At 48.2% G+C, this 72089-nt stretch overlaps 1 protein-coding gene across 1 annotated transcript; it reads right to left on the bottom strand.

The window, feature by feature from the left end:
- Positions 1-26384: 26384 nt before the first annotated feature.
- On the bottom strand, positions 26385-35206 carry LOC133912840 (DEK domain-containing chromatin-associated protein 3-like). The gene is made up of 12 exons (XM_062355771.1): positions 35011-35206; positions 31366-34067; positions 31243-31276; positions 30518-30594; positions 29244-29303; positions 29034-29144; positions 28853-28930; positions 28678-28758; positions 27998-28433; positions 27330-27439; positions 26939-26969; positions 26385-26827 (listed from the first exon to the last, which is right to left on the bottom strand). Exons 2-12 carry the CDS (start codon positions 34036-34038, stop codon positions 26727-26729), a joined length of 3792 nt encoding a protein of 1263 aa, XP_062211755.1. The 5' UTR covers positions 34039-34067; positions 35011-35206; the 3' UTR covers positions 26385-26726.
- Positions 35207-72089: the final 36883 nt, after the last annotated feature.

A 72089-nucleotide genomic window follows, 5' to 3' on the forward strand; every position in this document is an offset into this window, starting at 1 on the left:
CTAAAGGTATGACTTGTTAATAGAGTTTTATGGACTAACCCATGTACTTTGTGCTTGAGAGTGAGTTGGGATTAGGATCCATAAAAAGGCATAAGTTGAATTGAAATCATATATGCCAAGAGTGAAGAACAAGAGTAGACTCCATATATGAAAAAGTGAATTTCTTGAAGATGTCGAATACAAAGTGGTTTTCTATGGCAAGACGGTGAAGGGCAAGCAAGACTCGGCTGCGATGGACCATCCGTGGTGAAGGGCAAGCAAATGGCTTGGCGCCGAAGGACCAAGGCGGTGGTGAAGAGCGAGTGAAGGCTTTGCGCTGATGGACCGTGCGAGGCTATGGGAAGCTATGGATGATTCACATAAATCATATGAAGAATCAAGAAGAGATGGAGTGAAGATTTTATGGAAGTTAGCAACCCTCAAGGTTTGAAAGAAAAGAAGCGGTACTTGAAAGTTCTCAAATGCTCAAAGTGGTTCAAACTAGTTTTATCTTTGAATTTGAGTATAGGTATGCCGCACTATTAAGAGGGATGCAACATGAGCTAATTGTCGTGTCTCAGTGCTCAAGAGTTCCCAACCAAACCCAAAGTGAGAGTTTGTTGTTAAGAGTCCGGAGCGGAAAGTGCGGAAGTGTCCAAAATGGGTTTTGGAGTGTTCCTAATTTGATCCTATGTGTTTTAGGTCATGAATTCAGTTGGGATGTGTAGCCCTCTGAATAAGCTTTCCATAGAGTCCAAAATCGTCGAAATCGGACTCCGGAATCAAAAGTTATCGCCGTTTTTCGGAGGTCAGCTGTGCTGTGGCCGGAGACTCCGGTGTAGGCCGGATACTCCGGTACCTGGAAAGGCCGGAGACTCCGGTGAAGTCCGGATACTCCGGTACCTGGAGTGGCCGGAGACTCCGGGAAGTCTCCGGGGGTGTTTTCTGGGTTAAGTGTCAACCGGAGACTCCGGTGTAGGCCGGATACTCCGGTAAAAGTCCAGAAAAGAGCGTAACGGCTAGTTCTGACACATTCTGTGACCGTTCTGACGCCGTATTTGGATTTAGGGCCGGATACTCCGGTGTTCACCGGATACTCCGGCCAGTTCTGTCAAAAACAGTAACGGCTAGTTGTTTGGAGTGGGCTATTTATACCCCACTCACCCCATCCTTTGGGGCTGCTGGAAGGGCACGAAAAGAACACATTTTTAGAGCCAAAAGAACCTCTCCCACTCTATTCTAGTGTGTGATTTGAGAAGAAAAGTGAGTTGGGTTGAGAGATTGGAAGATTGAGTGCAAGTGAGCAAAATCCAATCTTGAGCACTTGAGTTCTCGGCAAGAAGTTCGTTGTCGTGTTTGTTACTCTTGGAGGTGAAACCTCCTAGGCGGCTAGGCGTCGCCGACGAGCACCCAAGGTTGTGGGTTGCCGCGGAAGTTTGTGAAAGGCTCGATTTCGCCTCCGCAAGGGAAGAAATCAAGAGTGGATCGAGGAAAGCGGTTGAAAGAGACCCGGCTCGTTGGAGCTTCCTCAACGGAGACGTAGGATTCACGGTGGTGAATTCGAACTTCGGGAAACAAATCTTTGTGTCTCCTTTCTTGTTTCCTTTCATTTATGTTCTTGCTCAAATCTTTGTGCATATTGCTCGATCTACTTGTTTGTGTGTATTTGAGTGTAGGTTCTTCGTGAATCTACTTGGAATCATCTCCGGGAACACACGACATCACTTGGTTTGAGCTAGAACTCTCCACTCATTAATTTTATTCAGTTTCGGGCTCTGTTCTGTACAGAAACCGGAGAATCCGGACTTTACCGGAGTTTCCGGACCTGTACACACCGGAGTATCCGGACTACACCGGAGACTCCGGGGGTGAACAGTAATTCCAGGTATATGAACAGTATTTTCAGCCTTTTTCAATTTAAGTTTTATTGCATATCTCTTGCTAGAATTGAGTAATTTTTGTCACCTTAGGATTGTAATTTCCACACTTATTTAGGGTGATTGTGCACTAGTTGAGCCTAGCATATTTAGGTTTTTCTCTTGTGAAAAACTCGTTAGTTTATATTCCGCTGCAAGTTTAGGCCAACGGTAAAAAGGGTTGAATTTTTTGTTAAAACGCCTATTCACCCCCCCTCTAGGCGACATCATTGTCCTTTCAATTGGTATCAGAGCCAAGTCTCTCTTTTCGGGCTTTACCGCCTAGAGAGTAAAGATGTCGACTAGTGGATTAGTGCACGTAGAGCCACTCCTTTTAGATGGTTCTAATTATTGTGATTGGAGTACTCGCATGCTTAATATCTTTAGGGCCATGGGTTCTCAAATAGAGCGAGTTGTAGATGTGAGTATTTCTCCTCCTAATGATAAACTCATATCACCCGAAGAGGAAGAGAAATGCATACATCTCAATGCTCAAGCTACTAATGTCTTATTTGATGATTTGAGCATAGATGTTATTGAATCAATCTTGCCGCTTGAAGACGCTCATCTCATTTGGACTACTCTTAAAGAAAGATATGACAAGCCCAAATGTGATGAAGAAGAACTTCTTCCAAAGACGTCATTTGTGGAATGCTCTACTTCATCATCACACCATAAAGAGCACCAAATGACTTTCTCTTTTGTCCAAGAGGATGTCACTCCGTCATCCACTTCATCAACATTTAATAATAAGCAAGGTAATGAAATGGTGAGTGTGATAAGTGAGTGCCCAATCTCTCATTTGGACTTTAACAACACTTGCAATGAAATTTTCATATCTAGTAATGTTGTTAAGCCTTGTATATCATCTATTGCTAAAATTCCTATTTATCATGATGATATAATTCTTGGTCCTCATAGTGATGCATCTATTTCCACTAGTACTTGTGAGACTAACATTTTGAAGAAAATAGAAGTCTATGAGAGACAAAGTCTAGGTGGAGAAGCATCCACCTCTCCAAGATGCTCATCTCTTTACACCGATTCTCCATTATGCCTTATGGCAAAAGGTAAAAGGAAATCGGTAAGTGAGATAAATAATGCTAATGCTAGTTCTAGTGCTAGTGATAGTGATGAGCTCGGGTTTGATCTTTTGAGTAAAAAGAATATGTCTAAAATGATCAAGCTCATGACCACCATGGAAGGCTTAGAAGAAAGCCTTGAGAGGCAAGAGGAATTCCTCATTGAGAAAATTGAGGAACTTAAAGCCTTAAATGTGAAATATGATAAACTTCAAGAATCCCATAATTCTTTGTCTAATCTTTATGGGGATCTTAAAGTTAAGCATATTTCTTTAATTTGTAAATTAGATGTTATGCCTCGAGTGGATTTAGAAAAATCATGTCCTAATTGCAATGTTTTATCTAAGGACAAATCCACTATTTCTCCTATTGATAATACTTGTGCTACTAACTCTAACTCTTATGTAGCATCTTTGGAGAAAGAAAATATTGAGCTAAAGGCTCAAGTTGAAAAGCTTACTAGCAAGCATGTGGATTTGCAAGAAAGTCATGATGAGCTTGTGTGCTCTCATGAAAATCTTGCGGACTCACACGCGATGCTAGAAATAGCTCATGAGGTAATTATCACAACGGTAAAATCCTATAAACCTCATGTGGACATTAGCACATATTCTTTGCATAATATCGATTTAACATGTGCTAGTTCTAGCAATTTATTTAATGATAATTCTATATCCAATGATGAATTGCCTACTAATCTTTGTTGCTCTAAAGCTAATATTTTCCCTAGTGTTGCTTGTAATATTGATAGCAAAGGGAAAAGTGAGAAGCACAAAGATCATGGACTTGAAGCAAAATGCAATAAGAAGATAGCTCATATCAAGTGCTTCAAGTGCTCAAGCATGGGACACTATGCCTCTATGTGTTCCAACAAGGTTGATGACAAGACCACACTTTCAAAGAAGAAAACAAGAAGAGGCAAGAGGAAGTGTTATGGATGCAATGAGAAGGGACATGAAATTGCATCATGCCTCTACATGAAAAATGAAGGTCTTATGTCATCAAGGAAGAGGCTCACCGGCAAGGAAGCAAGCAAGAAGCAAGATGAGAAGGCATCTTGCAAGGATAAGCACCGCATTTGCTACATTTGCCGGACCAAGGGACATATTGGTAATAATTGTCCTATTGGTAACATTCCTAAGCCTAACTCTTCAATTGATAATGATTTATCGCTTAGGAAGGCTAAAAATGGTACTTATGTTGCTAAGGTGATTAGTTCATCTCATGCTAATGCAAAAACCATTTGGGTGCCTAAATCTTTCATGACTAACCTTAAAGGACCCAACATGGTTTGGGTACCACAAAGTACTTAATTTGCTAAATAGGTACTTGGAGATGTATTGAAGACTTGGCTTACTTGAGAAGAACTATATTGAATATCTCATCTCAAGAATCGTTCAAATTGGGCTTTCTCATGACATTTGGAAAGAAGTGCCAAGAGTGTGGATTATTGCTTTATTTCTATCTTCAATGACATCTCGGTAACAAGTATCTAACTTGAACTATCTAGCCACTTAGCTTAGCATAGATACAAAGATTCACGTTTTTTTTATGGTCGTGAGCATTTGAATGTGGCTAGGTAAAATTTGAGCAAAATTTATACTTTGTGTAATATGATGCTTTTAACGGCTCTCTAGTAGAGCAAGATCTTGTTAATATTGTAGGTAATGGATACTTTGTGATGGCTATGGAAGATGAACTTAATTTACATGATCTCATGGTTGTAAGTTCATTCTTAGCACAAGTATTTCCATTGTAAATTCCTTTTGTGCCTTAACTCAAAATATAGGGTAAACTCCTCTAGATTCTTGAATGAACTAAGTGCATATTACAAGTAATTCAAGTACTTGGATGCACATATATATGGGGAGCTCATCCTATGTTTTGTGCTTTGAGACTAATATTTCTTCAAGTAAAATTTGTGTTTAGTCTCTTGGTAAAATAGAGGGCATTGGAGACTTGGCTAATTATTTGAAGATTTATCTAATTGATTAAAGAGTCAAGTTTTGTGGAATTATATTTATTACCCAATGTCACTCTATGAAGGTAACTCTCTATCACAATGTCTTAAATTCATATTCTTGTTCATTGTGTTAGATTTATTGTCCTACACCTTTTGTGGAAGTTTCTAGCTCTTTGCATGTGTAGGTTATGTATCTATGCTTGTTTAGAGCTTATGCTTATACTAGCATGTGTAGGCTTTATTGCAATCTTGACATGCTTACTCGTTTCATATTCATTCATGTCTTGATTGCTTGCTAAGTGTGCTATGAATGTGTTTCTAGTGCATCTAGCTTTTTCTTACCAACTAGTATGTGTAGGTCATATATCTAGTATGTGTAGGATGCATTGCACTTTCATGTGTTGATTGTGGTTTTGGAGCCTTATTTGATCTTATTCGTCTTATTGAATTCTATTTGGCTATCTTTTGAAGATATTAATGGATTATCACATTATGGGGGAGTATTATGCTTTATGCATCTTAAATACCCATAATTTGTGAACATTTGAGCAATACCATTTAGAATTGATATTATTGTTTATCTAGCATCTATGTGGTATGTCAAGCTCATATAAAGCTCATTTTTGCAAGAATCCATTAATTGATCCGCTTTTGGTTTAAATTGAAACTTGAGATTCGTGGTATTTATCTAGTGATCTTTTCAATCTCAAGATTTTTAATTTGAATCATTTCTCATTCGGATCAAATCAACAATTGCTTTCATTGTCCGGAGTCTCCGGTGTTCACCGGATACTCCGGTAGTTGGTGTTTTCAGTCCGGAGTCTCCGAGGTAGACTCCGGCAGAGAGCCTCGGCTAAGCATTTATTTTTGTTGAAAAAGACCGGAGTCTCCGGTGTTCACCGGATACTCCGGTAGGAGAAAATATTTTTTCCGGAGTCTCCGAGAGAGACTCCGCCAGAGAGCCTCGGTTAATATTTATTCTTTTGATAAAAAGGACCGGAGTCTCCGGTGTTCACCGGATACTCCGGTACAGTTTAACAGAACTGTATCAACTATTGTTTTTATTTGTGTTTTCTTGTAATAGTTGACTTTGTGAGGAATGTGTTTGAAGCATGTGTTTGATTTCTAAAATCCTTCCTTCATGCTTCTTGAAAGAAAGTTGATCCATGCCTTGTTGCAATTACCGACTTGTGATATCTTCATATACCATTGTCTTCTTACAATTGGTAATAATACAAGTGGTAATCCTTGCTGATCATCTTTGTTTCAATTCTTGTTTCCAAGTGACTTCCTTCTATGTGAAAGATTTCATTTAACCCCTATGTTAGGAATATTGGTTTCTTCAAGGAAACTTTCCTCTTGGAGTTCATAGAAGCTTGCTATCTCAATGCTTTTATCATTTTCTATATACTTGCTTGAGATAAGTTTTTGAGCATGAATGCAATTCTATTCTTTATATGCTCAAATCTTGCTTAGTTCACTTGTTGAACTTTGAGAGCGATCATTTGTTGATCTTTTTATCTTAGATGTAATTTGGACAACCTTTTGATATTTGTCTTTTATTTGGTATTTTCAAGTCTCATATGCTATTTTTGTCCAAATTATATCTTCATCGGATCTTGAAAGTGATGAGCATGCTTGTTTGACTTAAATGTTAAATTCTATAACATGTTTGCTTTCTTTGATCCTACATTTAAAGTAAGCCTCTCTCAAGTGTTTTTATTGTCAAAAAGGTGCATAGAGCTTTCATTTGATTTCAATTGGTATATACCTTCATTCGGTATATATTTTCAATTGGTATCCATCTATTGTTATGAGTTTCAATTGTTATCATTTCCATATCATATCAATATGCACAAGTTTATGGGAGAGTTTGCTCTATATGGTGTTTTTGCTAACCTCTTCAGACCCAATGAGTTTGGGGATCAAATTGTACTTGAATAAATTTTAGGTACAATGAAGATGCATTGGATGCTTGAATTAATCATAATGAAGAAGGTCTTTATCTTTCAATTGGTATCTACAAAGAAGACTATCTCTTTCAATTTCAATTGGAATCAAGAGAAGGACCATATCAAAGTGAGCAATTCAATGTCATTCCAAGTAATTTGTTCTTGATTTATGCATTTAATTTCAAAGATTCAATCTTGTGTAGATTGCATCATCTCATGAAAATATCTTGCAAAAATGTGTTTTTCTTGCAAGTGCTTAAAACCTCTTTATTGCAAATATGAGCAATTTGAAGTAGCATATTTTTGTGGAAACTCTATAATCATGTTTATGATTCATCCAATCCCAAATATGCAAAATATTTCATATCAAATGCTTGAGTTGCTCATATATGCAATATTGATTAAAATTTCAAAATCTTTTGCTTGAGGTTTGTAGTCCGCTTTAAATTGCTCTTTTGGACATATATGCATATGAGATGTTGACACTTTGTGGTAAACGAGAAATTCGTTATATTGTCAACAATTTTGCTATGTTCAACTTAGAGCCTAATCCATTGCATTTGTGTTTGGATATTTATTTCGGACTCATGCTTGATTTGCCTTCAATTGAATTAGTTTCAATTGGAATTGGTATCTCTTTCAATTGTTTCAATTGGTATGCTTTGAATTTTCAATTGATATCTCTTATAGGTATTCAATTGATATTCTTTGGAATTTTAATTGGCATCTTTTTCAATTGGTATCTCTTGTAGGTATCTAATTGATATCTTTTGAAGTTTTAATTGGTATTTCCTTTTGAAATCTCTTTTCGCATCTCTTTGAACCCCTTTGACCTATTGTATAGCTTGTTCTCCTCACATAGCTCGTAATTGGATAAGTGTATTTGGTTTAACTCAAATTATGAAAATACACATATCATGAGGAGTTTACACTATACATGGTCTTGCACTAGCTTTCGATGATTCCTTTTGTGGGATAGAGCTAATGTGCTTCGAATGATTTTTGGGAAAAATTTCTCTTTTAGCAAGTCCTACTTAATTCTTACCAATTTGATGTAAATTAGGGGAGAATTTGTTTCGATGATTCCATTTTGGCATTGATGTCAATTGGGGGAGAATTTGGACTAGATGTTATATTTTGTAAGAAGGCTTTGCTTATGGAGGATAATTTGCTTATATGGGGAAGATGTCAATTAGGGGAGAATTTGAATGATTGCCTTTGAAAGGTTTGCTTTGCATGAGCATATTCATCTTCATACATACTTTGTCATGCTTGCTTGACAATATATGCAATGATATTCAAAATTCATTCACGCGTGCATAGATTGTGTGAGAGTTTACTATATACATATGTTGGTTTTTAACTAACATCAAAACCTTTGTGGTGTTTGATGCTAGTAAAACTAGTTTTGGCAATATCAAATATCTTTATGATATTTGGTATTTCCAAAACTTGTTCTTTGTATACATTCATCTTCGGACTCTATGTATACTTAGAACTTTAAATTTCGTCAAATATAATCATCTAGTGAGATTGTCATCAATTACCAAAATGGGGGAGATTGAAAGTGCATCTAGCCCCTATGTGTGGTTTTGGTAATTAATGACAATACATATGGACTAACAATGTTGTTGAGATTGTTAGTAGGTTGTTCAATAGGTGATGCATGGAGAAGAGACATGCATGAACTCTAGGTGAATAGGAAGATTGAAAGTACATCAAGATGAATGAGCTCTAGGTGATGCTCGGATGTGATGCATAGAGGAGAAATATGCATCTAGATAAATGAGCTTTTAGTGATGCTCATAAGAAGAAGAAGAAGCTCAATAAGATTAGCAATAAGCTTGAAGGCTAAGTTACTTGTGGAGATCAAGTAACTAAAGGTATGACTTGTTAATAGAGTTTTATGGACTAACCCATGTACTTTGTGCTTGAGAGTGAGTTGGGATTAGGATCCATAAAAAGGCATAAGTTGAATTGAAATCATATATGCCAAGAGTGAAGAACAAGAGTAGACTCCATATATGAAAAAGTGAATTTCTTGAAGATGTCGAATACAAAGTGGTTTTCTATGGCAAGACGGTGAAGGGCAAGCAAGACTCGGCTGCGATGGACCATCCGTGGTGAAGGGCAAGCAAATGGCTTGGCGCCGAAGGACCAAGGCGGTGGTGAAGAGCGAGTGAAGGCTTTGCGCTGATGGACCGTGCGAGGCTATGGGAAGCTATGGATGATTCACATAAATCATATGAAGAATCAAGAAGAGATGGAGTGAAGATTTTATGGAAGTTAGCAACCCTCAAGGTTTGAAAGAAAAGAAGCGGTACTTGAAAGTTCTCAAATGCTCAAAGTGGTTCAAACTAGTTTTATCTTTGAATTTGAGTATAGGTATGCCGCACTATTAAGAGGGATGCAACATGAGCTAATTGTCGTGTCTCAGTGCTCAAGAGTTCCCAACCAAACCCAAAGTGAGAGTTTGTTGTTAAGAGTCCGGAGCGGAAAGTGCGGAAGTGTCCAAAATGGGTTTTGGAGTGTTCCTAATTTGATCCTATGTGTTTTAGGTCATGAATTCAGTTGGGATGTGTAGCCCTCTGAATAAGCTTTCCATAGAGTCCAAAATCGTCGAAATCGGACTCCGGAATCAAAAGTTATCGCCGTTTTTCGGAGGTCAGCTGTGCTGTGGCCGGAGACTCCGGTGTAGGCCGGATACTCCGGTACCTGGAAAGGCCGGAGACTCCGGTGAAGTCCGGATACTCCGGTACCTGGAGTGGCCGGAGACTCCGGGAAGTCTCCGGGGGTGTTTTCTGGGTTAAGTGTCGACCGGAGACTCCGGTGTAGGCCGGATACTCCGGTAAAAGTCCAGAAAAGAGCGTAACGGCTAGTTCTGACACATTCTGTGACCGTTCTGACGCCGTATTTGGATTTAGGGCCGGATACTCCGGTGTTCACCGGATACTCCGGCCAGTTCTGTCAAAAACAGTAACGGCTAGTTGTTTGGAGTGGGCTATTTATACCCCACTCACCCCATCCTTTGGGGCTGCTGGAAGGGCACGAAAAGAACACATTTTTAGAGCCAAAAGAACCTCTCCCACTCTATTCTAGTGTGTGATTTGAGAAGAAAAAGTGAGTTGGGTTGAGAGATTGGAAGATTGAGTGCAAGTGAGCAAAATCCAATCTTGAGCACTTGAGTTCTCGGCAAGAAGTTCGTTGTCGTGTTTGTTACTCTTGGAGGTGAAACCTCCTAGGCGGCTAGGCGTCGCCGACGAGCACCCAAGGTTGTGGGTTGCCGCGGAAGTTTGTGAAAGGCTCGATTTCGCCTCCGCAAGGGAAGAAATCAAGAGTGGATCGAGGAAAGCGGTTGAAAGAGACCCGGCTCGTTGGAGCTTCCTCAACGGAGACGTAGGATTCACGGTGGTGAATTCGAACTTCGGGAAACAAATCTTTGTGTCTCCTTTCTTGTTTCCTTTCATTTATGTTCTTGCTCAAATCTTTGTGCATATTGCTCGATCTACTTGTTTGTGTGTATTTGAGTGTAGGTTCTTCGTGAATCTACTTGGAATCATCTCCGGGAACACACGACATCACTTGGTTTGAGCTAGAACTCTCCACTCATTAATTTTATTCAGTTTCGGGCTCTGTTCTGTACAGAAACCGGAGAATCCGGACTTTACCGGAGTTTCCGGACCTGTACACACCGGAGTATCCGGACTACACCGGAGACTCCGGGGTGAACAGTAATTCCAGGCATATGAACAGTATTTTCAGCCTTTTTCAATTTAAGTTTTATTGCATATCTCTTGCTAGAATTGAGTAATTTTTGTCACCTTAGGATTGTAATTTCCACACTTATTTAGGGTGATTGTGCACTAGTTGAGCCTAGCATATTTAGGTTTTTCTCTTGTGAAAAACTCGTTAGTTTATATTCCGCTGCAAGTTTAGGCCAACGGTAAAAAGGGTTGAATTTTTTGTTAAAACGCCTATTCACCCCCCCTCTAGGCGACATCATTGTCCTTTCAAATACCTCTCCAAAAGATATGAGGATGTGGTTTAATCTTTTTAGATGAGGTTTATGATAATCTTGGATGTCTAACTTGGTTTGTTTTTATGCTATTGTTACTCTCTTTTAAATCGATGTCTAATGAACTTGTAGTTTAAATAGCTTGTTAAAGCAGTTTACTTGCTTAGATTTTATATCTCACACATCTTAATAACCTTTTCAGTGCTTGACGCTTGCTTGCTTGGATGGGATGGGAGTAGCAGCACTTCTACACGTTATAATCACAAATATTAATGCAGTAGTAATGTTGTAATAATAATGCAAGTGTTGGAGTTGTTTATCTCTTAGTGTTGTTTAGCGTCGGTAAACTTATGTTTTGGTTTGCTTTGTTGGAGGTCAAAATTTAATGTCTTAATGCGTTGGTTATTTGCTAGGATACTTATGTGTTAATGTGCGGTTTTATTTATGCATCCTATATCTATATTGTTACTTTCGCTTTATCATGTTTTAGAGGAGGTGTTGCCGAAATTTTATAATTTTAGCAAGTCAAGTAGAGTAATTTGTAGTAACATTCTAGGTTTTTGCGGTGCCTGGAATGTTACAAAGATATGTTTAATAACTAACGGAGCACTGGTGTAAATTACAAAGGGATCAGTCCAGATTAGAAACCCGGATTATCAAGGTCGTGTTCTCCACTAATCGAACTTACCCCTACCTATGGGAAGATAGGGCCACCATATCTCATCATAGTCCTCTCTGTATTTTGCTACACGTGGTTATATTTTTACCTACAGCCAAATAAATCTATGTACGTATGAAGTTTTGTCGACGCTTCGTTCCCGTGGGTGTACACGTAACCTTACAAACTTGATTTGATTTACTGTTGACGTCGATCTTCATGCAGTGTGCGGTGTACATCTAGCAGTTGATGCTGAATGTATTGTACATTTCGAAATGATTTTAGGCATGTAGTCCGAACTTGGAAGGCATTGGGAATATAGCCTGCAAGATGACCAATTTTTTTCTATCTGTGTCCTTTTAGACATCTGCTGTTCTCTTCAGCTACTATTTTTTTATTTGTCTCAGTATATTTTTAAAAAAATTTGTTTTCAATTTACCGTACATCATAATGTTTAGAGCTATCTTTTATTTTCTTTATTTAAGAGCTAGCTCTTCAAGATCCTTTCCACGTGAGTTAGATTTTTCTTTACATTAGCTTCATCTCAATTACTACTCACTTCCCTTCTCTATATATTATAATAATAAAAACTAACTACTATCTACGACCAATGCCCTTTTAACACTCCGTTCCCTCGTGGCTCTGGCTACATCGATAAGCTCCAACTTCCTAGACTGGCATCCACAGCTGATCTCGAACCCTCGTTTGCAGCCGGCACAGATTGGTTGCTGCTATAAAGCTGCTATCAGTGGTCGAGGGACAGGGAGATTTGTATTAGCCATGAACTCTTTAGTATTGCAAAAGTTACTTCCATTGCAACCCCTTATTTATATTTGCAGAATTATGTTCAAATAAAAAGAGCGCACGCCTTTTGTCTTTAAATAAAATTGCGCATTAATTATTTGGTTCGAGGCTTCTTTAGTTCTGGCTTTGCTTTGCTACCGTAAAGAACTACTGTTGCCAAACAAGAGATGATTTACTAAGACATCAAGCCTCTCAATGTTCTGTAATCAGTCGGTAACAGCCAAGAACATGTTATTTAATGGATCCAGGGTATGATTCAAAAACATTTTTGAAACGCTGATGGGCGCATTGCAATCGCGTTTGTGTGTGCGGAATGTTAAACACCCTCTGTCAAAATATATGGTGTTTATTAGCTGTGTGATGAATATATATTTTCAGTGCAATTTTTCAATAATTATTTAGTATCACATTACTATGAAAAATTATCATCAAAGTTATCTACCAGGGGATGCTGCTTATAATAGTTGAATACAGATTGGCCATAAACTGAAAGCATGTATGCACGCACCTAGTCTAGGCTAATCTCGTTTTCTCCCAATATCCAGAGGAAACTGGTTTACATTGCGTTTGCATGCAGCCTATCAGGGAGCACTCCGTAAAAAAAATTTATTAGTGACGGATTTTATACCTATCACTCTTATCGTGTCATTAATGATAGATTATTAGTGATGGGTGATAAAGTCATTAATGATGAGTCATAACCGTGATCTATCACAAATGTTCAGTCTCATTAGTGACAGGTCATAACCGCGACCCGTGATCCGTCACTAATGACTAATTAATATTTTTTATATTTTTTTGAAAACAAAGGTTAAAAAAATATTTTTTTCACCCAAGTCATCTCAACACAGACTCATCCCATATACCTCACAAGCCACATTTTTTTCACATTATTTTCAAATTTGTGTTCCATAGAATCGAACTCGCGACATCCTACTCGCGCGTGTAGCCACCTTACCACCTGTACTATCACGTAGGTGTGATAGAAACCGGATATTTTATCCTTTTAGCCTTCTTTATCGAAGATCATTAGTAACGCATCATAACCATGAACCGTTACTAATGACTAATTTTGCCAAATTTTATCGAAGGTTATAATTTGATATGTGACCCGAAGTGCATTCGGTAAAACAGGCATAACTTTTGTATACGGACTCTAATTTTGATATTTTTTTTATTCTACAGACATCTAAAAAAGTTACATTCGTTTCTCTCCCACTTCGTCGGGTTTGGAAATTTTTTAAGGCCAAAAACGGCTTATAAGATTGAGTTCTCGCCTCCGAAAGTTTCTGCACTATTTTCGGAACGCACGTTGTGTACATAGCTGTCACCCCCTACATCAAACTTGAGCAGAAATGTACTATAGTTCCTAATCTAGTGCTGCTGAGGTGAGAAAAATAAGAAAAAATAAAATAAAAATATTTGCGAATACCATCATTAGTGACTGGAGTTGGTCATTGGTGACGGATTATAAGTTGACTCGTCACTAATGACTGGTATAGGACGACCCATCACTAATGAGTGGATCATTAGTAACGGGTCAAGTTGTGACATGTCACTAATAATTGGCCTAGGACGACCCGTCACTGATGACTTTATCATTAGTGACGGGTCACAACTTGATCTGTTACTAATGACTAGCTTAGGACAACCCGTCACTGATGAACTAGTCATTAGTGACGGGTCACAACTTGTCACATTATCATCAGTGACGGATCATGTTACAACCCATTACTAATGACCACTCATTAGTGATGGGTTTATATCCGATCCTAATAAGAAGGGATATTAGTGACGTATTTTTATTAGACATGTCACTAATAGGATATTAGTGACGCGTATTGAGCAGCCGTACTAATGTGGTGTCTCTTTTGCTGGTTTCTTACGTAGTGGAGTGCACATGTTGAGGTCTGCAGCAGGGGTTAAGTGAGTGCAACTGCATATCTCTCCTTTTCAGAAAGAAGCCACAATAATTTAAAATAATCAAAATTTAATATACGCTCGAATATATATATCACTACTACAGAAAATACTTTCATTGTCGGTTCCAAAACCACCTTCACTACCGGTTTTGGAGCTGACATTAGGCAATAGGCAATGATACGAACTAGTTGACATAAATCACTGCCGGCCCGAAGACCGGCAGTGATAGTCTGTCCCCGACTCAACATTTTTGGGCCAGAAATATTAAAAAAATTGCACCCGAGGAACCCCTACGGCCACACCGTCGCAAGTCATAAGATTTTTCGTTTGAAATATGCACGCATACGATTCGTGGTACTTGAACCCGGGACCTCACAGCTCGTGCGGTACATTCTTACCATCCTACCACAGAAGTACTATTGATAACAATAGCATATGCAATCTTTTTTATCTCTTCTATTTGAAACTTCAAATGATTATTTGGATACCTAAATGACTTAAAATAAAAAAAGTTTTCAACTACAAAGTTATAGATCTCGTCGAGGTCTATAATTTCATATAAAGTTTGTCCCCATCTAACTTCATATTAAAAAGTTATGAATTTTTTAAAATAAGGTTATCATCCATTATCATCGTCGGTTCGTAACACAGACTGACAGTGATAGTCAAGTTTCACTATCGGTTCATAAGAAGAACCGGTAATTATAGTATCACTACCAATTCATGGCTAGAATCAGGAGTTATCACTGTCGGTTCTTTTTTAATGGACTTTTAGTGTCGATCCTTGATATGAACCGACAGTGATAGTCTATCACAGTCAGCTCATAAGAAACCGATAGTGATGGGTTGGCATATAAGGCCTATTCTGTAGTAGTGATAGTTTTGAAGATACAAATAGAGAAGACCGTTGTAACACCCTGCATCCAAAATCCACTTTATCGTCGACAGTATTAGAGCTTCAACCCTCGCTATATGAGTGCATGCGTGTCGGCTTGTGGAAGAGACACATGGTACGGCCAGGGCATCGAGGGTCGATTCTGCGTATTTGTCTACTGTGAATGAGGTAAGCTATTGAGGGCGTTAGACCTAAAGGAGGGAGAGTGTAATACCCCGCCATTAGTGTTCTGGTTTTGGTCTTGTGGCCCAAGTGTTACGATGTGATGGGATTAATAGCCTAAAAGCCTTGTTGCTCAAATATAGTATATCTAGTTACCCTTTAATACAAAATTATGATGAAAATGTAAGAGAGGTGTTACATTATAAGCGGATTTTGGAGGCAGACACATAAGTTATCTAGATCTTTCGACAAAGGGCCCTACAAATTCCCGGTGACTCCTATGCAAAAGCTCAGATACGAAATGGTGAAAGAGGTTACTCATGAGGTGACAGGTTGAGAGTTTGACTCCCACAAACTGTATATACGTGTATTTCGCTTGAAAAATCGTGTGAATTGTGAATTTAGCCTGAAAAATCATGATCGTGTAGTTAGCCTAGGGGGTGGTCAGGTGCAAAAAAATTGGTTTTTTTAGCCCGAGAAAACTTAATTTAGAAACTATCACTCCCGGTTCATGCTATGGACAATGATATATTATCACTACCGGTTCTAGAATTATTACTGTCACTTGTGCATTCAACTCAACAACCAACATTGATGGCAGTTATGAACTGAGAATAATAACTATTTCTATAGTAGTGGTTTGTGCTACCGCGCATCCAAAGTTCAAGAGATCGATACAGGCGCCATCCTCCTTGCGGGTATCCATGTCTAGAGGCTACAACATATTTACAGTGGAGCTCTTTGCAACTTCCTTGTAACCCCGCTCCGCCAAGGAGCCCTGCAATGGAGAACTGTCATATATTTTACCAACGTAATCTTATTGGGTTCTGAACATCAAGTCTTTGGCATTTACCCTTAGAGAGAATCAGAATATTTCTTGCTCATGCTCTCGTAAAGTTACAATCATGTTATACAGGCTTCTTATATATACGCAAACACACAATATATCTAATTCATGGTTATTGATGAGATTATCAGAAAATCCCATGTGCTGTTTTGCAAGACAGAGCACACATCTAATGAGATCCAGAAGGTAAGCAGCGTGAGAGTCAGACCCTCCTCTCTCATTTATCCGAGACCATGCATGAATTAGGCTGGAAACTTGAAACAGTGAGAACACTAAGAGCGCAATGTACGTGTTGTTTATTATTCATGTGGCTAATATTTATTTGTTTTGTTTATGCATTTTTCATATATTCCTATGCACACTTCTCTGGAACTCCAGTTACTCATCCATCCATTAAAGTTGTCTACATCGCTCCATCATAATTTGCTTTATTACACCTCCAATGCTGTCTAGCTTATTCTGTTTATAGATGAGTCCACATCGTTGAGCTTGAGTAAACATTTTGTTCTTCCTTCCAATTTCTGCTTAACCCTAGAAGAAACAGCTCACAATGAATTTGAGCCATGCCGCAACAGATCTGAGCTGCACTATGAATTGAGCACCATGCAGTAGATGATCAAGTGCCCCTCATTTCTTACTCCAGCTCTCCGACCACCAAAATAAATCTGAAGAAGATATGCTTGCAAGCACGCGGAACAACCACGAAAGTGGAGATGAGAGGAATCTGGAGTATTCTTCACTCTCAGATGAAGAGAAGAGGAGCTTTCTTTCTATCCTCATTCATCAACATATTGTTGGTAGTAGTGCACTGCATCGGACCTCTGAAGCACATAGCACACAGAGCTTAGATGCTCATAGCATGCTCTCATGATGAGAAGCAACTAATGCATGACTCTTTCTATGAACTTGTTAATTAAGAAAATTGCCGATTCCTTTGTTTTATGTAAGACCCTTGTTAACGTTGAAACCATTTGTGAAAACCAAACAACTCATCCTTCAATTAGCACCTGTATTCCGGTAGGATGATCTATATCTGAGCTCCACCTGTTGAGCTAATCTCATTGCATGGGGTTAGTTAGGGGTTAGGTAGTCTGTTTTTATTGCACAACGTGCGGCTGCATGGGGCTGAGACATGCACATTCACGTTGCACATTAACACTCATTCACCCTGCATGTTATCACTCATTCACAACACACATTCATGTTCATTCAAGCAAAACGTCTGCATGGGCATGAATGAAGGCCATGTCTGGTTGTTTATTTTCCTTTAAATAAGAGATCAAGAAAATGGAAAAGCGGCAATCTTAGTATAGCACAAAGATCTTCCTCTGCTCATGTGTGTGTTTGTGTTTGAGGTCTTGTATGCCTTGCGGCTATCAATTGGCATCAAAGCTCGTGTGATTGATCCTTCATGATATCCCATCAGACTCCACCTGCACATGTACTAAACTCCGACGACAATACAGGCGCACCACACGAGTTGGTAGTGCAGCGGACCAGTGATACGGGAGGGCAATGGCTTGGCGTTGTACCCTACACTAACGCGCTCGAATTATGGCGATTGGACACTCATAATGCAGGTCATGCTCGAGGCACGTGGCTTGTGGATGGTGGTGGTCACAGGCACGACTGAGCGTGAGCTCGACAGGATGGTGCTGGAGGCCATCCTCCACACCATCCCACCAAAGATGATCTCAACAAGCAGTCAAGCCTACCACGAAGGAAGCATGGGACATGCTGAAGACGATGAAGCTTGGCGTGGACCATGTGCGCAAGGCCAAGATGCAGTTGCTGAGCAAGTAGTACGTGGTGCTAAAATTCAAGGACGACGAGGGCATCAATGACTTTGCACCTCACTAGCCTCGTCAACAACCTCATGGTTCTCAAGGACACAATCGACGAGAACAAGGTGGTACTCAAGTTTCTCGCCATTGTTCCAAAGCGCTACCATCAAATTGCTCTCATAATTATGAAAGTGCATCTAGCCCTTATATGTGATTTTGTTAATTAATGACAATACCTATGGACTAACAATGGTATTGAGTTTGTTAGTAGGTTATTCCATAGGTAATGCATTGAGAGATATGCATGAGCTCTAGGTGTATGGGGAGATTGAAAATGCATCAAGATGAATGAGCTCTAGGTGATGCTCATAAGGAGAAGAAAAAACTCAATAAGATTGACAATAAACTTGAAAACTAAGTTACTTGTGGAGATCAAGTAACTAAAGGTATGACATTGTCAATAGAGTTTTATGGACTAACCCGTGTGCTATGTTCTTAAGAATGAGTGGGGTTAGGTTCCATATGAAGATTGACAATATGCATGAAGGCTAATAAATTACGTGTGGAGATCAAGTAACTTAAGGTACAAAAGTTGTCAATTAGATTTTATGGACTAACCCACATGTTTTGTGCTTGAGAGTGAGTTGGGGTTATGATCCATAAGAAGGCATAAGTTGAATTGAAATCATATATGCCAAGAGTGAAGAACAAAAGTGAACTCCATATTTGATAAAATGAATTCCTTGAAGATGTCGAATACAAAGTGGTTTTCTATGGCAAGACGGTAAAGAGCAAGCAAGACTCGGTTGCGATGGACTATCCATGGTGAAGGGCAACCAAATGGCTTGGCACCGAAGGACCAAGGTGGTGGTGAAGAGCGAGTGAAGGCTTTGCGCAAATGGACTGTATGAGGCCAGGGAAACCTATGAATGTTTCGCATCAATCATATGAAGAATCAAGAAAAGATGGAGTGAAGAATATATGAAAGTTGGCAACCCTCAAGGTTTGAATGAAAGAAGCGGTACTTGAAAGTTATTCAAATGCTCAAAGTGGTTTAAACGAGTTTTATCTTTAAATTTGAGTATAGGTATACAGCACTATTAAGAGAGATACAATGTAGAGCTAATTGTCGTGTCTCAGTACTCAAGAGTTTCTAACCAAACCCAAGTGAGAGTTCTTTTTAGAAATCCCGGTGTGGAAACTGTGGAAGTATCCGAATTGGTTTCGGAGTGTTCCTAATTTGTTCCAATATGTTTTAGGTTATTAATTCATTTGGGATTGTAGCCCTCTGAATAAGCTTTCCATCGAATCTAAAATCGTCAAAATTGGACTTCGGGATTAAAAGTTATCGCCGTTTTTCGAAGGTCAACTATTCTGAATCCGGATATTTTGGGTTAATTCGGATTATCCGGGTAGTCCGGAGTTTCTGGGTGAGGTTCCGGGGAGAGGTCTCAGTTTGGGCCTTTTCAGTTGACCCGGATACTCCGAGTGAGGTTCCGAGTCTGGGTGCTCAGTTTTGCCTTTTTTTAGTTGACCCAGATACTCCGAGTTAACCCGGAGACTCCGAGTCAGTACAGAAAAGTCTATAACAGCTAGTTTTTTTAGGTGGGCTATAAATAGCTCCTCACCCCCATCCTTTAGGGTAGCTGTAAGGGCATGAAAGAAAAATATTTTAGAGCCAAAAGAACTCCTTCCCACTCCATTTTAGTGAGAGATTTGAGAAGAAAAGTGAGTTGGGTTGTGAGATTGGAAGATTGAATGCAAGTGAGCTAAATCCAATCTTGAGCACTTGAGTTCATCGGCAAGAAGTTCATCGTCGCGTTTGTTACTCTTTGAGCTTTGAGCTCCTAGGCGGCTAGGCGTCGCCGGCGAGCACCCAAGGTTGTGGTGTGCCGCGGGAAATTTGTGAAGGCTTCGATTTCACCTCCGCAAGGGAAAAAATCAAGAGTGGAAGTCAAGCTCAAGTGTGATCAAGCTTAGGGAGGAAAATGGTTGAGAGAAACCCGGCTCAAGTGTGACCGAGCCCCTCAACGGAGACGTAGGAACCTCTAGAGGAGGTGTCCGAACTTCGGGAAACAAACATTAAGTCTCCTCTTTTATTTCCTCGTTCTTGTGTTCTTGCTCAATATTTATACATTTTGCTCGATCTACTTGTTCGTGTGTATTTGATTGTAGGTTCTCCGTGGATCTTCTTGAAATCATCACTTGTAACACACAACATCACTTGGTTTGAGCTAGAACTCTTTAGGTGTACTTTAAATTCAGTTTCAAGCTTAGTTCTGTACAGAACCTGGAGAATCCGGATTTATCCAGAGGTTCCGGAACTGTACAACTCGGAGACTCCAGCTTGACTCGGAGTATCTGGATGAACAGTGTTTTCAACCTTGTGAACAGTGTTTTCAGCCTTTTTTCGATTAATGTTTTCTTGCATATCTTTTGTTAGAATTCAGTAATTCTTGTCACCCTAGGATTGTAACTTTCACATTTATTTAGGGTGATTGTGTACTAGTTGAGCCTAGCATATTTAGATTTTTCACTTGTGAAAAAACCGTTAATTTATATTCCGCTGCAAGTTTAGACCAACGGTAAAAGGGGACGAATTTTTGTAAAAATGTCTATTCACCCCCTCTCTAGGCAACATCATTGTCCTTTCAAATTAAGATGCTAGTGGACCTCAACACACTCTCTGTTGAGGAACTCACTAGCTGGCTCAAGGCGGCTGAGGAGCACCATGAGGTCAACACCAAGAAAATCTCGGGAGGCAAACTTCTCCTATTGGAGAAATGGCTCACATGTATGAAGCAGCATGAGCAGAATGCCTCATCTAGCGGCATGCTAAAGGGCACAACCGTGGAAAAGCAACTGCCGTGTGCAATGCTACGAATGGGCAGTTCTTTGGTTGGAGCAACGGCAACTACAATGGCACAAGCATCACCAAGGATGGCAAGCCAATATATTGGGCCCATGAATTACACAATAAGAAGTGGGACAAAGCGTACCTTGTACAAGCAGATGAAGATGAACCCACGTTGCTCATGGCTCAAGTATCCATCGTGTCAGAGGAGCTAGAGCGCATCAACGGGAGGGTCCTTCTCAATGACGAGCGTGTGAATGTCAAGCTCGGCAACGATGATGATGCCCATGACGCACTCAACATGGAATGGGAACTCGACACCGGTGCATCGAACTACATGACCACCAAGAAGGGGAGCTTTGTCAACTTCGACTCGGGCATCACAACCTTCATCAAGTTTGGTGGCAACTCCATCGTTGACATCCATGGACATGGCATGGTGCTGCTCGCCTACCACGATGGCAGCCACCATGCGCTGATGGGAGTGTACTACATCCCGCGCCTCTAGAGCAACAACATTAGTCTGGGCCAGCTTGATGAGAATGGATTCCAGACCCTCATAAAAAATGGTGTCATGTGCGTGCACGATCAACGCCATCAACTACTAGCCAAGGTAAGTCATTCTAGGAATTGGATGTATGTGTTTCATATCAACATTGCACAACTAGTGTGTCTCTCGATACGCCACAGAGATGAGGCATGGACATGGCATGCTCACTACGGCCACCTCAACTTCGACTCTCTAAGAGACACACCAGTTGTGCAATGTTGACGTGGAGCACATACATCTGATTCCTCAAGCAACTCACGTTGGCCAACAACTGATGGTGTTGATTGCGCATGCACATGACACCATTCTTGATGAGGGTCAACTTTGACTCGTCGCGAAAGTTCGTGCAGCGGGGCATGGTGTAGGGCCTACCACTTCTTGATTATATCGATCAAGTCTATGATTGATGCCTCATCAAGAAGCAGCGGCCCACTGTGTTCCCAAAGGCGACATCATACCACACATAACACCTACTCAACCTCATCCACGGTGATCTATGTGTACCAATCTCACCACCAACACCAGGAGGCAAGCAATTTTTCCTTCTACTCATCGACGACCACTCCAAGTACATGTGGGTGGTGCTCCTCACGACAAAGGACAAGGCACAGGTGGCAGTAAAAAAAGTTCAAGACCATAGCAGAGATGGAGACTAGGTGCACATTATGCTGCCTCCATACAAATCAAGGCGGGAGTTCACGTCCATGGAGCTCGGTGAGTATTGCAAGAACCACGGGGTCCAGCGGTAGATCATAGCTCCATACTCGCCACAGCAGAATGGTGTTGTTGATCATCACAACTAGACTATGGTGGCGATGGCGAGGTGCATGATGAAGATGAAGAACATGCTAGGGCCATTCTAGGGAGAAGCAGTCACCACGGCTGTGTTCGTCCTCAGCTGGCTCCGACTTGTAGCCTCCTCAACTTAATGCCATATGAGGTGCTCCATGGAGAACGCCCGGTGATGCACTTCTTCCTCTGAACCTTCGGCTACATTGCACATGCCAAGGTGGTCAAAGCCACATGTCAAGAAGCTCAACAACCATAGCGCTCCCATGGTCTTCATTAGCGACGAACCAGGGAGCAAGGTGTACCAAGTGTATGATACAGCAAGCAGGCATGTCCATGTGACGTGTGACATTGTCTTTGATGAAGCAGTGAAGTGAGATTGGACAGACATGGGGCATGCTCCATCGACACCAGGCGAGATGTTTACTATTGAGTACACCACCTACTCTGTTGCAGATTCAGCACCCCAACGTGCTGCAGAAGGGGGTGCAGAAGCAGAGTCAGGCATACATGCTACATTAACCCCAGTAGAACTAGCCATGCCGGCCGCACCAGTGCCTGCATAGGTAACCATGCCAACGCCAGTAGAGCTGGCCATGACAATAACACTAGCACCAACTCCCGTGCCTACACCCACTGTTGAGTTCGTCTCACCACCAGCCGATGCCTCGCCTTCATCAGAAGGTGTGCTACTTCGCTACCGTGTCATCCCTAACCTCTACTACACTAACAAGTTATACCTAATGGCGGTGGAGGAACCAGCTATGTTTGGGGAGGCCAAACAACGCCAGAGCTAGCGGGCGGCTATGCTCGAAAGTGCATTCAATTGAGGAGAATGACACTTGGAAACTCATCGATCTCCTTGTCAGGCACCGCCCAATCGGTGTCAAGTGGGTCGTCAAGGTAAAGAAGAACTCCACCAACATCGCCGTCAAGCATAAGGCCCGACTGGTGGTGAAGGGCTACGTGCAGAGACAAGGCATCAACTTTGAGGATGTGTTCGCACCAGTGGCTTGTATCGAGTCAGTGAGATTGATGATCGCTATTGCAACTCATGAGGAGTGGCAAGTCCATCACATGGACATAAAATCGATGTTTCTCAATGGTGAACTACAGGAGGAAATCTACATCACATAGCCTCCCAGGTTCATTGTCAACAATCAAGAGCACAAGGTGTTGCGCTTGCAGAAGGCACTGTACAGTCTTCATCAAGCGACATGTGTCTAGAATGTCAAGCTCGATGCCACATTCATGTCGCTCGGGTTCCACCGTAGCGCATTGGAGCATGGAATCTATGCCCACGGTAGAGGCACCTCATGACTGCTTGTGGGGGTGTACGTGGGTGATCTCATCATCACCGGCTCCAACACTAACAAGATCAACAGGTTCAAGAGGCAGATGAAGGAAGTGTTCCGCATGAGCGACCTCAGCCTTCTCAGGTACTACTTGGGGATTGAGGTGCAACAAGGCATAGGGCACGAACGGCATCACGCTCAGCCAGACGGCATATGCATGAGTGTGGTGGTGTATGCACGCATGTGTTATCCTTGTAATGGGAGGGGGGAGTTAGCATTCACCAGACAAAATTGGCATTTGTGCGGATTTAATTTAAATCCTGCTCAACTGTATCTATATTGTGAAAACATTTGCTTTCACGTTTAAATTTTCAAATCAAATACGGCGCAATTTCTACATGTTGCAAAGCAAACCCGTCCACTGCTTATCAAGATTCAAGACGGTTTGGATTGGGCCTGAAATGGAGGCACAACCGGTTTCGGCCACATAACTTGCCTGGCTGGCTGGGCTGGGCTACAAATGGGGAAGCAACCAAAATGGCAACGTGGCAGCACATTCAACAATAGAAATAAATAAATCATACTCTTCCTCTCAAAAATTAAAAAATAAATCATGCTCTGCACGTAGAGAGGCTGTCGTCACTATGAACTCTCGAAGAAGTCGAATTGACATATGTCATTGCTACGCAGCAGTATTTGCTTCAACAGAGATCCAGATGCAAGAAACATTTAGATCATGGCATGCCACTGGCTAATGTGGCTTATCTGGCCTGCACCTAGACAAGACAGGATCATCAGCTGCCGGGTTGCCTTTTCACACATGACTCATCCACCATGTATGTTCATGATGATCAGACAGCAAACCACCCAAAAATCTTGAATACTATTTCTTCGTAGATGGTGCATGTTCACGGTTCACGTGTGCGTCGCCGATCTAGCACCGCCACGTGTCCCAAACCCCATTGCGAAAATCAAACATAACCTGAATCCTCAGAAAGTGTAGTGTACTGTGGTGATCTGTTACGTGACAGCTTCTGTGATCCCAAGGATTAAGATAATCTCAGCATCTGGTCCCTCCAAATACCGATGCAGCAGCGCATGTGCTCGTTTCAGCAGCTCTATGATTTGATCAAGCAGCCACTTGTTTTCCTATAACCTATTTGCATTGTGCTGCTGCTGATTGGTCTGAATGCACTCTGCAGTTTCATCTCTGGTCCTTCTTAAGGTTGAAGTTTTACTGAATCGATGCTTCAAATCTGAACACAGGAACATCACTATCACTTGAATTCTGTACTTTACGACGGTGCTAATTGCTAGGAAAGGAACACTCTGTGACGACAATGTTTTGCATCGAATCCAACGGCGTTCACTTAACCAACAGATTGGTTAAATTTCACCAAGTCACTGTCAATTGAGAACTATGTTTGTCAGTTTGTGACGATCTGCTTGTCTGGACGTTCAGTCAACATTAATTCCTGCCTAAGCATGCATCAGCAAGTTCCGTGACGCTTCCCCGTCCGGGAAGACGACGAGGCCTTTAGGTGGCAACGCTCTGGGAAAGTACACCGGCAAGCATCTGAAACTCCTCTTTGTTTGTACCCCAGAAGCCTACCAGCATGTATCATTGCTTGCAGAATTGTTGTATTGTCAAGTACAGTATAAATACCTTGAGGACTCAGGTCAGGAGCAACCCATCTCTATCTCTATCAGGTCACAGCCTTCCTTCTCTAACCTGAGCCTCTGCAACCCATCTAAAAGAAACAGAGACTATGGATCACATAGTGCAGCTAGAACACCATATTAGCCTGAAGCACTGCAATTCAAGCGTTGCAAGGTTCAGGAGGAGCGTTAATGCCTCGCAAGTAGTCTTCGCATTTGCAGCCATTGCTTCCCTTGCCTTGTTTTCGTCCTTCTCCATGAGCAAGTCGCTCTCTTCCACTCTATCTGCGCGGTTCCTCGCAGTTGGGAGCTTTGTCATGACCAAGAAGGCGCTGTTTGTGCTCTCCAACATCATCTTCCTCTTTCTCGCTGCCGATTACTGCTGCTTCTTCACCATCAGCGCATCCACAAGTGATGTCGCTGCTTGTGAACCAGGCGGTGTCCTGGCGAAACAAGCACAGCATTATCAGGAGGTAGAGCAATGTGACATTCAATCATGTGTCCCATATTCAAGCAGTCTTCACCAAAAGAACGACAGCATTGCGTCCGAGACTATCGTACCTCCTGCAAAAGAAGCTGGTGAAGAGAGCTGGAGCAAGTCTGTAATAGCTGACAACACAACATCATTGGAAGAGCAGGAGGAACAAGAAGACGTACCAGTGACGACGAAACTGGAGTTGTTCAGGCCTGACGAAGAAGACAGTGTAACCTTGGAGACGGTTATCGTTGAGGCACCCACCTGCAGAATAGCTCAAGAGCTGGAGAAGTTAGAGATCGACGAGCTGAACAAGAAATTTGAAGAATTCATCCAAAGCAGAAGGATTGGGTGGATAAAGGAGGAGGATTACTTGCAGTGGCAGCATGTCTGATTTATTGAAGTAGATGTATTTGTCCTTCAGGCTTCGATCCTGTAATCACATAGGTGGCTAATGATTGAGTTGTACTGCGCACTTGAGTTTACTTTTCAGTTTTTTCCCTTTCCTATCAACTACTCTAGAATTACCCCTAGCAACTCTACTGTGCGGTTGTTTGTGGTGTCAAACTATTTTGGTCCAAGGCAGAATCACAAGCATGCATTGCAACAAGACCACACTGCACCGCTGGATTGCATTTCGCGATGCAGTCTCCACAGCAAGTTAGGCTGAAATATGGGACTACATTAATCATATACAAATTCGACAGACAAAAACATTCATCCAAGTTATGGATAGCATGTAAAGAACTAAGAACCATTTCTTAAACAGTTAAATCACAGATGGTCTAAGACCAGCACAGTGACAGAAGGATCATTCATATATTACAGCAAAGACAAAATAATCAGTCCCAGAATAGTCACATGCTAGAAACAATTTCAGAGTTTCAGGCTACCAGGAATTAATCATTGCAGGCTTCCTCGGCAGCTAACTACAGGGGTTGTTCAAGTACCTCCATCAGTTGAGGATGATAAATTAACATCGGGCTGTCCATTCAAGCGAAATGGGGGCATGCATGAAAGCACATGAAATTGACGGCTACAACTATGGGGTTTCGAGCTTCTCAGGCTTCATCCTCCCTCGCTTGATGCTCTAGTTGTTTCTTGCCAGCGTCTTCATTTCCATATTAGTCCTCGTCTGCCTCCTCTGGAAACTTGGTCAGCTCGTCTTGGATCATGAGCTTGATAGGTGCTTTCCTTGAAGATAAGTCCATCTTGTAGTGGTCATCTGGAATATTTAGTTTATTAGAATTTATAACTTCATGTATCGACAGTGCTTTTCAGAATTTAGAATAACAAGTATTTGACAACTCAAATATTGATGTGTCAACAAGCTTACCAAGCTTCTTAAGAATGTCACTGAAGGTAGCCTGGAAAACGAGATCAACAAGCCAGTTAGGCCTATGTAAACGATTCAATTATACATAAGAACAAAGATAGGCTATGGCAACAAGAGCAACCAAAGCAGAATTGGTAAGTGAAATATGTCATAATAGCAACGTAGACCTGCATTTGCAAAACTGATCTTTCAAGCATGATGTGAAGAAAGGGAAAAACAACTGTCCAGTCCAACATAAGCTAGAAAAGTTTTTTATTCATGTAACTTGAACAGAAGTCACCGAACTTGTCAACTGTCAAGTAGTAACTTATTTTTGTGATGAACTAGCTAAAAAATTTAGTCCACTATAGCTAAATGAATATTGCTACTCTGCCTGAACAGTGTAACTCACCGTGTTGAAGTCAACTTTTTTTAGAATTCTAACAATGGTCTTTCGCAATTCATCCTTGCTGGGAAGAACTTTTTCTGCTGATTTCCCTTTACTCTTTGTCACCATTTTGCCTAGGCAAAGTACACTATTAGGATTTATGCCACAACCTGAAAACCATATTTAATATATTCTAAACATGTATCATCTATTTGAATGAATGACATGATACTAGCATGAAGCATTCACAAAGCTAGAGAACTTCCAAGTTACATATGACACATAACAACAAGCAATGATACAGATAAGTCTTCTTGGCACATATGAATCCTCGAATGTTAAATCAACAAAGGCTATAAGCAATGCACAAATACAAATGTCTAAACTAACTGCAGGGTATAATAATCAAACAAGACGATACATTTCAAACTATCTTTTGAAATTCACCAATTTTGACATCTTTTAGATAATGGCAGTTCATGGGACAACAAAAATGATCAACTAATCCTACTGTATATGCTCACAGATACAGACAAATTACATAGCTCTTGGTCATAACACAAAACTAGAAAGTTCAGAGTAGCAGGTAGAAGTAGTTCATCAATAAAATCTGCATATCAAAGGAAAGAGATGATTCGGGGTATCATGCACACTATTATGCAGTGGACAAATATATAAGGCGATAATCATACTGGATGATTTTCTTTTGCTGGTCTCCTTTTCAGAAATTGTTGTACGCTTTGGTGTAATCGATTTGCTCTTCCTAGAGCAAACATTTGCATACTCATCAGGGCTTTGCTTATCCTTGGAACTTTTAGATGACGATGAAACTTTGCTCGAACACTTGCTCAATGTTGCTACGGGAGCTATCTTTGGAACACTCCCTGTGATTGCCTTCCTTTTAGCTGTAGATCCTTTTCCCTCTGAAGACTTCTTAATTGCTTTTACTTCTCCTGAGTCATAATCATCTTCCTCTTTGCCATCAACTTCTTCATCTTCAACTTTGTTTTCCTCAGTAAAAGACTTCATGCTTTCATCCTCATGCCCATCATCAGGATCTTCTTCATCAGATTCTGACTCAGAAGATTTCTTCTGCCTTTTACTTGGAGTATGTTCATCATCAAGTTTCTGATGTGATACCAAAAGGGTAAATGAGAGTAAGTCACAAGAATGGTGATGGTGGCAGCTGTAATCACATGTAACAATGATCGCTACAATTTGGAATAATCAAGTATTTGGCTGTACATCAGTAGTTGCACATGTGCAAATTCCAAAGTATCCACTCACAGAAGGCAAATATGTAAAGCTTATTTCAAGATAATGACAAAGAAAATCGATCAAAAGATCGTATCCAACCAATATACAATGCTACCTTCCTAGATCTCTTGTGAACGCCTTCTGGATTCTTAGTTGCACTTCTTCCCTCCCGCTTGCGCTTCCTATAATTTGATCCCTGCATAGAGCAAAAGTGTAACTATGGAGAGACTTAGAGAGAGAAAAAACACTGGAGCAAGCGGCCTGTTGGTTGTCCCATAAATAAATCTTACCTGCTCATCAGAAAGTGTGGAATCGTCTTCAGCGTGAGGTTCAGCAATGAAGTCCAGAAGTTTCGCCACAATGTCTTCCTGCATGAGTTATCTCAGTTATAACAAAACCACCATGTGCATCACACTGCAATTTGGATTCAAGTAAGATTACAAATTGAAGATGAAAAAAACACTCATCAACCTTTCTACTATTTGCTCTTGAAACTGGAATAGCAAACAGACCACAAAGATCAAGTAATGTGCCTTTAAAACATTTGTCAAGCTTCTCCTTCGCCTTGGCTCTCTGTTTTTCCTACAGGAAAGAAAGCTGTCAAAGTTAAAACAATAATCTCAGTTAAATACTACAAATCACCAGTTGGTCGTAATTTTGGAAAGAACAGTGATGCCTTACATCACTCTCATGCCACTCGAATCCAGAGAACTCGAGTATATGACTTTTGAAATCATCAGCCTGTAGCATTACATAGTCAACTTGTCAGGACATGAATATCAACAAAGAATATAGCAGCAAACCTTTGGCATCTATGCCAGTTTGCATGAACTTCATTCTGTGGTAGAACAATGAATAAACGACATGGCATAATATTTTATTTAAAGAGTATAACTTGAAGTAAGTAATCCCTCTGTATATAAGTGTAAGCCGGTTTTTGCCTTTTTGGGACACCAGTTTCAGTCCAGCGGGTTCACGTATGGGTCCCTCCTATAAAACACAAGCTGCATGCCAGTAGGCTTATAACTGCATCTACTTTAGATCCAAGAGACCAAGACTTCCAATTTGGAAACGTAATTCAAAAATTCTAAATTCTAAAAAGATAATCAAATAATAAATAAAAGCTGGTTTCGGCTGAAAACCTGAACCTTGGCTGGTTCTGGTATACCCTAAACCCAGCATCCCAAACGTAATTCAAAAATTCTAAATTCTAAAAAGATAATCAAATAATAAATAAAATCTGGTTTCGGCTGAAAACCTGAACCTTGGCTGGTTCCGGTATACCCTAAACCCAGCATCCCAAAGCGCCCCCCCCCCCCCCCCCCAAGCTCAAAGACTAATAAGATGTGTTTGCCAACATAGTAAAATACTATAATTGTACCTTTTTCATCCTAAAAGTACTTCCTTTATAGCTAGACCAGCTTGGACTAGCTAGAACATCTATTTGTGTTTTATAACACCAAAGTGGCAAAGTCCAAAGCAGCTTGAAAAAGCTTATCCAAGGAAGTAAGATGCTAGTCTAAAAAGGCATGTCTTGTCCAGGGAAGTAAGATGCTAGTCTAAAAAGGCCTGTTTGAATAGGGTCGTGCTGTGGAAGTTTTCATTTCAAGTGAAAGCCTGTGATAGGTATATAGACATATAAAAGTTACAGATTTCCTGCAAATATTTTTACTAGGTGCACCTAGGCATCAAGGCAAGTCTCTGAGAATGGCAATTAGGCCAGTAGATGAATCATGCATTCATTATCCACATCCATGGAATTGCTGAATACAAGAAGGCACTTCTCTCATGCGAAAGATCTACCATGACCTAATCAACATTAGATTTCACTATGCGTTTCAACATAACTTTTTGTTAGCTGTCTACAAATGAAATGATTAACATGTCTAAAAGATGTCATAACGAATATTTGCATCAGACATTTAAAAAATACATTGTTCATATTTTAAATATACCTTTCCCCTCCTCCCAAAAAGAACTTGATGAAGAAACTTAAGATCAGCAGGTTTTTTCCTTGATATTCTGTTTGCCACTGCAAAATATTTTAGAACCAGATCAGGAGAGAAATATTAAATTACCAATAAACAAAAATATATATAATAATCAACACTTGTACAAAAAAATAGTGCTTTAATTCACTTGAAAAATCAATAAATCATTTAACTCTGGAATCAGTACAAAGTGAATTCAATTTAGGTATCATACAGAGATAATTTACACAGTGTAACATGCAAAACATTAACCAGAGCCCTGGCAATATAAACAACTTCAATTTTATGTCAGCATAAGCTGCAGTTTCAAAGACAAACAATTGATAAAAAAAATCAAACAAAGATACAGAAGAATAATATAGGTCAACATGCCGTGCGATTGAACTTGTTCATTTCCTAATTAGATTAAACACATGAAGTTGTAATCATTAAGAAAATAACAACACATCAAACAATATAGAAGATGAAAACACTCAGAAATAGGTAGGCTTCCACACGGCTAATGAACCGCTTAGAATTATACTATTTCACAACTTATGATACTGCCATAGTAAAGAAAATGCGGCATTGTGAGGTCATGTTAGGTTTCATGTACCAAAAGAGTATGCCCTAAGTAAGATTATAGGGAAGAAAGAAATCAGTGCTCATGAAACAAAAAAGAGTAAGCATATCGCAACATAGTTTTGTACCACTTGGTATATTCTTCAAAGGAGTGCCACAACCCTGCATGAAAAAATGTTTATAAAGCATTACAGAAGGCCGCGATATGCCAAAGAAATCAAGTGGGAAAAAAATGTGCATAAGGATAGAACCTTCTCGACCATAAAATTTCCTCCTGCCTCGTTCTCAATCACTTCAACCAACCTCTCCACTGTTTTCCTCTCGCGTGCCGGGCGATCAAGAGAATAGGGACTTCGGGTATTCAGCATGTCCTTGGCGTCCCTAGATTTGGACCCATCTTGTTTCTCATCCTTTCCGTGGTCCTTTTCTCTAGCACTCCTTGCCTTCTTGCTCTTGGGCATTTTATTCTCTTCCATGTTGTCTGATTCACCGATTTGCTCCACTGCCGCCTCACCATCCTTCTGTTTCTTGGATGCACTTCCCTTTTCTGCCTCTTCCATGTCTGCATTTGAACGTTTGGTCCCTTTCTTTTGACCCTCTTGCTTACAGGTATCATCTAGTTGATCTTTCTTTCCCTCTTGTTCATCAACAGTACTCTTTCCATCCATTTCCACTTCCTCATCATTCTCAGAAGCCCCTTTTTCACTCACATTATCTTCCTCTTTCTTCTCAAAAGCCCCATTTTTGTGCACTTCTGCTTCCTCCTCCTCTGCAGTCACCTTCCCATCTTGTTTCCCTTCCTCTTTCTTCTCTGCAGTCACCTTACCGTCCTGTTTCTCTTCCTCTTGCTTCTCAATAGCTCTGTTTTGTTCATATTTTACTTCCTCATGTTTAGTGGCATCACCTTTCCCTTCCTCTTTCAATCCCTCCTGCTTCGCCTCTACACATTGTTCTCTACCATCCACCTCTTGCTTATCAACACTACCTTTTTCTTCCTCTTTCAGTTCCTCTTGCTTCTCCACAGCACTTTGTTCTCTACCATTTACATCTTGCTTATTCAAATCACCTTTTTCTTTCTCGCTCATTCCCTCGTTCTTCTCCACAATACCTTGATCTGTATCATTTACTTCTTGCTTATCCAGACCACCTTTTTCTTCCTTTCTCAATCCCTCCTTCTCCACAGCACTTTGTCCTCTATCACTCACATCTTGCTTATCCACACCACCTTTTTGTTCCTCTTCAGATCGAACCTGCTTTTCCACACCAATTTGTTCTCCACTGTGCATTTCTTGCTTATCTTCTTTCGTTGGCTCCATCTTATCTTCATCTTGCTTCTCCACACATATGTTTTCCTCTTTGTTATTATTTTGCTTCTCTTCAGTGTCATCCTCATTTTCTTCATTCTTTCCATTTTCTATAGCCTTTGAATGTATAGCCTCAGCCTTTGCTTCAACCATCTTGATGTACTCACCTTCTGCTACCTTGGTGCCCTGACGATCCTCATTCTTTCTTTCCTTATCTTCCTTCTGACATGCATCTTCCTTGTCAACCATTTTCACATCCTCGGCTTGAATATTGGTAGCATTTTGCTTCTCTTCAATCTTGTCCTCCTTTTCTTCCTTTTTCCCATTTTCTTTTTCCTCTAGATTTCTAGCAATGATCTTTGCTTCAGCCATCTTGATGTCCTCACCTTCTGCTGCCTTGGTTTCATGACTATCTTTGTTCTTTCTTTCCTTGTTTTTCTTCTGACATGCATCTTCCTTGTCAACCATTTTCACATCCTCAGCTTGAATATTGACTTTATTTGTCTTCTCTTCAGTCTTGTCCTCCTTTTCTTCCTCCTTCCTGTTTACTGTTACCTCAGCATTTCTAGCATCAGCCTTTGCTTCAACCTTCTTGAAGTCCTCCTCACCTTCTGCTGCCTTGGCCTCCTGACTATCATCATTTTTCCCCTCCTTATCTTCCTTCTGACATGAATATTCCTTGTCAACCATTTTCACATCCTCGGCTTCAATAATGGCGTCACTTTTCTTCTCTTCAGTCTTGTCCTCCTTTTCTTCCTCCTTCCAATTTTCTTTTACCTCTGAATTTCTAGCATCAGTCTTTGCTTCAACAATCTTGATGTCCTCGCCTTCTGTTGCCTTGGCATCCTGACTATCCTCATTTTTTTCCTCCTTATCTTCCTTGTCAACCATTATCACATCATGGGATTGAACGTTGGCGTCATTATTCTTCTCTTCGGTCTTGTCCTTCTTTTCTACCTTCTTGCCATTTTTTTCTACCTCTGCATCTATAGCATCAGTCTTTGCTCCAACCATCTTGATGTCCTCACCTTCTGCTGCCTTGGCATCCTGATTATCCTCATTCTTTCCCTCCTTGTCTTCTTTTTCAACCATTATCACTTCATGGGCTTGAACATTGGTGTCATTATTCTTCTCTTCGGTCTTATCCTCCTTTTCTACCTTCTTACCATTTTCTTCTACCTCTGCATCTATAGCATCAGTCTTTGCTCCAACCATCTTGATGTCCTCACCTTCTGGTGCCTTGACATCCTGACTATCCTCATTCTTTCCCTCCTTATCTTCCTTCTCACATGTGTCTTCCGTGTCAACCATTTTCATATCCTCAGCTTCAATATTGGCTTCATAATCTGTGTCAGCCACTTTAACGTCCGCAGCACAATCTGAATCGCCCTCCTTCGCATCATCAGCTTCCACCATATTTACATCCTCATCTATTGTGCCCTCTGTTCCATTTTCACAGACTTGCTTAACTTTATCAGCATCCTTGTTAGTCGCTGCCAATTCCTTGTTCTCTTCAGCACCATCCTTCTCGGCATTATCCTTCTTATCTGAAGCAGCAGCTTCTTGATTCACCAATGGAGGTGGATCCTCCGCCGCTGGTGCTGTGTTCGCCTCGGACATCCCAAGTGACCGCTAATCCTCTATCTGTTCTAGAAAAATACAGGAAAACAATTAGCCAAACAATGAAAGAAATAATGTTAAAGCTAAGAAACTGTAAGAAAAAAGGGGAAAAGAACTTTGACACTAGAAACATAGGCATGTACAGTAAAGGTCACAATTCAAATAATTCCTATCATAGAATGAGTAAAGCCATAAGCAAGAACCGTCCATTGTCATGATTAACTGCGAAGAATCCTAAATGCTTCCAAAACCATCCTAGGAAGAGCTTAGCCAGCAAGCAAGAATCGCACACCAGCATGATTATTCACACTCTCCAATAGGTATGTACGAATGCTAAAGGTCATAATGCGAAATATTTATAATATAAAATGAGTAAAGCCATAAGCAAGAACCGTGCATTGTCATGATTAACCACGAAGAGAATCCTAGACGGTTTCTAAACCATCCAAGTAAACACTGAACCAGAAGCAAGAATAGCCTTTCAGAAAAAAGGAAGCAAGAATCTCACACCACCGGCATGATTAACACATGCTCCAATAGGTATGTAAGAATGATAAAGGTGATTACTTTCTGATACATGATACAGAATGGCTAAATCCCTAAGAAAGAACCAAACATTGCGGCGATCAACCACAAAACCACCCGTAAGAACCTAACAGAACGCCAAGCACCGTACCAGGAAGCAAGAACAACTAGACCGCAATCCCAAAACCCTAATGGTTCGTCACTCCTGGACCAACACAGAACACCAAGCAGCCAGGGTACAGTCGGCGCGAGCAGAGGCGTACTCAACGTGGGGAACCGCCAAAAATTTTGGAGAATAAGCTGCTATTAGCAATCAAATCTGCAGCTAACGGGACGGAGAGCAAGAAAGATTCGAACTTGATCGCTGACATCAAACAAAAGGGCAAGATCACAGCAAAACTAACAAGCATTGCATAGATTCATCCAAGCAAGGTAAGGGCTCCTTACCAACGAAAGAAGAAACCAATCCAAGTCCAGATGGATCTCAGCTCCGCTCCACGTCTCCACGCCCCAATCCAGCAGAGGGGAAGGAGACGATCGCCGCGAGAGAAGCACGTGCTCGGCGGCGCGGCGAGGCGAAGAAGAGGGTTTTGTTTGGGACGAACAGGGGAGGAGGGTGTGGCTGCCACTGTCCGGCTGCTAGCGAGGCCCGCAAGTCAGTCAGTCACAGATTCAGATCGATTTTTCAGCGAAGGTAAAGTGAATTTGGGATGGGAAAACGCAGAAAGTAAAGTATTAAATTTCTAACTATAGGTATATACGTATAGAAAATATATCATATATTGATAAGATATGTTATGTGCATACTTAACCATTCTAATATTATAGAACTGAATCTACGTTACCTGATACTACCAGAGATCCAAAAGGTGCTGATAGAAAAAATAGCACGGCCAGATTTTTATACACCGGATAGTCCGGTGATCAATGCCATATCATCGCCGAACTATCCAGTGTTTGTAGTTCAATTTAGGTCAGAAGACATACTTTCTGGAAAACATAGTCCGGTGAGGAGATCATTGAAACCTGGACTATCCGGAGAATGGGATGAGAATTTAGTACAACGAATCATGCTCTCTGTATGAAATAGTCTGACGAATGATCCAGTGAAAACGCCGGACTATCCGATGTGTAGAAGGTCAATTTGCATCGAAAACTTGCTCTCTGGAAGAAATGGTCCGGTAGAGATTCCAACGTATCACCAGACTATCCGGTGTATAGAAGGTCAATTTGCGTCGAAAAACTTGCTCTCTGGAAAAATGGTCCGGTGGATATTCTGAGGTATCACTGGACTATCCGGTGAGAAGAAGAAGGTTTTTAGCCGAAAATCTGTTCTTTGGTTAAAATTGTCCGGTGAGGTCTTTGATGATCGCCATATCGTCTGATGCGTTCAAAAGGAAAACTTTGCAAAAAATTGCTCTCTGCAAATATTGGTCTGGTGACATACTCCGGTGAGTATAAATGTGACGTCGGAATATCCGATGTGTGTAAGACTGAGTCTTAGAGTTTCGGTCGAGTGAACTTGCCGAATGGTCTGGTGTTCTGGAGTTTGTTCTCACTGGACTATCCGGTGTTCAGTCCAAAACCGAATCGAAGTGGATTCATGGATTTGTTCGGATCTCTTTTGCGATTTTGACCGAACAGGGTGTGTTTAAGGTGGGAATAGAGTCCTACTTCGATTTCCTAGGGTCAAGGTCATACCCCCCCTTAAATAGTTGAGGGGTGGAGACCGATTGCATATACATCAGTCAATCACATCTATTGCATCTACTTTTCATTTTGCCTTCACTTCCTGCAATTTAGGATTAGTTTTTCACTGCTACTTCGAATCCCTGTGGTTCGAGTGATAGTTCTTTGTTGATTTGCTCGTAAATCGTCCGAGCGGTGACCCCCAAGGTTGCCTGTCGAAACCTTTGTTTGTTTGCTTGTAAACAAGTCGCATGTCGCTGCGAAAAAGAGACAAATATCCTTGACGGACCCGTGTTGGCAAGGTGTTGCCTAATTCCGTGCCAACACAAATTGGCAACTCCACTGGGGAACGATGGTTATCCATCAACATCCACACCTAGGGTTTTGGCGTCGACACCCCCTGCAGCCTGCTGCGCCATGTCTAAGGAGGAGGGATCCAAAATCAACATGGACAATATCATCTCGTCTACGCTTGAAGAGCTTCACGAGGAGGATCACCAAGCTATTAAAGCTCAAAAGCGGGAGGTTGAGAAGATGATGCTTGCATGCTATCAGAAAACACGTTAAGGTGTCATCAAGAAGGGTGATCCGATATCAATCGTCACGCCAAGCATGAGGTAAAGACCGATGTAAGTGATTCTACTCATGATTTCAAAGAGCACATTGTGCATATGGTAGATCAATCTGTTGGTGCTGCTATGTTCAATAATTCTGAAATATTGGTTAAAAGTCTAGATCATGTACTGTCTAGTCGTGTTAGGGCTTTGTTTATTGAATTGCAAGATGAAAAAAGGTAAAAAAACAGCCCCAACTACATGATGCTAGCACCTTAAATTCCAGCGATGGTAATCAATTTCAGCAAATACCATTAGTTTTGTCAGCACAATTTGCAACACCTTTGCCTACACAACAAAATATGCCGATACAACAAACTCATAGCTAACCCAATGTTAGTCCGGTTGGCATGGTAACACCTCCGTTTAATACATTGAGTACTAGCAAGCCAGAGGTGTCCTCATTTGTTTTTCCAGTTCTGACTACTTCATCTAGTATAACTAGTTTAGTTCAGTATGTGGCCAATAGCCGGGCTGCTGAAATTTCAGCAAGTATACCATTAGTTCCTTACAACATCGTAGCATATAGCACACCTCCTATACCCCCACAAGATACCGGTATACCCTATGGTCCATTACCGGATACTTAATTCAATGTGCCTTCACAACATATTCCACATATGCAAATTAGGATATTTGATGTCACTAAATGTGATAGGATATTTGATCTCTTGTTACAAGAAAAGCAAATTAGTTTGTCTCCTAATCATGTTATTCCATCACTTGAGGAGATTAATAAACGTGCATATTGTAAATGACATAATTCGTATTCTCATGCTACTAATGATTGCAATATTTTCCGTCGACAGATTGAATCGGCCATTAATGAAGGATGATTGAATTTTGTTGAAAATTCTAAGATGAAGCTAGATAATGATCCATTCCCCGTCAATATGATGAACTTTAAGGGAGGAAGGTTCTGGTTCGGCCGTCTCAAGCTGAATCGACTAAAGGCAAGAGTGTGATTATTGGTGATAATAATGTAAGGCCAAAGATGATCAAATCCAAAAGTCCAGAAATTGGCCGTTGGAAAGTGAATGAAGATAAGAACAAGCTATTAAGAAGCATGAGAAGCCAAAACTTACATTTGATACACTTTTGGCTAAGTATGAGAGTGGTAAGGCCGGCTAAAAAAGGGGCAACCGGCCCAATGCTCTTAAACGTCCAAGATCACCTCTGAAGCATGAGTTTGAAGGGAGGAGGAGGCAATGGGAGGATAATATTGCAGCAGCTCCGTTCCCTCCTTTCGGACTACCAATGCCTATGATGTGGGGGTCTCCTCCGATGGTTTGTCCTCCATGTCTACCATGGGGTTGGTGTGCACCTTGGGCACCACCTTCTATGCCATTTGCACCATTTCACCCTGGGTGGACAGCACCACGACCTTCGATGTTCGACAGACTATCTCGTCCTAGACAAGACCAGTTTGATCCTAAAAATCAGTCAAATGATAGGAGGGATAGGAGACATGTTAAGAAGGTCTATCGTGTGAAGAACACGAGTATTTATAATGAGAAATCAGATCTGGAACTGAAAGAAAAATAGCCGGTTGTTGATGAAAGCAAAGTGCAAAAGCAATCAACTAATAACGAATCAAGTGGCAGCAACAAAGGGGAAGTTGTAGGAGTGGTTGGTACCGATCTTGAGCTTAAGGAGGCACCACCTGTAGTAGTACAACAGCCCATGGCACCAAATGTTCAAGAAGCCACTTCTAGTTCAAAGCCGATCGCTAGTTCAGACAATCGGAAAGTTGAAAAGGAGAAGTCCTTGCTGCCTGGGACTAAGCCGCAGCCACCGTGGTGTCCTAGGGGTCTCTCACATTCCCAAAAGAGGAGGCTACAAAGGTTACGAAAGCAAGAGTTGGGAGAAGCACAAGCTGAGAAGGTGAGAGACCAAGTATTCAATGAAATCAAGCCGATGGTGCCTATTCGGCGAGAATGGAGAGTAAAGCAAGTCATAGAGCCTATTGTGACATCTAGTGATGATGAAGATGATATGCTAGGAGGCTCTCCAATTCTTAGAGATGGTACTCCGCCGCATGATAATATGGATATCAATATGGTTTTTGTTTTACCTTCGAAGTTTTAGGCTATTAATGAAGAGGTTGCTCAACTAAATCTTAGTCCAAAGGAAGCTATATTTGAAAAGTCCAAAGAATCGAGCCAACATTTGAGACCATTGTATGTTAAGTGGCATATTGATGGAAGGCCAATTTCGAAAATGCTAGTGGATGGTGGAGCCACCATGAATCTAATGCCATATTTAGTTTTCAAGAAACTAGAAAAAGAAGACAAAGAGCTCGTAAAGACAAACTTGGTGCTTAATGGCTTCACCGGTGAGCCTACGAAGGAAAAATGCGTAATTTCCGTGGAGCTCACCGTTGGGAGCAAGACGGTCCCTACGGCCTTCTTCGTCGCCGACATGCAAGGTAACTACAACGTTTTATTAGGCCGTGATTGGATTTATGCAAATCATTGTGTACCTTCTAGTTTGCACCAATTCTTGATTCAATGGGTAGACGATAAAATAGAGGTTGTACATGCGGATACATCGGCTTTTGTTGCTTTGGTAGATTGGCAACATGGGAATGTACATTGTCTCTCCGGTCAAGACTTTTCGGGGTATGATTTTCTTAGTGTTACTAGAGATGGTTTTGTACCCGTGTCTGTACAACTGATTTTTTCATCTAGGCTTAGCAATGTAATGTTATAAATGAATAAAACAAAGTAATTTAGAATGGTTGTAACAGCGTGTAGAGCAATATCGGTCTAAAAAGAACGATGTTTATGAGACTATTGATGATTTTGATGAGATAGAAAAGCTAGGAAAAGCTTTTTCGTCGGCTGATCCATTAGAAGGGGTAGATATAGGAGATGGTACTATTCCTAGGCTGCCATTTATGAATAAAATCATGCATGATATTCAAAAAGATGAAATGATTGCATTACTCAAAGTATATCGATTGTTTCACTTGGCATGAGATGCCGGGACTTAGCCATGGGCTTGTAGAGCATCATCTTCCCATAAAGTTGGGTTTAAGACCTCACAAACAACCAGCTAGAAAGTTTAATCCTAACATGTATGGGCGAATCAAAGAAGAAATAAGCTGGTTGCTCACCGCGGGGTTTATTCATCCTTGTAGATATGTTGAATGGATATCTAATATTGTCCCGGTTGAGAAGAAAAATAGTGATAAATTGAGAGTATGCATTGATTTTAGATATTTAAATAAAGCTACTCCTAAAGATGAATATCCTATGCCCATCGCCGATATGTTGATTAATGATGCTTCGGGTCATAGAGTTATTAGTTTTTTGGATGGTAATGCGAGCTATAATCAAATTTTCATGGTCGAAGAAAATATGTCTAAAACGGCTTTCCGTGCCCAGGTTTTGTTGGTTTATTTGAATGGGTTGATATGATATTTGGTTTAAAGAATACCGGTGCTACTTATCAAAGAGCTATGAATTTGATCTTTCATGATTTGCTTGGTGTCATCTTGGAGATTTATATCGATGATATTGTTATCAAATCGGATGCTATGGATAGTCATTTAGCTGATTTGCGTCTAGCTTTTGAAAGAATGCGTCGATATGGTCTAAAGATGAACCCACTTAAGTGTGCTTTTGGTGTATCAGAAGGCAAATTCTTAGGTTTTATAATACATGAAAGAGGCATAGAGATATATTCTAACAAAATAGCAGCCATAGAAAAGTTAGGAGTGCCACAATCAAAGATAGATGTCCAAAAATTTCTAGGAAAGGTCAATTATTTGAGGCATTTCATATCTAACTTATCCGGCAAGATTAGTGATTTTACTCCCATACTTCGGTTAAAGAAAGAAGTCGATTTCACTTGGGGGGTAGAACAACAACGAGCTTTTGATGACATCAAAAAATATTTATCATCACCTCCCGTGATAATGGTGCCCAAGGTCGGTATTTCATTTCAGCTATATGTTGCTTCACAAGAGACGATAATAGGTGTTGTTCTTACATAAGAAAGCGAAGGGAAAGAATATGCGATCACTTATTTGAGCCGGTGTCTCTTGGATGCGGAAATAAGGTATGCATTTATTGAAAAATTATGTTTATCTTTATACTATGCATGCATCAAGTTGAGACATTATTTGCTTTCTAGTACTTGTGTGGTTGCATGCCAAACCAATGTTATTAAGTGCATGTTGCAGAAGCCGATTTTGAGTGGTAGAATCGGAAAGTGGGCCTATAGTTTGATATATGATTTAGCTTATGAACCATTAAGATCTATGAAAAGCTAAATCGTTGTTGATTTTATTGTTGATGATCGTATTGATAGTGATGCATCGATTAGTTTGATTAGTGTGTGTCCATGAAAATTATACTTTGATGGCTCAGCTTGTAGAGAAGGTCAAGGTGTTGGTATTGTTTTAATTTCACCTAGAGGTGTTATTTTTGAAACATCGGTTCACTTAGAATACTTTTGTACCAACAATCAAGCCGAGTACGAATCTCTTTTGTTAGGTTTGCAAATTTTAAAGTCCATAGGCGTGACACATGTAGAAGTGTTTGGTGATTCATTATTAGTGATGCAGCAAGTTTGTAGAGTTTATCAATGCTTTTATGGATCACTAAATAGCTATTTAGATAGATGCTTAGATATCGTAGCAAGTTTTGATGATTTCACCATCGTTCACATATCTAGAGAAGAGAATACGAGGGCAAATGATTTCGCGCAGCAAGCATCTGTTTATCGAGTGAATAGAGGGATGTTCTTTGTGTTAGAAAAACCGTTGTTAGCTTGTGCTAGTGTTCTTTTGTCCAAACAACAGGAAGAAGGTTCGGTTTTGCCCAAAAAATCAGATTTGCATATGCCTAGTGATTGGAGAAAGTCGGTGATCAAATATTTAGAAAATCCTAGTTCATTGGTAGATAGAAAGATTAGGCGACAAGTTTTAATAATATGTGTGTTGGATGGTGAATTATATCACCGAACCATAGATGGGTTGCTTCTAAAATGTCTAGGTTCGGAGCAAAGTAAAATTATTATGGGTGAAGTACATGAAGGTATTTGTGGAACACATCAGTCGACTCACAAAATGGTATTGTTGTTAAGGAGAGCTGGATTTTATTCGCCAACTATGTTTGATGATTGCTCTAGATATTACAAAGGATGTGAAGCATGTCAAAAATTTGGTGATATATAGTTAGCTCCTGCTTCTATGTTGAATCCTATCATCAAACCATGGTCGTTCCGAGGATGGCTTTTGATTTCATTGGCCAAATTCATCCTTCATCTTTCAAAGGTCATCGCTTTGTTTTGGTTGCTACGGATTACTTCACAAAGTGGATCGAAGCTGTTCCCTTGAAGAACATAACACACAAAGAGGTAATCAAGTTTATTTTAGAACATATTATTCATAGATTCGGTATTCTGCAAACTTAGAATTAAGGTTCTCCTTTTATTCACTCAAAACTACAGATCAAGGTTCTCCTTTTATTTCTCATCAAGTGTGTGAGTTTGCCAAATCACTTAGAATTAAGCTTCTCAATTCCTCACCATATTATGCTCAGGCTAATGGACAAGTTGAGTCTAGCAATAAAACTTTGATTAAGCTTATAAAGAAGAAGATAGAAGAACATCCAAAAAGGTGGCATGAAGTTTTGAGTGAAGCATTGTGGGCTCATCGTATATCTAGGCATAGTGCTACTAAGGTTACTCCTTATGAGTTGGTGTATGGACAAGAGACCGTTTTGCCCGTTGAGGTAAATCTTGGCGCATTGAGAGTGGTACGACAAAATAACTTACCATCCGTTGATTATTATACTGTAATGATAGATAGAGTAGATAACCTCAATGATGAAAGGCTTAAAGTGTTGAGAGAAATTGAAAAGGATAAGTTGAGAGTAGCTAAAGCCTACAATAAGAAAGTAAGGGAAAAATCTTTTCAAATAGGGAATTTAGTTTCGAAGATGATTTTACCTATTGGATCTAAAGATAATAAATTCGGGAAGTGGTCTCCTAGTTGGGAAGGTCATTTTAAAGTTGTAGGAATTGTGACTGGGAATTCATACATGCTGCAATATGTACAAGGAGACAAGATGCCTCGCGCTATCAATGGGAAATACTTGAATCCGAGCGTTTGACAAGATGCTTGAGAAGGTAACTATACATGGCCGATGTAATTACTATCGTCCTAAGATATATCATTGTACGTGCCCGGTGTGAATATCATCACCCTTAGAACATGCACATATGGCCGATATGTTGTTTGTATCACCCTAAGTGTTAACTTGGAATAGAAGATGAGATATTCGTGATTATCCTGTGTAAAAATATTTTTCAGTGCACAAGCTTTACCAAAAAATAGGGGGGCATGTGTTGATAGCAAAAAATAGCACGGACAGATTTTTGTATACACCAGATAGTTTGGTGATCAATGCCGTGTCATCGCTAGACTATCCGGTGCTTGTAGTTCAATTTCGGCCAGAAGACATACTTTCTGGAAAAAAAATAGTCCGGTGTATGTAAGACCGAGTCTTAGAGTTTCGACCGAGTGAACTCGCTGGATGGTCCGGTGTTCTGGAGTTTGTTCTCACCGGACCATCCGGTGTTCAGTCCGAAATCGAATCAAAGTGGATTCGTGGATTTGTTCGGATCTCTTTCGCGATTTTGGCCAAACAAGGCGTGTTTAGGGTTGGAATAGAGTATGTATGTGTCGGTGACATGGGAACCAGGGGTCCCTGAGTCCCGAAGCCAGGACAACAGAATGCCACATGGCACCTTCCCTCGGGGACTATCTCCCCGAGGGCCGAGAAGAGCCAGTTCCAGGAGGGGTGCTCGGGGCCATAAACAGTGGTCCCCGAGTACCCGTAGTTCCCCGAAGACCCGAGAAGAGCCAGTTCCGGGAGGGGTGCTCGGGCCATGAACAGTGGTCGCTGAGTACCTGTAGTTCCCCGAGGACCCGAGAAGAGACAAATCCGGGAGAGGGCGCTCGGGGCCAAGAACAGTTGGTCCCCGAGCGCCCAGAGTTCCCCGACGACATGAGAAGCCCCTTGCCAGTGGACTCCACAAAGGCTCAGCGATGAGGTGTCAATGGGTGAGAGGCCTGATGCTGCATTTAAAGAGGGAGCATGGCCAGTCACATCCAACCACTCACCCCCACGCCTGTTGTATAGAGTACGTCAGTCCCTGCCACCGCCTGGCAGGAAGGCGTGGGGACATTTAATGTGACGGGTCCCATCGCACGTCACCCTGCGAGGCCCATGAAGGAAACGGCTTGGAGATATCGTCGCTGGGCTCGAGGCATATCACCTGCCCCCCTGCTGTGTCAGATCTGCTATGACCGAGAGGGCATGCGGGGTAGTTCGGCTGCTTCCCGGTGGGCCCCCCTGCATCTACTAAAGATGGGCGTAATGGGCAACAGGACCAGCCGAAGGCACATTTTCAACCCCGTGTAACATCAAACTGTAGCCCCATGACGGTTGCTTTCTATTTATGGTTCATGGGAACTCGTGCCCCCATTTCTGGGCACGTCGAGCCTCCCCCAATAGGATAAAAGGGGGGTGCACTTCGTAGAAAAGAGGGCTTTGAAGAGAAGCTTTCCGAGAAACCAAGCTGAGTAGAGGTTCACCAAACTGGAGCATACAGCTGAAGGTCAGAGAAGCTTTCCGAGAAGTCAAGCCAGAAGCAAGGAGCAAGACCGAAGCTCTAGACTTAGACAAAAAACCTTGTAACACAAGAGATCCAGAGAAAGACATTCCAAGAGCATTAATAGCATATCGAGCATTAATAGCATATCATACACACAGGAGTAGGGTATTACGCTCCGTACGGCCTGAACTTGTCTAAAATCCCTTGAGCATTTACTCTCACTAGCCGACGATCATCCGTCCCGCCTAGATCTCACATATTCGCATTAAATCCACGTACGAGGTACATCCAGAATCAGCCCCCCGGCCGAATCTCAAAGGGGTTCCCTCAAGATCCTCGCTTGCGGTGTTCACCCACCGACAGTTGGCGCGCCAGGTAGACGAGTTGCATCCCTGAATCTGCCTTGTTTTATGCAGGAAAAATGGTGGGCAGACATCATCTTCAGCGCACTGGCTCAAACTCGAGCGAAGAAGTGGAGCACGTGGCCCAGGAGGCCCTGGCTCCTGATGTTCCTCAGCAGCAGCAGCAGTCAGCCCGTACGACACCCCCCTCCCTTAGGGACAATGGCGCTAGGCCCAGCAGGGCCGCCGCCGCCACAGGCGGGCCGCCCAACCCTCAGCAAGTGGCAAATGTCCCTGCCGTAAGATCTACGTCCGGACAGCACCGGGCGCCATTACGGCATAGGCTCACCTTTGGTGACGCCAGCCCTGGGAGTGCTTTGCTTGCGGCGCAAGCACTCCTTAGGCACTCGCCTGTCCAGGCAGCGAGGGAAACCCCGGAGGGCCGTTGGCTGCAGGAGGTGGCCGCCTTAGTGGGCACGGCTCACCGGCAGGTACTGGCCGAAAGTTCCCGTGCCACCTCCCACCCCGGTGCAACAAGAGCCGGACCATCTTCGGGTGGCGGCAGAACCGGCCGAGGGGCTCCAGACGGAGTGCCGCTCCCCTAGTCACAACAGGAGCTCAGAACCTCCGCTTGCACCTCAATGAGCAGAGGGCTATCGAGGATGCGCGCGTCACTCTCGAGCGCCACCGGGAGTCCCAGCGCGAGGCCGAAGCAGAGGACCAGGCTTCCTCTATGCTGGCCCACGACCGCCGGGGTTCCCCGGTGCGTCAGCGTTCGCCCCCCAAGGGCACTGCTGGCGCCGTGGGATACGGCACGGGCTGTCGTGCATTCACCAGTGAGCTCCGCCAGGTCAAATGGCCCATGAAGTTTCAGCCAGAGGTACCAGAGAAGTACGACGGGTCCATCAACCCCATCGAGTTCATCCAAATCTACACCACCACTGTCCAAGCGGCGGGCGGGAATGAAAAGGTTATGGCCAACTACTTCCACGTGGCCTTGAGGGACTCTGCTCGCTCTTGGTTTATGAACTTACCCCCAGGATCTATTATCTCCTGGGATTATTTGTGCCACCAAATTGTGGCTAATTTTCAGGGCACTTTCAAACACCCCAGCTTGGAGTGTGACCTCTATGCCATTAAAAAACAAGAGGGGGAGACGCTGAGGTGCTTCATACAGCATTTCAGTCAGGTTCGCAACACCATCCTGCGGATAACCCCCCATGCCATCATTGTTGCCTTCCGGCAGGGCGTCCGCGACGAGCGGATGCTCAAGAAGCTAGGTACGCATGAGGTCGAGACCACCGCGGAGCTCTTCACGTTGGCCGACAAGTGCGCCAAGGCGGCAGAGGCTCCGGCGTGGCACGTCCCGCGCCCAGAGCAACCCGCAGCCGACAAGGCAGGCGCTTCCTGCTCTGACAAGTGGGAAAAGAAAAAGAGGAAGAAGCGCGACGCTGCCCCTGTCGTGCCGACGGAGGGCGCTGCCCGTAGGCCAGCACGCCGGGCGGCCATCGATAAGAAGCCCGCTCTCGCAAGGCCCGAGCCGGGAAAATGGTGTGAAATCCACCAAACTAACTGGCACGACCTCACTGAGTGCTGGTCGGTCAAGGGCCTCATCGAGCGGCGCGAGAAGGAGCGCGAGGAGCGCCGCAGGGGTGGCGACGACAAGACCGCCCCTGAAAATCAAGAGCTCGGGTTCCAAGAGCCCAAGCACATTGTCGCTTTCATCGACGGAGGTGCATACACGCCCTCCTCTCATCGTTGCGTCAAGACAATGCGGCGTGAGGTGTGCTCGGCAACCCTGGGCGCTGCGACCGCAAGGCCTCTGAAGTGGTCGGAGATCCCGATCACCTTCAATCAGGAGGACCACTCCGCGAGTACTGCAGGGGTGGGACGACTACCTCTGGTAGTATCCCCCACCATCTGCAATGTGAAGGTCAGCCGGGTGCTGATCGACGGGGGTGCAGGCCTAAACCTCCTATCCCAGGAAGCATTTAAGAAGCTGCAGGTGCCTCCGAGGCGCCTAAAGCCGTCCCTCCCCTCTACGGGGTGACGCCGAGACACACACTACCCCTCGAGCAGGTCGAGCTACCCGTCACCTTCGGGAGCCGGGACAATTTCCAAACGGAGAACATTGTCTTCGATGTCGCGGAAGTCCCTCTCCCATACAATGCAATCCTCGGGCGCCCGGCACTCACCCGGTTCATGGTGGTGACACACTACGCTAACCTCACGGTCAAGATGTCGGGCCCAACCAGCCCCATCTCTGTGCCCGTCGAGACTGGCAGCTCCGTCTCCTGCGCCGAGCAGCTATACTCGGCCTTGGTCTCTGCTTGGGCCGAGGTCGAGGGACACCCAGGGGGCCCGGGACCCTCTTCATCTAAACCCCGACTCGTCGCCGACGCCTTCATCCCCATGAAGGAGGTTGTGGTGGGCGAAGACTCATCCCAGGTCATCCGAATCAGTGGTGACCTGGGTGACAAATAGGAAAGTGCGCTCGTCACCTTCCTCCGGGCTAACGCTGACGTGTTTGCATGGTAGCCATCAGATATGCCCATGATCCCTAGGGAGGTGATCGAGCACCACCTTGCCGTGCGCCCAGACGCATGGCTGGTGAGGCAGAAGATCTGATGATAGGTGTTCGAGTGCCAAGAGTTCATCCGGGAGCAAGTCAACAAGCTCCTCGACACCAACTTCATCCGAGAGGTCCTCCACCCGGAGTGGCTAGCAAATCTTGTCGTCGTCCCGAAGGTCAACGGCAAGCTACGGATGTGTGTCGACTACACCGACCTTAACAAGGCTTGTCCAAAAGATTCTTTTCCTTCACCTCGCATAGACCAGATAGTCGATTCCACCGCGGGGTGCAATCTTTTGTGTTTTTTAGATGCAAATTCGGGTTATCACCAAATCCGCATGGCCAAACAGAATGAGGAAAAAACATTTTTTATTTCCCCGGTGGGGACCTATTGCTATGTGTCAATTCCTTTTGGTTTGCACAACGCTGGATCTTCATTCCAGCCGGCCGTGTGCATTACCATTAATATGCAGGTTGGTCGCAATGTTGAAGCTTATGTCGACGACCTCGTGGTCAAGTCCCGAGACCGGGCCACCCTGCTGGAAGACTTAGCCGAGACTTTCAATAGTCTCCGCACCACCCGCCTAAAGCTCAACCCCGAGAAGTGCGTTTTCGGGGTACCCGCGGGTAAGCTCCTCGGTTTCTTGGTTTCCAGCCGGGGAATCGAGGCCAATCCGGAGAAGATCTGGGCCATCGAGCAGATGCGTCCCCCTGCTCGACTCAAAGAAGTCCAGTGCCTCACTGGCTGCATGGCAGCCCTGGGACGCTTCATCTCCAAACTCGGGGAGCGAGGGCTCCCACTCTTCAAATTGCTGAAGAAGACCAGTCATTTCGACTGGACACCGGAGGCCGAGCAGGCCTTCTAAGACTTGAAGAAGTATCTCACCTCACCGCCCATACTGGTGGCCCCCTCCGAGGGCGAGCCTTTATTGCTCTACATCTCGTCCACTCCACAAGTCGTGAGCATGGTAATGATGGTGGAGCGTGACGAGTGCTCGGGGCAAGGTGCTGGGTCCGAGCTCCCGGTCGCCCCCAAGCAGCCTACAGGTCTCGGGGCTCCTCCCGACCAGGGATTCGGGCCCGAGACCTCAGCTCCTCCCTACCAGGGAGTCGAGCTCGAGACCTCGGCCGGCCCCGACCACTGCGCCGAGCTCGGGGGCTGTGACAAGTCCTCGGGTGAGGCCGCAGTCTGGGCCCGCCGTATACAGCGACTGGTGTACTTCATCATTGAAGTCCTCCGAGATGCTAAGACAAGATACCCCCAAGCCCAGAAGATGCTTTATGCGATCCTCATCGCCTCCAAGAAGCTGCACCACTACTTCCAGGCACACAAGGTCTCAGTTGTAACCACATACCCGCTGGGGCCGATCCTACAGAACCGAGAAGGCATTGGGCATATCGTCAAATGGGCGGTTGAGCTTGAGGCCATGGCTCCTTCCGACTAGGGAGTCGAGCCCAAGACCACGGCTCCTCCCGACCAGGGAGTCGAGCCTGAGACCTCAGCCGGCCCTGACCACTGCGCCGAGCTCGGGGGCTGTGATAAGCCCTCGGGGGAGGCCTCAGTCTGGGCCCGCCGTATGCAGTGACCGGTGTACTTTGTTAGTGAAGTCTTTCGAGACACCAAGACAAGATACCCTCAAGCCCAGAAGATGCTTTATGCAGTGATCGTCGCTTCCAGGAAGCTGCGCCACTACTTTCCGGCGCACAAGGTCTCAGTCGTAACCACATACCCACTAGGGCCGATCCTCCGGAACCGAGAAGGCACTGGGCGTATCATCAAGTGGGCGGTCGAGCTCGCAGAATTCGATCCGCACTTCATCAGCCGCCATGCAATCAAGAGCCAGGCTCTGTCCGACTTCGTGGCAGAGTGGACTCCGGTCCCTGAGATCGACAATGAAGAGATTTCCGCGTACCCCGGGCAAGACGGGCCCGGGTACTGGGTCATGCACTTTGACGGCTCCCTCACGCTGAAAGGCGCGGGGGCTGGAGTGGTGCTCACCTCCCCAACGAGTGAAGTACTCCAGTACGTCGTGCAGCTGCATTTTTGAGCAACCAACAATATGGCGGAATATGAGGGCCTCGTCGCTGGCCTCTAAGCAGCGGTGGGCCTCGGGATCCAGCGACTGCTGATCAAGGGAGACTCCCAACTAATGGTCAACCAAGTATCCAAGGAATACCAGTGCACGGATCCTCAGATGGTGACGTATGTGGCGGAAGTTAGGAGGCTGGAGAGGAACTTTGATGGCCTGAAGCTGCAGCACATACCTCACCGCGACAACGCTCTGGCCGATGACCTCTCCCGCCTGGCCTCTGCCCGGGCGATCGTCCCAGCCAAAGCCTTTGAAGAAAGATCACACGGCCATCCGTCCTGCCTGCCGACCAGGATGAAGGGGAACCCTTGAGCCTAGTTGAGGGAACCCAGGAAGCACCCTCAGTGGGAGGTCCTGTCAGGGTGCCGCCACCCGATGAGTGCGCTGCGCTTGCCGGTGGTTCTCAAGATGCCTCGTGGATCGACGAGATCCGAGGGTGCTTGAAAGAAAACATCCTTCCTGGGGATGATGCCTCTGCGGAGAGGATTGCACGGCAGTCCAAACGCTATACCATAGTAGATGGGGATCTCTACCGGCGCGGCACGGATGGTGTCCTCCTGAAATGCATCACCCGGGTAGAAGGCAGTGAGCTCCTCACTAAGATCCACGAGGGCGAGGGCGAGTGCGGTGGCCATGCATCGTTCCACACGCTGGTCGGGAAGGCCTTTCGGCAAGGCTTCTATTGGCCTCCAGCTCTCCTGGATGCTTCCGAGTTGGTTCAGCGCTGCAGGGCGTGCCAATTCCACGCAAAGCAGATTCACCAGCTAGCTTAGGCTCTCCATACCATCCCCCTGTCATGGCCCTTCGTGGTCTGGGGGCTGGACATCCTGGGTCCATTCCCCCGAGCAATCGGGGGCTATGAGTACCTCTACGTCGTCATCGATAAGTTCACCAAGTGGCCCGAGGTAGTCCCAGTTGTCAAGGTTGCCAAGAACACGGCAATCCAATTCATCCACGGTATCACAAGTCACTTCGGCGTCCCGAACAGGATCATCACAGATAATGGCACCCAGTTCACAAGTGCCCTGTTCGGGGACTACTGCGAAGACCTCGGCATCAAGCTCTGCTTCGCCTCTGTTGCTCATCCTCGGAGCAATGGGCAGGTCGAGCGAGCAAATACTGAGATACTAAAGGGGCTCAAAACCCGGACCTACGACGTGCTGGTGAAGCATGGGAAAGGGTGGATCGATGAGCTGCCTGCTATGTTATGGGCCAACCGGACCATGCCAAGCCGCGCCACCGGGGAGACGCCGTTCTACCTCGTCTATGGCACCGAGGCGGTCCTCTCCTCCGAGCTCACTCTTGGCTCCCCTCGGGTGAATGCCTATTCAGAAGGCGAACAGGAACAGCAGAGACGCGACGACGTCAATCACCTGGAGGAGCGTCGTCGATGAGCCGCCGTCCGAGCAGCCAAATACCAGCAGAGTCTGCGGTGCTATCATCAGCGTCACATCCGGGCCCGGTCACTCGAGGTTGGGGATCTAGTTCTCCGACGCGCTCAAACGCGCGAAGGAAAGAATAAACTCTCCCCCATGTGGGAAGGCCCCTTCATCGTGACCGATGTCCCGCGACAAGGCTCGTTTTGGCTGGCCACAGAGGACGGGCAGCCGCTCCCAAACACGTGGAACATCGAGCATCTGCGCAAATTTTATCCATGAGACAGCATGTTCGTGCTCGGGCCAACTAGGCCAGGGGCCTCCCTCCTGCACAAGTTGGCCGGGGGCTGCCACCAACCATGTAAGTTACCACTTTTGTACAAATTGTCAATATACACTCTTATTCCGAGTTTTCTCTCTGGAATCCATATGTTTAATCTGTTATGTGAGATTCTCGATTTGTGCGAGAAAAACATGCTCTCTCATTTTTCCCGCTGATAAAACGGATCCCAGTCGGTATGCACGCAGGCAGTAGCTGCTGCTGACTTAAGTCTGTTGTGGTAGGCTGTGGTGTCCGGCTACATGGCAGTGCCCCGAGCACCACCGAGCCTCTGGGGTTCTTGGGTAATCCTACCGGTTGAGCAAAGAGTGGTCGGGACCGCCTAGACCCCAGGGGCGGGCTGTCGGTGCTCGGCCTGGTTAGTCCTGCCCTGGGCACCACCGAACCATTGGACCTCTTGGTTATGCCTCTGTCTGTACACTTCGACGGTTCGGGTATTTGAGAGGTCTCGGGTAAAAAACGAGAGCAGTCTATAATGAGTACCGCACTAACAGAGCACACCAAGCAAAGAGTCTTTTCCTATTTCTTAAGTTTACAGATCAATGATCAAAAACCAAGCAGCCCGACCACAAGGGCCTCGGTGCCCAGGGCACTGCTCGAACCTATGGAGTCCTCGGGTAATCCTACCGCTCGAACATGAGTGGTTAGGACCGCCGAGCCCCTGGTTCTCTCACCGGTTTTCCAGTGCTCGGGTGCTCCATACAAGGGAACCAACGTTCCCGGGTGCCCCAAGCTCGGGGCATCTACCTTCTCCTAGATCGATCGGTCGGAAGGCTGACAGCTGTCCGGTGAGTAACTAAAGTTACATGAATTTCCTTTCATACATACGCAATAAACTATTGTTCCCGAGTTATTCTTGGGACCCTTGCATTCTAATCTGTTTCTGCGAGATGGTCTCCTCGCGCGCAAAACCCCGCCCATGTGCTTGCTTTCCCGGAATGACAAAAACAGACAATAGTCGGTGTACCGTACAGGCAGCGATGGCTGACCTAGGTCCTTTATGGTGGCCGTGGTGCCCGGCCGACTTGGCAGTACCCCGAGCACTACCGAGTCTCTGGGGTTCTCAGGTAGTCCTACCGCTTGAACAAAGAGTGGTCGGGACCGCCCAAACCACGGGGGTGGGCTATCGGTGCTCGGTCTGGTCAGTCCTACCCCAAACACCACCAAACCGTAGGGAATCTTGGTCGCATTTTCTCCCGCAAGTGTCTCCGGTCTGCTTGTTTGGGAGGCCGTAGAGTGGAAAGTGTTCACTGGTCGTGGCGTGCACCGTGCTGGATGGACTTATCTCCCGAGCAAGGAAGTTCGTGTCTGTGTCTCTTTGACTTAGCAGCTGCAGACTTGGTCGGGTGGTCCCACTTCTCGTACGATGAGTGGTCGGAAAAACCTAACTTCTCGGGTGAAGAGGGCCGGGCTTAGTCCGGCCAGTGCCTCTCGGGACATTAAGCAAAAAGCAAACAATATAAAGACAAACACAGTGGAGTTTCGATCCCAAAGAGTGGCTTCTATTATATTTAAAAGGAACCGTTCTGGAGGGGATCACTCCCATATTTACAACATTCCAAAAAATAAAAACCTAACTATCTACAGGCTCAGGCGGAGGTGAAGACACATCGCTGCTGTCGTCGCCGCTCGGTTCTGGCTCCAGCTCCAGCAGAAAACACGCCGCCACCTCGGCGGTGACGTCGCGGACAGCTTCCCGGGGCAGCTTCCTCTGCCTCGACCACACCCTGCCGGACTGGCTCCAGTGGGAAGGAAGGGTCTCGGCTGTGATAGCAGGTGAGAACGTGCATGGCCACTCCTTGGGCCAGAGCACACCCCTCCTGAATTGCCAGCTCCTGCACGGCGTCAGGAAGGGCATCGAGGCGCCAGGCGATCTCTGCAAACTCGAGGGCAATGTGGCCAGTTGTCTCCTTGTCTAGCGACTGCTCGCCCACGAACACGCGCCCGAGTCCGGCTGCCTCCACGGAGTTCCATGCCTACTGAAGGATGTCCCGCATCATCAGCTTCACGTTAGTTTGCTCGGCGAGGATGGTCTCGAGCTCGTCCTGTGCATTCTTTAGCCAATCCTCGAGGATGGTGCCGTCGGCGGCACTGGTAGGGATGCCCCTCGCGGACGGGATCTCCCAGTGTTGGGCAGCTACCTCGGTCTGAGCTCGCTGCAGCTGCTCGGCCTGAGCCTCGACTGCTTGCTCTCAGGCAGCCAGGTCGGCCTCCCACTTGGCGACCAGCTCCTCCCGGGCAGTGAGTGCCGACGATGCCGAGGCGGCATCCGCCTCGCGCCGCGCGATCTGCTCCTCCCGGGCATCAAGGGCCACCGCCGTTATTTCAACGTTGGTCTCACGTAGCTCAACCTGCTCCTACCGGCGGAGGACGTCGGTGCGACCGCGCTCGAGCTCATCGTTCTAGCGGGCCAAGTCCGCCTGGGCAGACCGCACGGCCTCCTCCCTTCTGTTGGACGCCTCCTCCTGGGAACCCACCTGGCGCTCACGAGCAAGCAGCTCTGCGGCGCGTCTCCTGGACACCTGGTCGCGCTCGGTCACTAGCCGCTCCATGCGGCTGCCCTTCTTTTGCGCGGCGATGGCCTCGTCACGTGTCTCCTCCAGCGCCTCCCGCTCCTCGGCCACCTCGCGCATGGATTTTTCGTAAGACGCGTGGGCCTAGGCGATGCGGGTCCCCAAAAGTTTATGTGCCTCCTCCAGCCGGCCCCTCTCATCAACCAGGGCGGCGCACTCCTTTTCGAGTTCCGCCCGCTCTGCCGCCACAGCCACTTCGAGCCGCCCGATGACCTCCGGGCGCTTCCTAGCACCTCGGGGAGGGGTTCCGGGGCCAGGCCAAATGGTGGCCGGAGGCTGGGTCCCCTGTGAGCCCTCTCTGCAGAGGCGCTCGGGGACCCCGATGGCTGCCGCACCGGCCCCACCCTCGTCGCAACCACCTCCCCTGCGGCCACTCGCTCCTTCCTCGGAGGGCTCGGGGCAGGTTCGGTCGGCGCTCGCTACTCAGGACCAGCCGTGGCCCTCGGCTTAGGGCCGGCCGGTGCCCTCGGCTCTGGGTCCGCTAGCGCACTCATCCCTGGAACAGGGGCTGGCCTCAATTCCTCCAGGTTGCCTCTGGCCTCCTGCGGGGGTCCTTGGGTGGCCTGAAAACAAAAAAGAAAAAAGGGTCAGTAACAAGCCAAAATCCAGGCAGATGTGCGTGAGACAGAAAGGGAGCTTACGTAGTTTTTGGCCCGCAAAACCGCCATCGAGACTCCAGGATCTAGAAATCGGGGCTCTGCGGCTTCGGTCCGGGCTCTGCCTTCCTCCTTTTCGGGGGACGGCTCTGGCCCTCGGGCCATTATGGGCCGGCCCCAGCGGCCGCCCTGGAGCCTGTCTCTGGCAGCTGGTCGGTCCGGCCGCCAGCCGTTGCGCAGCCGGCCGGGCCCTGGCCCTCGGGCTGCCATGCCCTAGATCCAGCCTTCGTCTCGGACTCTGCTCCTGAAGATTGGCCGCCTCGGCCACCCTCCGTCGCGCCACCCGCTGCCGACTATTGTCACAGAGGTGACGGCAATGATGATGAACGCGGCTGAGGGACGTACGCCCGGGGACGCTTCCCCTTGTCTCCTCGGGCGTTGGCCTGCTGCCTTCGGCGGCGGTGCCCCGCCCTCTGTTTTCATGCATCCCGGGGATTTGTATGGTCCCGGGGTTCCAACGCCTTGGACGATCCACCAGCCCTTAGGCGTCGAACTCCGCCATGGATGCCTGCAGTGCCGCCCAGCCCGGGTCTGCGCAGAGTGCCAACTCCTCTCGGGGCAGGACCACCCGGGCGAGGTCGTCGACGCCGGTCACCACCTTCAGCACTGTCGCCAGCGCCCCCTCGTCGAGGTCCCCGTCCGAGCCAATGTGGGTCCTCGTCAGGTCGCCCGAGCCAGTGTACATCCAGGCAAAAGCGGGCATGCTCCCGCAAAGGGTCCAGACGGTGGTGCAGGTAGTCGGCGACCACCATCAATGAAGTCAGCCCCGCCCAGCGCAGGTCGTCGATGCAGTTCAGCACCGGGCGCAGGTGCTCATCCTCCGCGGGGGTCGCCTCCCAGATCGACCTATGGGGCTCCGCTGGTGTTTGGGGCAGCATGAGGCGGTCATGGGGGCTGACGTCGACATAGACCCAGTCCCAGCGCCATCGTCTGCTAATGGGCCCGGGGGCTGCTGTCAGTGACATGGGAACCAGGGGTCCCCTTGTCCCAAGGCCAGGACAACAAAATGTCACGTGGCGCCTTCCCTCGGGGACTATCTCCCGAGGTTCGAGAAGACCAAGTTCTGAGAGAGGGCGCTCGGGGTCATGAACAGTGGTCCTCGAGTACCTGAGTTCCCCGAGGACCCGAGAAGACCAAGTTCCGGGAGAGGGCGCTCGGGGCCATGAACAGTGGTCCCCGAGGACCCGAGAAGTACAAGTTTAGGGAGAGGGCGCTCGGGACCATGAATAGTGGTCCCCGAGTACCTGAGTTCCCCGAGGACCCAAGAAGACACAGTTCTGGGAGAGGGCACTCGGGGCCATGAACAGTGGTCCCCGAGTACCCGAGTTCCCTGAGGGCCGAGAAAAGACATATCCGGGAGTGGGTGCTCGGGGCTATGAACAGTAGTCCCCGAGCACCCAGAGTTCCCCGAGGACCTGAGAAGCCCCTTGCGGTGGACCCCACAAGGGCTCAACGGTGAGGTGTCAGCTGGTGAGAGGCCCGATGATCCATTCAAGAGGGAGCATGGCCTGTCACTTCCAACCACTCCCCCTACGCCTGCTGTCAGTCCCTGCCACTGCCTGGCAGGGAGGCATGGGGATATTTAATGCGGTGGGTCCCATCGCGCATCATCCGGCGTGCCTTGGGATATCATCGCTGAGCTCGAGGCATATCGCCTACCGCCCTGCTGTGTCAGGCCTGCTCTGACCGGGCGGGCACGCGTGGCTGGTCGGTGGCTACCCGGTGAGCCCCCCTGCTGCACTCGCTAAAAAGTGGCATGATGATGAGAGGACCGGACGGGGGCACATTTTCAAACCCCCCGTAACGTCAAGCTGCAGCCCATGATGGTTGCTTTCCATTTATGGTGCCTTGGGACTCGCGCCCTCATTTCTGGGCACGCAGGCCGCCCCGACGGAATATAAGAAGGGGTGGGCACCCCGGAGAAGGAGAGGAGTTCAAAAAAGTGATAGACCCAGACGAAGACAAGTTCACGAAGTTCAACAGACGCAGACAAGCTAACGAAGATAGGACACACGAAGCTCGAAGCCGAGCAAAGGTTCTCCAAGACTGAAGCTCTAGACTTAGACATAAATCCTTGTAACACAAGAGATCCATAGAGAGGCATTTCCAGAGTATTAAATAGCATACACACAGGAGTAGGGTGTTACGCTCTGTGCGGCCCGAACCTGTCTAAAATCCCCTGAGCATTTATTTCCTCTAGCATCCGATCATCCGTCCCTCCAGCATATCATTTACTCTCATTAATTCACGTACGAGGTAGATTCAGAATCATCCCCCCGGCCGAATCTCAAAGGAGGTCCCTCCGAATCCCCGCCTGAGGAGTTCATCCTCCGACAGAGGTAGATTCAGAATCAGCCCCCCGGTCGAATCTCAAAGGGGGTCCCTCAGGATCCCCGCTTGCGGTGTTCACCCACCGACAGTATGTATAGGAACCATAGTATCTCATCAACAATATCCATCGACCATTTCCATCATATCATATCCTTATCCCACATATGTAAACTCTACACCTGATGCAAATGAACAGAAGCATGCTCATGACCAAGAGCGTGGTATTTCGAAATGTTTTTACTCCCTGTAGGGGGTACAACTTTACCCACACGACTCAAGGACCATTCGGCTTGTGCTACTCGTGAAAGTACACACAAGGGGTACACGTGTCAATCTTTCTCATACCCGAAAACCACCACTTGCAATGCCCCTATGGCACCGGGGTTACCGCAAGCAAGTCCCGACCATGCTCCGGCTCCCTGAGACCTTGCTTCTTCTTTTCTTTTTCTCCTACGCGTCATAGAGCCGCAAGGCAAGTGTCGGCATGGCATATGGTAATCGGCTTACCTTACCATTAGATCAGCATACTGTGAGTACGGAAAGTGCTAGAGCCAACTTTACTGACTGATGGCCTTAAATGATGCAAAGCGGTCTATGGCATACAGGCTCATCTCCCGAACTACCTAGATGACTCCTCCCGGGTAGAAGATACCACTAACACCGCCCACATTTTGCGTCAATCTCACATCTCAACCTCATCTTTGTATTTGTGAACAGTGATTAAGCCCTAGGCCTGTAAACAACGGCAGCACTATCGCTCGGCTTCTACCAATGACTTAAGCATTGGTAAGCATTTCGAATAAACCTTGAAGCTAGACACCAACTATACCACCAAGGCTACAAGGATAAGGATTCATCAATAAGTCAAGGTAGAGACAATGCATCAACATATGTTCTACCCATATCAGCCCGACACTGGACTCAACACATGCAAACATATATAAAGCATAATTTATCAATTTAGACTCCATTCAATTTGAACAAAGGGTACAGTATGCTTAGATGCTTGCCTTGCAGCTCCAGGGTTTGCCAGATACTTCCCGCACAAAACTCACAGAAATACAGAAGGTTGGTGTCGTGTATCAGGAACCAGGGGTCCCTGAGTCCCGAGGCCAGGCCAGCTGTCCGCCACGTGGCACCATCCCGTGAGGTTCCCCCAGCGAGGTGAGGAAAGTCTAAGTACCAGGAAGAAGGTGCTCGGGGAAGCGCCCGGTTGCCCCCGAGCACCCTGGTCCCCCGATGATCAGAAGAGCTAAGTCCCGGGAGAGAGTGCTCGGGGGCTGCGCGCAACAGTCCCCGGGCGCACGGTTCCCCGAAGGTCAGTATAAAAGTGCTCGGGAGAGGGTGCTCGGGGTTGCACGTGGCAGCCCCCGGGCTCTCGGTTCCCCGAAAGATCTATACAAAAAGTGCTCAGGGGAGAGTGCTCGGGGTTGCGCATGGAAGCCCCCGGGCTCTCGGTTCCCCGAAGGTCCGTACAAGAGTGCTCGGGAGAAAGCACTCGGGGAGGTAAATGGTACCCCCGAGCACTCGGTTCCCCGACGACCCAGAGAGGCCCCCAAGGGGCCCACCGATGAGGTGTCTGCCCGTCAGAGGTCCAAGGCCGCATTAAATAAGCACGCGTGGCCTGACATATCCAACTGCTCCCGCTGCAGCGTCAGTTCCTGCCATGCTTTGGCAGAGGGGCGTGGGGCTATTAATTGCACGGGTCCCGTCCCGTATCACCCGGTGCATCTCGGGATAAAATTGCTAGGATCAAGGCGTTCCGCCTGCCACCCTGCCGTGCCAGAGGAACAAGACAGGGCAGGCACGCCGGGTGCCTCTGTGGCTGCCCGGTGGGCCCTCTCAACGGCGTCCGTCACCAGGGCGTCCACAGTGACGAGTGACCAAACGCGCGCCGCGTTTTTCCACCGCCCTAGTAATTTCTCCTAGAGGAAATGATGACGCCTTTTTCAGTCATGGCGTCTTAGAACTTGTACCCTTTCCTTCCCGTTCGGGGTATGTCGTGACCAGCGAGTGCATAAAAGAGTCGGCACACCGGAGGAACAAAGAGGGGAAAAACACAGACGAAGAAGATGAACCCCACAACAAACCAAGCCAACAGACGAAGGCATTGCAAGCAAGCCTGAGCAGAGCTCCTGCCGAAGAACAAGGAGCCTCAAGCTCTTAGTTAGACACTATATTCTTGTAACCAGATAGATCCTCAGGGGACCTCCCTCAGGACAATTATTGCATCCATACAGGAGTAGGGTATTACGCCCCCGTGCGGCCCGAACCTGTCTAAACTCCGGTGCATTTATTTCTCTTTGCACTAAGTCAATCATCCCCCACCACCGGCCGTCGCATTCACGTTCACTTTCATTTATTTCTCCGATGAACTTATTCAGGATCATCCCCCCGGCCGAATCTCTAAAAAGGGGTCTTTCGGGATCCCTGCGATAGGAGTTAATCTTCCGATAGCTGGCGCGCCAGGTAGGGGGAAACATCCCTGAATCTGTTTGTTTGTTTTCTTCCATAGAAAAAAAATGGCCGGTGGACACCGCCTCCAGCGTTCCGGCTCCACTTCCAGCGAGGAAATGCAGCCCTTCGCACAGGAGGTCCTAGCCGCTGCTGCGTCCCCGCAGCAGCCGCAGTCTGCACGAACGGCTTTCCCCTCCCAAGGGGACCAAGGCGCTGGGCCCAGCAGGGCCGCCGCCGCCGCCGTCGGTGCACCTTCCGACCCCCATCAGGTGGTCGAAACTCTAGCCGCCAGGTCCGCCTCTGGACAGCGCCGGGTGCCACTTCGGCGTACACACGCTTTCAGCGAGGCCGGCCCGGGGAGCGCGTTGCTTGCGGCACACGCTCTCCTCAGGCATCCGCCTGTCCAGGCGACGCCGAACACCCCGGAGGGTCGCTGGATCCAAGAAGTCGCTGCCCTGATCGGCACTGCTCGCCGCCAGGTACTGGCCGGCGATTCTCGCGCCACCACCCAGCGTGGCACCACCCGAGCCGGCCCATCCACGGGCAACGTTCGCGCAGGCCGAGGGGCCTCCAGGCAGAGCGCCACCCCCCTGGCCACGTCCGAAGCCCAGGACCTCCGCTTGCGTCTCAACGAGCGGAGGGGCCACGAAGATGCGCGTGTCACTCTCGAGCGCCAGCGGGACACCCGGCAGGAAGCCGAGGCTGAGGACCAAGCTTCCTCTTTTCCGGCCCATAATCGCCAGGATTCCCCGGCTCACCGGCGTTCACAGCCGAGGGGCGCCACCCGCGCCACGGGGTACGGCACCAGCTGCCATGCCTTCTCCAGCGAGCTCCGATGGGTCAAATGGCCCTCCAAGTTCCGCCCTGAGCTGCCGGAGAAGTACGACGGGTCCATCGACCCCGTCGAGTTCCTCCAAATATACACTACGGCCGTCCAGGCGGTCGGAGGCAGTGAGAAGGTGATGGTAAATTATTTCCATGTTGCCTTGAGGGGCTCTGCCCGTTCTTGGCTCATGAACTTACCCCCAGGACCTATTAGCTTCTGGGATGACCTCTGCCACCAGTTTGTGGCTAACTTTCAGGGCACGTTCACGCTCCCCGGCTTAGAGTGCGACCTCCACGCCATCAAGCAACAAGATGGGGAGATGCTACGACGCTTCATCCAGCGTTTCAGCCAGGTCCGCAACACCATCCCACGGATAGCACCCCACGCTGTCATCATCGCCTTCCGGCAAGGCGTCCGCGATGAGCGGATGATCAAAAAGCTAGGAACGCACGAAATCGAAACCACTGTGGAACTCTTTGCACTGGCCGACAAGTGCACCAAGGTGGCGGAGGCCCGGGCATGGCATGCTCCGCGCCCCACCGCCGACCAGCCAAGTTATTCCCGTTCTGACAGGCGGGAAAAGAAGAAGAGAAGGAAGCGCGAAGCCGCTCCAGTCGAGCCAGCCCAGGGCCCTGCCCATAGGCCGGCCCAAGGGCCCGACCGCCGGCCAGCCGCCGAAAGGTGGCCTGCACCCGTAAGGGCCCCGGCCAGGGCCTCGGCTCCCGCAAGGGCACCAGCTCCCGCAAGAGTCCCGGCGCCCAACCGGGCTCCTACTCCAGCGAGGGCCCCCGCTCCCGTGGGGCCCGAGCCAGGCAAATGGTGCCCCATACACCAGACCAGATGGCACGACCTCACGGAATGTCGTACGGTCAAAGGTCTCGTCGAGCAGCGCTAGCGGGAGTGCGACGAGTCCCGCGGGGCAGCCGCCGAAGAGGCCGCCCCCGGCAACGCCGAGCTTGGCTTCCAAGAACCCGAGCATACCGTCGCCTTCATCGATGGAGGCGCTTACACACCTTCCTCGCGGCGTGGCATCAAGACCATGCGACGCGAGTTGTGCTCGGCAACCCCGAGCGAAGAGGCCGCCAGGCCCCTGAAGTGGTCGGACGCTCCGATCACATTCAGCATAGCCGACCACCCCACCAGTACTGCAGCCGTGGGGCGACTACCCCTGGTGGTGTCCCCCAACATCAGCAATGTCAAAGTCGGCAGAGTGCTGATTGATGGTGGTGCAGGCCTCAACCTCCTCTCCAAGGAGGCTTTTGAAAAGCTGCAGGTATCCTCCAGGCGCCTAAGGCCGTCGCTCCCATTCTGCGGAGTGACACCCGGGCACTTCCTGCCCCTCGGGCAGGTCGAGCTACCCGTGACCTTTGGGATTCGGGACAACTTCCGCACGGAGAACGTCCTCTTCGACGTCGCGAAGCTCCCCCTCCCCTACAACGCCATCCTCGGGCGTCCGGCGCTCTCCAAATTCATGATGGCCGCGCATTATGCGTATCTCACGATTAAGATGCCTGGCCCAGCAGGCCCCCTCTCCGTGATTGCCGACTCCGGCGACGCCGTCTCCTGCGCCGAGCAGTCGTACATGGCTCTGGTTTCAGCGCAGGCCGAGGTCGAAGGCTGAACAGGGGGCCCGGGACCCTCTTCATCCAAACCCCGACTCGCCGCAGACGCCTCTGTTCCTACGAAGGAGGTCGTAGTGGGCGAAGACGCTTCTCAGGTCATCCGAATCGGTGGCAACCTAGGCGGCAAATAGGAAAGCGCACTCGTCACCTTCCTCCGGGCTAACGCTGACGTGTTTGCATGGCAACCGTCCAACATGTTCGGGATCCCTAGGGAGGTGATTGAGCACCACTTGGCTGTGCGCCCGGACGCACGCCCGGTGAAGCAAAAGGTCCAGCGGCAGGCGCCTGAGCGCCAGGAATTCATCCGGGAGCAGGTCAGCAAGCTCCTTGACGCCGGATTTATCCGAGAGGTCCTCCACCCCGACTGGCTGGCAAATCCAGTTATCGTCCCGAAGGCCAACGGCAAGCTCCGCATGTGTGTGGACTACACCGACCTAAATAAGGCTTGCCCTAAAGATCCTTTTCCCTTGCCCCGCATTGATCAAATTGTAGATGCAACCGGGGGATGCGATCTTTTATGCTTTTTAGATGCAAACTCTAGGTATCACCAGATCCGCATGGCCGTAGAGGATGAAGAAAAAACTGCCATTACCACCTCGGTGGGGACTTATTGTTATGTTTCAATGCCTTTTGGTTTACGCAATGCTGGGTCTTCTTTCCAGCGCGCCATTCACATTACCCTTGACTCGCAGGTTGGCTGCAACGTCGAGGCTTACATCGACGATCTCGTGGTCAAGTCCTGGGACCGCGCCACCCTGCTCGACGACCTTACCGAGACTTTCAACAGTCTCCACACTACCCGCCTAAAGCTCAACCCCGAGAAGTGTGTCTTCGGGGTGCCCGCGGGCAAGCTCCTCGGTTTCTTGCTTTCCAGCCGAGGAATCGAGGCCAACCCAGAGATGATCCGGGCCATCGAGCAGATGCGACCCCCGGCTCGACTCAAGGAGGTCCAGCGTCTCGCCGGCTGCATGGTGGCCCTTGGGCGCTTCATCTCCAAACTTGGAGAGCGGGGGCTCCCCCTCTTCAAGCTTCTGAAGAAGACCGGTCGCTTCGACTGAACGCCGGAGGCCAAGCAGGCCTTCCGCGATCTGAAGAAATACCTCACCTCACCACCCGTACTGGTGGCTCCCTCCGGAGGCGAGCCCTTATTGCTTTACATTTCGGCCACCCCTCATGTCGTGAGCATGGTGCTGGTGGTGGAGCGCGACGAATGCGCGGGGCCAGGTGCTGGGTCCCAGCTCCCGGCGGCCCCCGAACACTCACTCGAGCACTTGGCTCCCCCCGAGCAAGGGGTCGAGTTCGAGCACTCTGCTCCTCCTGACCAGGGAGTCGAGCCCGGGCACCCAGCCAGCCCCGACCACGCCGCCGCGCCTGGGGGCTGTAACAGCCCCTCGGGTGAAGCCATCGTCCGGGCCTGCCGGGTACAGCGACCGGTGTATTTCATCAGTGAAGTCCTCCGGGAGGCCAAAACAAGGTATCCCCAAGCTCAGAAGCTGCTCTACGCCATGCTCATCGCTTCCCGGAAGCTGCGCCATTACTTTCAAGCGCACAAGGTCTCGGTGGTTACCACGTATCCGCTGGGACCCATCCTCCGGAACTGAGAAGGCACCGGGCGAGTCGTCAAGTGGGTGGTGGAGATGGCGGAGTTCGACCTGCACTTTGTCAGTCACCAGACAATCAAAAGTCAGGCGCTCTCCGACTTCGTGGCAGAGTGGACACCCATCCCCGAGGTCGTCCCAGAAGAGATTTCTGCGTATCCCGGGCACGACGCGCCCGGATACTGGGTCATGCACTTCAACGGTTCCCTCACGCTGAAAGGCGCAGGGGCTGGAGTGGTTCTCACTTCCCCAACGGGTGAAGAGCTCCTGTACGTTATACAGCTGTAGTTTCGCGCATCCAACAACATGGCGGAGTATGAAGGTCTCATCGCCGGCCTCCGAGTTGCGGTGGGGCTCGGGATTCGTCGCCTCCTGGTCAAGGGAGACTCCCAGCTGGTGATCAACCAGGTGTCCAAAGAGTACCAGTGCACGGATCCTCAAATGGCGGCGTACGTGGCAGCAGTCAGGAAGCTGGAGAGGCGCTTCGATGGCCTTGAGTTGCGGTACATCCCTCGCCACGACAATGCTCTGGCCGACGAGCTCTCCCGCCGGGCCTCCTCCCGTGCGCGCGTCCCTGCCGGAGTCTTTGAAGAAAGACTCACACGGCCTTCCGTCCTGCCTGCCGAACAGGACGAAGGGGAAACCTCGAACCCAATTCAGGGGACCCCGGCGGTGCCCTCAGTGGGAAGCCCCGTCAGGGTGCCGCTGTCTGGCGAGTGTGCTGCACTTGCTGAATGTTCTCAAGATGCCTCGTGGATGTCCGACATCCGAGGGTACTTGAAGGAAAAGTCCCTCCCCGGGGATGAGGCGTCTGCCGAAAGAGTTGCTCGGCAGTCCAAACGCTATGCCATAGTAGATGGGGATCTCTACCGGCGTAGCGCAGGAGATGTCCTCCTGAAATGCATCTCCCGGGCAGAAGGCGGCGAGCTTCTCGCTGAGATCCACGAGGGCGAGTGCGGTGGCCATTCATCGTTCCGCACGCTGGTCAGGAAGGCCTTCCGGCAAGGTTTCTACTGGCCTACAGCTCTCCAGGATGCTTCCGAGCTGGTTCGGTGCTGCAGGGTGTGCCAGTTCCACGCAAAGCAGATTCACCAGCCAGCTCAGGCTCTTCACACCATCCCCCTGTCATGGCCTTTCGCGGTCTGGGGGTTGGACATTCTGAGTCCATTCCCCCGAGCAATCGAGGGCTATGAGTACCTCTACGTCGCCATCGACAAGTTCACCAAGTGGCCGGAGGCGGTCCCAGTCATCAAGGTGACCAAGAACACGGTGCTCCAGTTTATCCGCAGCATCACCAGTCGCTTTGGCATCCCGAACCGGATCATCACCGACAATGGCACCCAGTTCACGAGTGCCCTGTTCGTGGACTACTGCGAAGACCTCGGCATCAAGCTCTGCTTCGCCTCCGTCGCTCACCCTCGGAGTAACGGGCAAGTCGAGCGCGCCAACGCGGAGATACTGAAGGGCCTCAAAACCCGGACTTATGACGTGCTCGCAAAGCACGGGAAGGGATGGGTGGACGAGCTGCCCGCCGTGCTATGGGCTAATCGGACCACGCCAAGCCACGCTACCGGAGAGACTCCATTATTCCTCGTATACGGCGCTGAGGCGGTCCTCCCCTCCGAGCTCACTCTAGGCTCCCCTCGGGTGCATGCATACTCTGAGGGTGAGCAAGATCAGCAGAGACGCGGCGACATCGATTACCTGGAAGAGCGCCGGTGGCGTGCCGCCGTCCGAGCAGCTCGGTACCAGCAAAGCTTGCGGCACTATCACCAGCGCCACGTCCGGGCACGGTCCTTTGAGGTGGGGGACCTAGTTCTCCGATGCATCCAGTCGCACGAAGGAAAGAACAAGCTGTCCCCTATGTGGGAGGGTCCCTTCACCGTGATCGGGGTCCCGCGAGAAGGTTCTTTCAGGTTGGCGGCAGAAGACGGGCAACCGCTTCCCAACCCATGGAACATCGAGCACCTGCGCAGGTTCTACCCGTAGATGGTTATGCTCGCGGCTCAGGTCAACCAGGCCGGGGGCTTTCCCTCCGCCCAAGTTGACCGGGGGCTACCACTAGCTGGGTAAGTCACCCAACCTTGTAAAATTTGTCAATTCAATGTAAATATTAATGTGCAGTCGTATGTCAATTTCTTTTTTCCGGATTCCATATGTTTAATCTGTCTGGTGAGGTGCTCGGTTGTGCGAGAAAAGTTCGCTCTCTCATTTTCCCCGCTGATAAAAGAATCCCGATCGGTATGCGCGTGAGCAGCTGCCGCTGACTTACGTCCGATGTGGTAGGCTGTGGTGTTCGGTATCGTGGCTGATCTCCGGGCACTACCGTGTCCCTGGGTGCTCTGACTAATCCTATCGCTCGAGCCGCTCGAGTAGTCCGGAGCTCAGGCCCCAGGGGCGGGCTATCGGTGCTCGGTCTGGTCTGTCATACCCGGGTGCCACCGAACCATAGGACCTCTGGGTTATGCCTCTGCCCGCTCTTTCCGCCGGTCTGGGTATTCGAGAGGTCTCGGATCGAAAACGAGAGCAGTCTATAACAAGTACCGCACTAACAGAGCGCACCAAGCAAAGAAATTCCCTATTCTCTCTTAAGTCACAAGTCGACAATCAAAAGCAGCTCGACCGTGAGGGCCTCGATGCCCAGGTCGCTGATCGGCCCCAAGGATCCTCGGGTGGTCCTACCGCTTAGGCATGAGTGGTCGAGATCACCCGACCCCGTTTTCCTCACGTGCCCCTTGACGCTCGGGCGCCCCGGCTGAAGGAACCAAGCCCCCGGGCACCCCGAGCTTGGAAGCACACGCCCCTCTTGGATCGGTTGGCCGGAAGGCCGACAGCTGTCCGGTGAGTGGTTAAATTCAGAGGAATTTACATCCAATACTATTTTGTTCCCAAGTCGTCCTCGGGGGCCCTCGCAGTCTAAGCTTCCCGGTGAGATGGCCTTCCTCGCGCACAAAACCCTACCGCGTGTCTACTTTTTCCCTAGAACGACAGAACGATCCGCAGAAAGGTGCGCCGCGCGTGCGGTAATGTCTGATCAAAGTCTTTCATGGTGGTCATGGTGTTCGGTCTGCTTTCAAGGGCTCCGAGCACTACCGAGTCCCTGGGTGCTCTGGGTAATCCTATCGCTCGAGCCGCTCGAGTAGTCCGGAGCCTAGGCCTCAGGGACGAGCTGTCGGTGCTCGGTCCGGTCCGTCTTAAGCCTGGGCACCACCGAACCATGGGGACTCTTGGTCGCATTCCCGCCCATGCGTGTCTCCGGTCTGCTGACTGAGTGGTCGCAAGGTGAAAAAATATTCACCGGTCATGGCGTGTTCCGTGCTGGTTCGTTCCATCTCCCGAGCAAGGAAGTTCGTGTCTTTGTCTCTTGACTTAGTCGATGCGGACCTGCGAGGGCTCGAGGGCTGAACGCGCCAAGAAAGACGATCGGGACGACTCCGTTCTCGGGGACGAAAAGGTCGGGAACGGCCCGACTGAGTACTCCCCGGGGCTTCAGGGCAAAACATCAGAAGAAACGCTAAGTACTCAAGAGCACCGGAGTTGCGAGCCCAAAGAAAAGCTTTCATTATATTCACAAGGAGAATACAAGCATTTCTAAGGGATGGCTCCCATATTTACATCCAGTCAAGACAAAAATAAAAGAAGAGGAAACTACTACAAAAGCCTAATCGGAGGCAGAGTCGGCGTCGGAGTCGTCTTGACCATCCCCGGGGGCTGGCGGCGGTGACACTTCCCGCCTGAAGCCGGCCGCCACCTCGGCAGCGGTGCTCCGAACTGCTTCCCGGGCGGCCTCTCCCTCGGCTTCGACTACTCCTTCCCGCGATGGCTCCAGAGGAAAGTTCGAGTCTCTGCCAACCCACGCCCTTCCCGAGCGGCAAGCTCCTGGACGGCCCAGGGCAGCACCTAAAGGCGCTCGCAGACTTGTTGAAGCCCCAGGACTTGTCGTCCGAGGCCATCGCTCTTCTCATCCGCGACGAGTCGCCCAAGGCCGACCCTTTTCACGGCCTGCCGCATTCGCCGGAGTATGTCCCATAACATCTGCTGTAGGTTGACCCGCGAGACAAAGGCAGTCTCGAGCTTCTCCTTCACGGCCCGCAGCTGCTCCTCGAGTTCCTGGCCCCCGGCCGCGCCAGAAGAGCCGCCGTCGGTTGCGGAGCCGACGGCTTGCTTTGTCTGCGCCACCAGTTCGGACAAGGCGCGCTCACGGGCGGTCAGCTTCGCCTCGTGTTTAGTGTTCTCCTCCTCCCTGGTGGCAACGACCGCCACCGCCGCGGCAGCCTCCCCCTCCCGGCGGGTCAGCGAGTCTTCCCGGGCGCCCAGATCTACCGCCGTGATCTCGTTGTCGACCTCCCAGATGGAGACATCCTCCTCCCACCATCGGATATCTTCTTCAATTTTCTAGAGCTCGTCTCTCCAACGTTGGAGGCTGGCACGCGTCCGATCGGCCTCGCCCTCTCGACGGGTTAGCTCAGCCCGGAGGTCCTCCGCCGCCTTCTCGCGGCCGGCGACTGCCTCCTCCCGTTCCTGCGTCTGCGCCTCTCTGGCAAGGGCCTTGGCAGCCTGCTGTCGCGATGCCTCAACCAGGCGGCGGCGTCTTCTCGCTCCCGCGTGGCTTCCGCGCGGGCGGTCTTCAAAATCTCCCGCTCCCGCGCGACTTCCGCGCGGGTATCTTCCAAAGGCTTCTGCTCTCGCGCAGCCGCCGCGCGGGCCTCTTCTCGGGCGTTCGTAAGCTGCGCCCTCTCCAAGTCTAGCCGGGCGCGCTCCGCTTCAAGCTGCCCCTCCTTCGCATCCACCGCCGCGCCCAGCCGCTCGACCGCCACCTGGACGCCCTTGGCAGGCCGGCCGAGCACCAGTGGAGCGCTGGTTTCCCCGCGATCCGCCTCCGGGAGGTTCGGGGTCCCCGAGGGTCACCACACGATCATCCGCCCCGGGCTCGGCACGCCCGGGGTAGGTTCGACCGGCGCCGGGCGCTCGGGCGACGGCCATGTTCCCGCCTCGGCCGCCGCATCGGCCGGCCCCGGCAAGGCCGCTGCTTCCGCCATCGCCCCGGGCTCTGCACGCCTGGGGTAGGTTCCACCGGCGCAGAGGGTTCGAGCGACGGCTGCGTCCCCACCTCGGCCGCTGCTTCCACCGTCCTCCCCTCGGCCGCTGCGTTCGCTGCCCCCCCCCCCCCCGCCTGCCATCGCTGCGTCCGCCTGCCTCGGCTCGGCCGGCGGGCTTGGCTCTGGCACCAGCGCCGGCGTTCCTTCGCCCTCGGCGGTGCCCGTGGGTGGCCTGCAGGAGATAGGCGAAGGTCAAAACCGAAGTCTAGTTTGGGCGAAGAGCGCCCAAGAAAAAGTAAAGAATGAAACTTACGCGGTCGTAGTTCCCCGATACTGCCATTTGGCCGCCGGGAGCCTGAACTCCGGGTCCGGTAGTGCCGACCCGGAATCCTCCCACTGCCTCTTTCGCCGAAGGCTCGGCGTGGCCGCCGCGCGGTCTCCAGGTGCCGAGTCAGGCCCCATCCTCACAAGGCACGGCTCCAGGGCTGGGAACGTTACCACCGCCAATGGCGATTTCGGGGAATCCGGCACAGGGATGTAGATTCGGGGGCATTTCCCCCGGTCTCCCGGCGCCGCCACCGCTACGCTGTCGGCGGTGCCCTCTTCTCCGATGCGGCGGCTGCTGCCCGCGGCGGCTCCACCACCGGCTTGCGGCTCGCTGCACGCGGCGCCCGGGCCACCGGCCCGCACCAGGCTGCTCGCGGTCTCCTCGCTGGCCACCTCATCCAATCCAGGGAGCTCGGGGGCCTCGAGGCTTCGACTCCTCGGCCGGTCAACGAGCCCCTGGGCATCGAACTCCGGCAACTTCGCCAGGATCGCCGCGTGCTCGGGGTTAGTGTAGAGCTCCATTTCCAGCCACGGGAGCTCCGCCCGGCTCATGTCTTCCACGCCGGTCACCACTCGAGTCATGCCCCTCAGCTCCGCTGGGCCCAGGTCCCAGCTTGCGCCGATTTGGGTCCGAGTGATATCTTCGGGCCCGGTGTAGAGCCAGCACGGCCGGGCCCGCTCCCGCAGGGGCGCCAGGCGGCGGCGCAAGAAGTCCACCACCACCATTACCGAGGTCAGCCCGGAGTCGCGCAGGAATCTGATGCACTCGAACACCGGCTCCAGCCTCGCGTCCTCCGGCAGTGGCACCTCCCACGTCGACTTATGGGGCTTCGCCGCCAATTCCGGTAGGGCAAGACGATCATGGGGGTCAACGTCGACGAAGAACCAGTCCCGCCGCCACTCCTCCCACTTGCTGCGCAGCACCTAGGGGATGTACTGCTCCCCCAGGCCGTCTCGCAACCAAAAATTGCAGCACCCCACGACGTCCGCCGTGGAATACCCCCTCTTCTTCCCGGCCGACTGCAGGACGAAGAAATATCGAAGAAGTGTCACCAAAGGCGCCACTCCCACGAACATCTCGCACAGATGCGCGAACACCGCCAGCACTATGACGGAGTTGGGGCTCAGGTGCACCAACTGGATGCTGTAGGTGTCGAGGACTTGGAGGAAGAACATTGAGAACGGTGGCACCAGTCCCGCCGCCACAAAAGACATGAACAGGATGATGCGCCCGGGAATGGTCGTTGCTGGCAGGAAGTTCACCGGCGTTACCACCGTGGCCCCCTCCTAGCCTTCGGGGACCAGCAGCTTCTTGATTTTCATCGCCGCCTCCTCGTTCTTCAGGCGAGACTTCGGCAGCACGCTGTCCGGAGTCCTGTCACGGTGGCCTCCCCCGGCTCTCGGCATCTCGATGGGAGGGGAGGTTGTCTGGTGGTGGAGAGGAAGGAGGAGAAGCGCTCCGATCGCCTGAAGGGTTTCTAAGGGCTCCGGAGCACGAAGGAGACAAGAGCAAGATCGCAAGAAGGCGTAAAGAGGGGGGTGGATCGATCCCCTCCCCCTTTTATATCTCAGAGTTCAAACGTCGCCTGCCAACGGTTCGCTCGGCGGGACGGCTTCCTCGGACTACGCAACCGCCAGGCGAATCTCCCACTGGTCTCGCGGCGTCAGCAGTTGCCAGGCGTATTTTCCTAGATCTGCGCGGCAGCCGCGCGTGCCGCCCGTCCTGTTGTCATGCCCTTCAGGAGTTGTGTGGGCGCGCATCCACTCATCTCCCCGTTGGGCCGTACCAGAGGCCCGGATCTAAAGGGCCACCCCTCGAAAGCTTGCCATGTGGCGTCCACACCAGCCTCGGCCTCATTCGCGATGAAGGGCCCATCCGCAGTCTCCGTGCCATCACCTGCCAATGGGGCCGGGGGCTACTGTCGGTGTATCAGGAACCAGGGGTCCCTGAGTCCCGAGGCCAGGCCAGCTGTCCGCCACGTGGCACCATCCCGCGAGGCTCCCCCCGCAAGGTGAGGAAAGTCTAAATACCGGGAAGAATGTGCTCGGGGAAGCGCCCGGTTGCCCCCGAGCACCCTGGTCCCCCGACGATCAGAAGAGCTAAGTCCCGGGAGAGAGTGCTCGGGAGCTGCGCGCAGCAGTCCCCGGGCGCACGGTTCCCCGAAGGTCAGTATAAAAGTGCTCGGGAGAGGGTGCTCGGGGTTGCGCGTGGCAGCCCCCGGGTTCTCGGTTCCCCGAAAGATCTATACAAAAAGTGCTCAGGGGAGAGTGCTCGGGGTTGCGCGTGGCAGCCCCCGGGCTCTTGGTTCCCCGAAGGTCCATACAAGAGTGCTCGGGAGAAAGCGCTCGGGGAGGTAAATGGTACCCCCGAGTACCCGGTGCCCCGAGGACGAGGATAAGCATTCTCGGGAGAGAGTGCTCGGGGAGGTCAACGTTACCCCCGAGCACTCAGTTCCCCGACGAAGGGGCCCACCGATGAGGTGTCTGCCCGTCAGAGATCCAAGGCCGCATTAAATAAGCACGCGTGGCCTGACATATCCAACTGCTCCCGCCGCAGCGTCAGTTCCTGCCATGCTTTGACAGAGGGGCGTGGGGCTATTAATTGCACGGGTCCCGTCCCGTATCACCCGGTGCGTCTCGGGATAACATTGCCAGGATCAAGGCGTTCTGCCTGCCGCCCTGCCGTGGCAGAGGAACAAGACAGGGCGGGCACGCCGGGTGCCTCTGTGGCTGCCCGGTGGGCTCTCTCAACGGCGCCCATCGCCAGGGCATCCACAGTGACGAGTGACCGAACGCGCGCTGCGTTTTTCCACCGTCCCAGAGGAAATGATGACGCCTTTTTCAGTCATGGCGTCTTGGAACTTGTACCCCTTCCTTCCCGTTCGGGGTATGTCGTGGCCGGCGAGTGCATAAAAGAGTCGGCACACCGGAGGAACAAAGAGGGGAAAAACACAGACGAAGAAGATGAACCCCACAACAAACCAAGCCAACAGATGAAGGCATTGCAAGCAAGCCTGAGCAGAGCTCCTGCCGAAGAACAAGGAGCCTCAAGCTCTTAGTTAGACACTATATTCTTGTAACCAGATACATCCTCAGGGGACCTCCCTCAGGACAGTTATTGCATCCATACAGGAGTAGGGTATTACGCCCTCGTGCGGCCCGAACCTGTCTAAACTCCGGTGCATTTATTTCTCTTTGCACTAGGTCAATCATCCCCCACCACCGGCCGTTGCATTTACGTTCACTTTCATTTATTTCTCCGACGAACTTATTCAGGATCATCCCCCTGGCCGAATCTCTAAAAAGGGGTCTCTCGGGATCCCTGCGATAGGAGTTAATCCTCCGACAGTTGGCGTTGTCCTCGATCGCACTCGTGTCGCGCTCCGGATCTTCGTTCACTAGTGAAGAACATATGCAATGATGAGCATAAATGACATGCAATG

This window comes from Phragmites australis, chromosome 3 (genome assembly GCF_958298935.1).
Source record: "Phragmites australis chromosome 3, lpPhrAust1.1, whole genome shotgun sequence".
Classification (NCBI taxonomy): Eukaryota; Viridiplantae; Streptophyta; class Magnoliopsida; order Poales; family Poaceae; genus Phragmites; species Phragmites australis.

Coding starts and splice junctions, on each gene's coding strand:
- LOC133912840 (XM_062355771.1), bottom strand. CDS start 34,038: ATGTCCGAGGCGAACACAGCACCAGCGGCGGAGGATCCACCTCCATTG. Junction 28,759..28,852: donor CCACACTTTCTGATGAGCAG/GTAAGATTTATT, acceptor TGCTCTATGCAG/GGATCAAATTATAGGAAGCG. Junction 26,828..26,938: donor TGACATTCTTAAGAAGCTTG/GTAAGCTTGTTG, acceptor TAAATATTCCAG/ATGACCACTACAAGATGGAC.